The following is a 72,089-nucleotide window of genomic DNA, read 5'->3' on the forward strand; positions in this document are numbered from 1 at the left end:
CGAATGCAAGGGCGGCTGCAGGGGCGGCTGCAGAGGCGTATACAGGGGCGAATGCAGGGGCGATTCCAGGGGGGGCTACAGCGTCAACCATTTCAATTTAATTTGGAATGGCAGCGAATGCAGAGGCGAATGCATGGGCGGCTGCAAGGGCGGCTGCAGAGGCGTATACAGGGGCGAATGCAGGGGCGATTGCAGGGGCGAATGCAGGGGCGGCTGCAGGGGCGAATGAAAGGGTGGCTGCAGGGGCGGCTGCAGGGGCGGCTGCAGCGTCAACCATTTCAATTTCATTTGGAAAGGCGGCGAATGCAGGGGCAAATGCAGGGGCGAATACAGGGGCGGCTGCAAGGGCGGCGCGAAGGTCGGCGTTCAGGAAAAGGATATTTCTCTCCAACTTGATCACCCTCATTTGATATTCTGATACAGCATTGTGTATCTCCTGTACCAGATATGTGTCTAGTTCCTCTATATCCTCTTGCAGCTCATCATTTGTTGCTGTAAGAACCACGATTTGTTTCTCCAAATCGACTACAATAGCTTTATTGTGAACCTTATGCAGAGAGGCGGCCTGTTGTGTCTGTTTCAGCTCTTGGGCCATCTTCTCTCCCTGAGACTTGTATTCTGCCTCCACAGCCTTTTTTCTCTGGAGTTCCACATTTGTCTTTTTGAGAGTCTCAGAGACCTGTATATTGTCCTGTCTAAGAACCCGATTCTGTTCCTCCAACTCTGCTATTGTATGTTGATTCGAAGTCCATTCCAGATTTTGTTCACATCTTTCTCTCACCTGCTGCTTACTCATCTCTCTAAGTTCCAGTACCTCTTTACCCAACTGGACCATCTTATTTTTCTGAGACTTTATTTCATTCTCCAGGGCCTTGCGTTTAATTGTTTCCCTACGCAATCGGCTCTTCGCCTCTATGACTTCCAGCGACTGCGTCACATGTGTTGTGCAGATATTACCACGGCAGTTGTTTAATGCCTCTTTCGATCGGACCACGATTTGTGGGCTTGGGCTGATTTCTCGTGGATTCAACCATGTTACTGTTGCTGGGTGCAGGCTGGATTCTGGATTCAATCTTTTTCTTTTTCCTGGCTGCATGCTTGATTCTGAATATTCCACATTGATTTCTGGATTGGATCTTTTTCTTTTTGCTGGCTGCACGCCGGATTCTGAAGTTTCCAGCTTGATTCCCTTTGGATCGGGTGCCTGGTTTTCCTCTTTGCTTTCGGCAAAACCAAACATGTTTCTAAAACACTTAAACATTGTTGGAATAAATCTTGATCAATGGTCTCTGAAATTAATCTTATCTTATACGTCCACTTGTACAAGAAAAAACTGCACCTCTATGGCTACTGGCTATACCTACTCCGATATATAGAAAAAAAGATCAAAGTCACCTTCATGACATAAGGGACTCTATGACGTCAATGGAATGCGCTTTGATCTGGCTCCGCCATGTGAGAGTGAAGTCTCATTCATTGGTTCTCGCGAGATCTCATGCCTCAGTCTACCAACACATTCACCGTAAGCTACAGTTTTACATTGTTAGCTGCTAATGTTGTACAACTTTAGCTATCGAGCAGGGGACCGGGAGCTTTCCGCCAGCTGAACCAGAGTGGATACCGGAGAAAACCCCGCTGTGTCGGCTGGGTACGATGTCGGTAAACAGGCATTTTGGTCACGTAAGTTTACCGTAAGCCCGGTGTGCGGTATTAACTGGTTTTTGAATTAACTGGTTTTGGTACGCGTGCATGAGGCAGATGTGCCGTAGGAGTGGCCTCGAGTTGCCTCTCAGGACCCGTCTGACTAACTAGGAAATGCACATTTCCATCGCTTAGCCTCTCTGTCACGTTCTTTTTATGTAACGCTAATGTTTTAAAGACTAAACACGGAGGACTTTGCTGTAAAATGTGATACCTGTTCGGGAGGCTGTAGTTGAGACGCCGAGGACACGGAGCGAGGACAAAGTAGGTGACTCTGCTGGTGCCTGTTCAATATACGACTAACTTCAATAAATACTTGACAAAATGCTCTTGTTGTCAGTCTGATATTTATGTTATACGTCGTTATCTGACGCCAAGTCGATGTGAGACCAGTTTACTCTTCATACAGTGTGTAATGAAGCATGTAGCCCGTTGTTTACACCCAGCTCGCCCACCGCTGTCAGCTGGGAAACTGTGATCGACTCAGATTAAGTTGTGATACCACAACAAGACTTTGTGCTGTCTTCACATCTCTTATGTTTTATATTCGAGACTACGGATCAACATATATCCTCGTAACTATACTCTACCCTGTGCAGCACTCACTGTCCAGATTAAACATGACTGTTACCTGTTGTTTTGTTACGATAAGGACACACATAACTACACACAGGAGTGAGCGTGTCTTTTGACACATGACGGGGGAGCAGCTTGCTCCAGCCTTCATTTAGGATTTCGACGGCATTAACGAAACGTTGTCCACCTTCATGACTAACATATCACTTGTTCACTGGTGATAACAAAATATCTAAACCGACAATACAAAAATAATATAAACACGGATTTCTCAAAGAATCGAACAGCCGACTTGTGCACCTGCTGTTCTGTTCGTTGCTTGTGAACTACCATTGAGCTATAGGTATTTCACCCGATAACCCGATTTACATTACAATGTACTTTACAATAACAAAAACTGACTTTGAGCAAATTAAGTAAGTAATATAGTAACTTTGGAAGACATTAATATTTATATAATATATTCTAACACCGACTGCCTTTTCTTCTAACATCATAGACCCACCTAACTCAAATACGTGATTGCATAGGCAACAGCCGCTTTGTGCATTAAAGTTGATGCGACAATAGGAAACTGCGGTCAACTCAGCCGACACTCGGATCTCCGTGGTCAACTCAGCCGACACTTACATTTCTGTGCACCTATAGACTGATGTTGACGGTAAACGCATTCGATCGGGAGCGCGCGAGGGTTTTGATAAAGTTAGCGGAAGGATTCACGTGACACAACATCCGGTTTTGCAAAGTTAGCGGAAAGAACTACGTGAAACAACATCCGTTTTTCAAAATAAGATGGCGACAAATCATACACTAACATATACAAGTAAACAATTAACTGATTTCAAATCTTTATAGATCGTTTCTGAGATTTATCTTAAATTATGCTAACATTAAAACTTTTTTACTGTACCAAGGAAGAGTCCCAATTGGGAGATATTTCAAATTAAAAGTCCAAAATGTTTAAAGAAATCCGTCATTTCTTTCATGTTTGAAGTGCTTTAAATATGTTTTTCCTCATAAGCCCCGGCATTGACTGATGCAGCTGTGTTCAGGACAATCCAGACTTCCATTATCCTGGGAATCAGACAAATCTACGGTCCCAATTGGGAGATATTTCAAATTAAAAGTCCTAAATGTTTAAAGAAATCGGTCATTTCTTTAATGTTTGAAGTGCTTTATATATGTTTTTCCTCATAAGCCCCAGCATTGACTGATGCAGCTGTGTTCAGGACAATCTTGCCTTCCATTATCCTGGGAATCAGACAAATCTACGGTCCAAATTGGGAGATATTTCAAATTAAAAGTCCTAAATGTTTACGAGTAATCGGTAATTTACTTAATGTTTGAGGTGCTTTATATATGTTTACCCGGAAAAATCTGGGAAATAATTTGGGAATTGTTAATAAAACATGATTTACCCTTCAACTTCCACTGATATGCATGCAAACTAATACATTGTTTCACACACACACACACACACACACACACACTGACAGAAACACATAGACACTCACTGTAGCGGCGTTCCGTCGTTGTTGTTTTCTTAATCCACTAAAGAGCTGCAGACACAGTGAGTTTCCTCTCACGTGCATGACAGGAGACCGTTCATTTCCTTTTCTTTCGATTTTATTTTAAACAGCAAAAAACGCTGACAAAGTAAACAAAATAATAAACGTTCAAAACGATCTCATGGTCTTACGTTAAAAAAAACTATATCTCTCATGTCTAATGCGGCTCTGTTCTTACACCTGCTGCCGTCATGACGTCATTAAATAGCCTGGCTCGAGCGTCAGTCATTAACATAAAGATCTTGTAATATATTCAACTTATAGTTCCTCCAAAATGAGCATAAATCTAAATATTAAATTATAAACAATTCTGAAACTTAAATATACTAAAAACACACTTGTGGCTCTTACACTCACATACGTACACACACACACACACAGGCAGAGACACACACATACTCACACACGCACACACACACCCACACACACACACGCATACTCTGCAGACTGACCCTTGACCTCCCAATTGTCTCTCAGATATAACCCTACTGCTTTATATTTAATATATTATATTTACCTAAATACAATACTTTGAGGTCATGAGGGGAATCCCCTCCAAAACTTTCACAAGAGAGAATTGTCACCGTGCCAATAACCCTTATACGATCCTTAAAACCAGTCTTTTAGTTAATTTGTCATACTTTCAATTAGCTTAAAGATCTGGATTCTTTTCAAATTCAAAGAAGGGCCTCTGAATATGAATACCCTACGGCGTTGGACCGATAGCTCTGAGTTAAGGGCCCCAAAAACAGGTCCAAAGGGTCAAATTGGGCCTTATTCTCTTAAATTTGCATATTTTTTGACAAGTGCAAAAATGGCCATAATCTCCTAAATATTTGTCCTGAAAATCCCAAATTGAACACAGACACTCAGGACAGGGCCTACAATGAGGTGATGGGGTGAAATTTCCTCCGAAACACCCACAAGAGTTAATTGGCTGTCTGAAATCCAGGACTTGAAGAGGGTGTGTGGTTTAACAAATCTGAGACCCTGTTGTGAGCTTGGGCTGATTTTAGCTTTTTTTTCTTCTAAACACGTCATAGCTTAGCTTTCTTTTGCAGGTTGTAGCCCCTCCCACATGGGGCCCAACCATGTAGGCTGGCAACATATAGCACTTAGCATCCCTGCTTGGGAAGGGTTTAAAAACCAGGAAAAAACAAAATTCCTTCCTTCAAAGGTTAACAACTCCTCAAATGTGTGTACTATATGAACAATTTCAATTGTATTCTACCCAATTTGGGAGTGGCTACAACCTGGAAAAGAAAGCTAAGCTCTGACATGTTTACCCAATTTGACCCTTTGGACCTGTTTTGGGGCGCTTAGCTCAGAGCTATCGATCCAAAACTGTAGGGTATTCATATTCAGAGGCCCCTCTATGGATCTGAAAAGAATCCAGATCTTTATGAACAATTAAAAGACTGAACAATTAACTAAAAGACTGTGTGTGTACGTATTTAGGTAATATAATATATTAAATATAAAGCAGTAAGGTTATATCTGAGAGACAATTGGGAGGTCAAGGGTCAGTCTGCAGAGTATGCCTGTGTGTGTGAGATTCTGCCTGTGTTTGTATGTATGTGTCTGTATGTGTGTGTCTGTGTGTGAGAGTGTGTGTCTGTGTGCGTGTGTGTCTGTCATTCTGTGTGTGTGTGTGTGTGAGTGTCTGTCTGTGTGTGTGTAAGAGTGTGTGTGTATGAGAGTGTGTGTCTGTGTGTGTGAGTATGTGTGTCTCTGCCTGTGTGTGTGTGTGTGTGTACGTATGTGAGTGTAAGAGCCACAAGTGTGTTTTTAGTATATTTAAGTTTCAGAATTGTTTATAATTTAATATTTAGATTTATGCTCATTTTGGAGGAACTATAAGTTGAATATATTACAAGATCTTTATGTTAATGACTGACGCTCGAGCCAGGCTATTTAATGACGTCATGACGGCAGCAGGTGTAAGAACAGAGCCGCATTAGACATGAGAGATATATATTTTTTTAACGTAAGACCATGAGATCGTTTTGAACGTTTATTATTTTGTTTACTTTGTCAGCGTTTTTTGCTGTTTAAAATAAAATCGAAAGAAAAGGAAATGAACGGTCTCCTGTCATGCACGTGAGAGGAAACTCACTGCGTCTACAGCTCTTTAGTGGATTAAGAAAACAACAACGACGGAACGCCGCTACAGTGAGTGTCTATGTGTTTCTGTCAGTGTGTGTGTGTTTGTGTGTGTGTGTGTGTGTGAAACAATGTATTAGTTTGCATGCATATCAGTGGAAGTTGAAGGGTAAATCATGTTTTATTAACAATTCCCAAATTATTTCCCAGATTTTTCCGGGTAAACATATATAAAGCACCTCAAACATTAAGTAAATTACCGATTACTCGTAAACATTTAGGACATTTAATTTGAAATATCTCCCAATTTGGACCGTAGATTTGTCTGATTCCCAGGATCATGGAAGTCAAGATTGTCCTGAACACAGCTGCATCAGTCAATGCCGGGGCTTATGGGGAAAAACATATATAAAGCACTTCAAACATGAAAGAAATGACGGATTTCTTTAAACATTTTGGACTTTTAATTTGAAATATTTCCCAATTGGGACCGTAGATTTGTCTGATTCCCAGGATAATGGAAGTCTGGATTGTCCTGAACACAGCTGCATCAGTCAATGCCGGGGCTTATGAGGAAAAACATATTTAAAGCACTTCAAACATTAAAGAAATGACCGATTTCTTTAAACATTTTGGACTTTTAATTTGAAATATCTCCCAATTGGGACCGTAGATTTGTCTGATTTCCAGGATCATGGAAGTCAAGATTGTCCTGAACACAGCTGCATCAGTCAATGCTGGGGCTTATGAGGAAAAACATATATAAAGCACTTCAAACATTAAAGAAATGACCGATTTCATTAAACATTTAGGACATTTAATTTGAAATATCTCCCAATTTGGACCGTAGATTTGTCTGATTCCCAGGATCATGGAAGTCAAGATTGTCCTGAACACAGCTGCATCAGTCAATGCTGGGGCTTATGAGGAAAAACATATATAAAGCACTTCAAACATTAAAGAAATGACCGATTTCATTAAACATTTAGGACATTTAATTTGAAATATCTCCCAATTTGGACCGTAGATTTGTCTGATTCCCAGGATCATGGAAGTCAAGATTGTCCTGAACACAGCTGCATCAGTCAATGCCGGGGCTTATGGGGAAAAACATATATAAAGCACTTCAAACATGAAAGAAATGACGGATTTCTTTACACATTTTGGACTTTTAATTTGAAATATTTCCCAATTGGGACCGTAGATTTGTCTGATTTCCAGGATCATGGAAGTCAAGATTGTCCTGAACACAGCTGCATCAGTCAATGCTGGGGCTTATGAGGAAAAACATATATAAAGCACTTCAAACATTAAAGAAATGACCGATTTCATTAAACATTTAGGACATTTAATTTGAAATATCTCCCAATTTGGACCGTAGATTTGTCTGATTCCCAGGATCATGGAAGTCAAGATTGTCCTGAACACAGCTGCATCAGTCAATGCCGGGGCTTATGGGGAAAAACATATATAAAGCACTTCAAACATGAAAGAAATGACGGATTTCTTTAAACATTTTGGACTTTTAATTTGAAATATTTCCCAATTGGGACCGTAGATTTGTCTGATTCCCAGGATAATGGAAGTCTGGATTGTCCTGAACACAGCTGCATCAGTCAATGCCGGGGCTTATGAGGAAAAACATATTTAAAGCACTTCAAACATGAAAGAAATGACGGATTTCTTTAAACATTTTGGACTTTTAATTTGAAATATCTCCCAATTGGGACCGTAGATTTGTCTGATTCCCAGGATAATGGAAGTCAAGATTGTCCTGAACACAGCTGCATCAGTCAATGCCGGGGCTTATGGGGAAAAACATATATAAAGCACTTCAAACATGAACGAAATGACGGATTTCTTTAAACATTTTGGACTTTTAATTTGAAATATCTCCCAATTGGGACCGTAGATTTGTCTGATTCCCAGGATAATGGAAGTCTGGATTGTCCTGAACACAGCTGCATCAGTCAATGCCGGAGCTTATGAGGAAAAACATATTTAAAGCACTTCAAACATGAAAGAAATGACGGATTTCTTTAAACATTTTGGACTTTTAATTTGAAATATCTCCCAATTGGGACCGTAGATTTGTCTGATTCCCAGGATAATGGAAGTCAAGATTGTCCTGAACACAGCTGCATCAGTCAATGCCGGGGCTTTTGGGGAAAAACATATATAAAGCACTTCAAACATGAACGAAATGACGGATTTCTTTAAACATTTTGGACTTTTAATTTGAAATATCTCCCAATTGGGACCGTAGATTTGTCTGATTCCCAGGATAATGGAAGTCAAGATTGTCCTGAACACAGCTGCATCAGTCAATGCCGGGGCTTATGGGGAAAAACATATATAAAGCACTTCAAACATTAAAGAAATGACCGATTTCTTTAAACATTTAGGACTTTTACTTTGAAATATCTCCCAATTGGGACTCTTCCTTGGTACAGTAAAAACGTTTTAATGTTAGCATAATTTAAGCTAAATCTCAGAAACGATCTATAAAGATTCGAAATCAGTTAATTGTTTACTTGTATATGTTAGTGTATGATTTGTCGACATCTTATTTTGAAAAACGGATGTTGTTTCACGTAGTTCTTTCCGCTAACTTTACAAAACCGGATGTTGTGTCACGTGAATTCTTCCGCTAACTTTATCAAAACCCTCGCGCGCTCCCGATCGAATGCGTTTACCGTCAACATCAGTCTATAGGTGCACAGAAATTGAAGTGTCGGTTGAGTTGACCACGGAGATCCGAGTGTCGGCTGAGTTGACCGCAGTAATAGGAAACGCAGTTACTGATTATCACTATGAGTGATTTATCTATTCATCTAAAATTTAAACTGACTGTAATCAACCCATATACCTCTATAGCTCAGTGTGGTAGTTGGGATGCAAGTTAGGAGGCCCTGTGGTCGCAGATGATCACAGGTTCGATTCTTGGCGTTAATCTTAATCCATTTTTAAATTGTTTGTATCGCCAGTGAACAAGTGATATGTTCGTCATGAAGGTGGAAAACGTTTCGTTAATGCCATCGAAATCCTAAATGAAGGCTGGAGCAAGCTGCTCCCCCGTCATGTGTCAAAAGACACGCTCACTCCTGTGTGTAGTTATGTGTGTCCTTATCGTAACAAAACAACAGGTAAGTCATGTTTAATCTGGACAGTGAGTGCTGCACAGGGTAGAGTATAGTTACGAGGATATATGTTGATCCGTAGTCTCGAATATAAAACATAAGAGATGTGAAGACAGCACAAAGTCTTGTTGTGGTATCACAACTTAATCTGAGTCGATCACAGTTTCCCAGCTGACAGCGGTGGGCGAGCTGGGTGTAAACAACAGGCTACATGCTTCATTACACACTGTATGAAGAGTAAACTGGTCTCACATCGACTTGACGTCAGATAACGACGTATAACATAAATATCAGACTGACAACAAGAGCATTTTGTCAAGTATTTATTGAAGTTAGTCGTATATTGAACAGGCACCAGCAGAGTCACCTACTTTGTCCTCGCTCCGTGTCCTCGGCGTCTCAACTACAGCCTCCCGAACAGGCATCACATTTTACAGCAAAGTCATCCGTGTTTAGTCTTTAAAACATTAGCGTTACATAAAAAGAACGTGACAGAGAGGCTAAGCGATGGAAATGTGCATTTCCTAGTTAGTCAGACGGGTCCTGAGAGGCAACTCGAGGCCACTCCTACGGCACATCTGCCTCATGCACGCGTACCAAAACCAGTTAATTCAAAAACCAGTTAATACCGCACACCGGGAACGCATTCAAAGCCTGAACCCTCTCCCCGGATACAGTGTTCTATTCCCAGCTATGACAAACAATTGTTATTGGGAAATGATTGTGAAATGTTGTGTTGTTGTCGATGTGCTCCGCGGTTGTCCGGTGTTACGGTTTAAGACTGGCAAATCAGTCCTTATTCGTCAGTCCTGATTTGCCAGTCCTGCCACTCTAAATGTAACAACTTTAGGATATGATAAAGCCCTCTACGACGAAGTCGTCACGAGGTCCCAAATAAAACAATCAATAAAACAATTAATAAAACTAATGATGCCTTCAAGCTTCAGTTCACTTCTCGTGAAGTCTTGCATAACAGCATCTTGTCATCGGTGTGAATGTGTGTGTACATGTTGACGTGCTTCGAGTGGTTGGAATACATATAAATATATATAAAAGCAAGTCTATTCACCATCTACCTGCCTCGGCCCCGCGCCTGATTGGAGTTCAGTAAAGTTAGAAAGATATTCACAGATTCGGACTTCCCGGCTCAATAGCGCTCTCACAAAACGGAGTTAAAACACAAACAACACCTCTCTGTGACCGGAGTGATGTCGACAACAAGCTACAACCTTCACAACCAAAAAAAGCCGGTCTCCGAGATCGATGAATAACGTTGGTCTCAATGTGCGATCAGCTGTGAGACCTAAGCCCAGGGACCGTCTGCAAAAAGCAATCCAGAAAAAACGTATTCCAAAAATATTCAACATCTCCCCTGAAAGATTGTGTAGGCTGACAACTTATACTATACGTCAAATGGCCACCCTGTGTTGTACTACAGCTGTTATTTTGAAAAAAACTCATCTTAAATAATTATTATGAATTATATTTAATATTCTATGGAAAAAATCTTCAATAGCTTCACTGTTATCAAGTGTAGAGTGAACACATTCATTTCCTACATCAATGGGCTCCACATGAGTGGACTACACCTCTTACTTTGGAGGAAAAAGATTTAGAATAATTATTATGAATATTTTTTCTGATTTTATGGAAAAAATCTTAAATAGCTTCACTATCAAGTGTAGAGTGAAATCATTAAATAACTCTCAATGGGATCCATGAGTGGACTACACCTCTTACTTTGGAGAAATGTGTTTTTAAATAATTATGAATATTTTGTCCGAATTTATGGAAACAATCTTCAAAGTCCGAATCTGTGAATATCTTTCTGACTTTACCGAACTCCTGATTGGTTCAGGCCTTCATCATCTTTAACGAGGTGTGTGTGTGTGTGTGTGTGTGTGTGTGTGTGTGTGTGTGTGTGTGTGTGTGTGTGTGTGTGTGTGTGTGTGTGTGTGTGTGTGTGTGTGTGTGTGTGTGTGTGTGTGTGTGTGTGTGTGTGTGTGTATAAGCTGTCCAACCCTTCTGCTGTGGCTCAGGCAGAGAAGAAGAATAGAGAGGTTGGTTGATGTTTACACACACACACACACAGAGATGCACACACACGTTCAGAGTAACGTAAAAATAAAGTGCATGCCTTCAGGACAAGGTAATGTTATATCATAATATTGTGTGTGTGTGTGTCCAGGCTCTGTCGACTTGTCCCTCAGCTCAGGACAGGTCTGGAGGCTCACCTGGTGTCGGCCAACTCCCGATACATCCAGGAGCAACAACAGGTAACTACGGCACACACGCACGCGCACACACACACACACACACACACACACACACACACACACACACACACACACACACACACACACACACACGCACACACACACACACACAGTGCATAATTAGACGTTGCATTCAGGCGCCCCCCTCCGCCGCGTCTTTTCCTGCCAGCCGTCGGCGGGCAGCTCGCTCTCTGTGATCTCCTTTTATGAATCACCGGGACCGATGACGTCATCACATAGGCCCCGCCTCCTTTCATTCACGTTAAACCACCAACCAGGTGGAGGGGCTTCAGATCTCCTCTCAACGTCTTCATCACAAATGTGCTTCAGTAAAAGTCAAAGTACATAATATTTACAAAGTACATCATATATATATATATATATTCAATTCAATTCAGTTTATTTGTATAGCCCAATTTCACAAATTACAAATTTGTCTCGGAGTGCTTTACAATCTGTACACATAGACATCCCTGCCCCAAAACCTCACATCGGACCAGGAAAAACTCCCAAATAACCCTTCAGGGGAAAAAGGGAAGAAACCTTCAGGAGAGCAACAGAGGAGGATCCCTCTCCAGGATGGACAGAACAATAGATGTAATGTGTACAGAAGGACAGATTTAGAGTTAAAATACATTCAATGAATATGACAGAGTGTATGAATAGTTCATAGTAGGCGTATTCCACGATGGAGACCTCCACGATCCATCAGGCAGATGGCGGTAGAGAGGAGGAGTGGGAGGAGTCTCAACAGGGCAGTGGCGTAGTTGGTAGCAGGAATTCCACGACCCAGACGATCCATCAGGCAGATAGGATCTATGCCGTCTCATAGGGTCCGATGACCCCATGAGACGTGAAGTCAAAAGGACTCCGGAGAGAAAGCAGAGTTAGTAATGTGTGATGGAGAGATGAAAATTCATCCCTAAGGAGAGAAAAAAAAGAGGAGAGAGGTACTCAGTGCATCCTAAAACGTCCCCCGGCAGCTATAAGACTATAGCAGCATATCAAGGGGCTGGACCAGGTGAACCTGATTCAGCCCTAACTATAAGCTCTGTCAAAGAGGAAGGTCTTAAGTCGACTCTTAAACGAGGTGACTGTGTCTGCCTCCCGGACTGAAGGTGGTTCCATAAAAGAGGAGCTTGATAACTAAAGGCTTTGGCTCCCATTCTACTTTTTAAGACTCTAGGAACTACAAGTAGTCCCACATTTAGTGAGCGCAGCTCTCTAGTGGGGCAATATGGTACTACAAGCTCCTTAAGATATGATGGTGCATCACCAATCAAGGCTTTGTAGGTTAAGAGAAGAATTTTAAAAGTGATTCTTGATTTTACTGGGAGCCAGTGCAGAGCAGCTAGTGCAGGAGTGATGTGATCTCTTTTCTTAGTTTTAGTGAGAATACGAGCTGCAGCATTCTGGATCAACTGGAGGGACCTAAGAGATTTATTAGAGCAGCCTGATAATAAGGAGTTGCAGTAATCCAGTCTCGAAGTAACGAACACGTGAACCAATGTTTCTGCATCTTTTGAGACAAGATGTGCCTGATTTTTGAAATATTACGTAGATGAAAGAATGCAGTCCTTGAGATTTGCTTTACGTGGGAGTTAAAGGACAAGTCCCGATCAAAGATAACGCCAAGATTCTTTACAGTGGTGTTGGATGCCAGGGCAATGCCGTCTACAGAATCCACATCACCAGATAATTGATCTCTGAGGTGCTCAGGGCCGATTAAAATTACTTCGGTTTTGTCTGAGTTTAACATCAAGAAGTTGCAGGTCATCCATGTTTTTATGTCTTTAAGACATGCTTGAATTTTACAGAGTTGGTTGCTCTCCTCTGGTTTTATCGATAGATATAGTTGAGTGTCATCTGCATAACAATGAAAGTTTATGGAGTGTTTCCTGATAATATTGCCCAAAGGAAGCATGTATAAGGTTAATAAAATTGGTCCAAGCACAGAACCTTGTGGAACTCCGTGATTAACGTTGGTCGTTATCGAGGCGTATAAATTACATGTATATATATATATATAAAACTCATAAAGTATCAAATACATATACATCAAGTATATAATATATATAGAGTACATAAAGTATATAAAGTACATAAAGTATATAAAGTACACGTCCTCTTCTTCAGCATGTTGGGCGACTTCGGGCACGAGATGGACCAGACGTCGTCCCGCATGGACTCAGTCCTCAAGAAGCTGGAGAAGGTGTCCCACATGACCAGCAGTGCGTCCACACACACACACACACACACATATACATACACACACACACACATACATACACAGACAGACAGACAGACACACACAGTATCATTTAAATGGAGGTAGAAGGCATGTTAAGGCTGTGTGGTGGACAGATGTATGAAGGTCAACCTTAAAGGGACAGTATGGATTATTTAAATTAGGGGCGGCTGTAGCTCAGTGGGGTAAGAGGGCCGTCCTGCAACCCCAAGGTTGTCGGGTCGATCCCCGCTCTCCCCATTAGTTGCAAGTCGAAGTGTCCTTGAGCAAGGCACTGAACCCCCAGTTGCTTCCCGGGCGCATCACTGCAGCCCACTGCTCCTTAATAACTAAGGATGGGTTAAATGCAGAGAACTAATTTCCCCTTGGGGATTAATAAAGTATACAGGACTGTCTCAGAAAATTAGAATATTGTGATAAAGTTCTTTATTTTCTGTAATGCAATTAAAAAAACAAAAATGTCATGCATTCTGGATTCATTACAAATCAACTGAAATATTGCAAGCCTTTTATTCTTTAATATTGCTGATTATGGCACAGCTTAAGAAAACTCTAAAATCCTATCTCATAAAATTTTAATATTTCCTCAGACCAAGTAAAAAAAGATTGATAACAGCTGAGTGTTTGTCAAGGCTCAGGAAACCCTTGCAGGTGTTTCGAGTTAATTAGACAATTCAAGTGATTTGTTTAATACCCTACTAGTATACTTTTTCATGATATTCTAATATTTAGAGATAGGATATTTGAGTTTTCTTAAGCTGTAAGCCATAATCAGCAATATTAAAAGAATAAAAGGCTTGCAATATTTCAGTTGATTTGTAATGAATCCAGAATGCATGACATTTTTGTTTTTTTAATTGCATTACAGAAAATAAAGAACTTCATCACAATATTCTAATTTTCTGAGACAGTCCTGTATATCCATCATCTAAATGGGGGTTGTGTGAGGTATAGGGACACAACTATGATCAGTATTATTTTTGATTAATGTATAGATCATGATAATTTATTACAATACTTTATTTAATTGAGGGACGAAATACTTGCTTTTAAACTTTGACATTTGAATCAACAGAGGCCATGTTATTGTACATTCCTCCTATCTGTCTGTTGTCAGGTATCTGTATGTCTTGCCTTTGCTGGTCGACCTTTCACTCTACCTGCATGTATGTCTTCTGTTGTTGTTTGGCTGTGTCTGCTGTCATATATTGTATTTACTCTGCATGCTTTTATGTTCTGTGTCTCTGACTTGGATGTTTTTATTCTGTACATTTTAACATAGTTCTCCCTTTATTTTATTTACTTTGTCCGTTTTGAATTTGAGTCTTCTTGTTGCATGTCTTGTTTGTATTTGACAATGTCTAAGAGTACTCACTATTCTCATTAATGGTTTGTGTACCCATTGGAAAGCGTAAATATTGTACAAACATTGTATGTGTAATTTTATGTTTTTGTTTTATCACATCTACCTATTGGGACAATATATCAAAAACAGCCTCTTGGCTAACTGGCACATTTACAGAAATGTTTTTATTAATGTTGTAACTACATGTTTAATGCTCACGCCACGACTTCATTTCTCGTTAATCATCAATCTTATAAATGTAGGATATTTTCTCAGATTGCTCTTAAATTTCTGAACATCTTTCTCAAAGCAGTACTTAAAAGGTCTGTCTGTGGTGCTGACGATGCTGAACACACGTTCAAGTTTAAAGTGTCTTTAACCCTTGTGTTGCCTTAGGGTCATTTTGACCCGAATCAATATTACACCCTCCTGTTACCTTTATATTTACTAACATATTTTACCCTTTGGGTTCAATTTGACGCCAGCAATTAAAACCTCCAGAAAATTATTAGAATTAATATTGTTTTCCAAGTTTAAGTGTGAGGCACTTTATGTTTGTTTGTTGACTACCGAAAGAACACCGACATTAAACATTGAATGGGGTCAAATTAATCCTAAGGCGGGGGGAGGGTGTAATATTGATTCGGGTCAAAATGACCCTAAGGCAACACAAGGGTTAAGACATGCTACATTGTAATAATACATACATCCCAAAGTCTTATGAACCATGCAATAGGGCGTATTCACGTGACGTCAGAATCTCAATCGCGCCATCTTGGGGTCCCACTTATTAAATGTCAGAAGAGGTTGACCTGGCTATCGTGTCCGCTGTTTGATTATGCGAGAGCCCAGCGACCTCATGTCCTTCTGCATTACCAAAGACAGATTTCAGCGGTTGGAATTGAATATTCGCAACGCTTTTTTACCTGATTTTACTCGCTCAACACTTTGTGGTTAATAATAACTAGTTACCAGCACATAGCCCGGTCACATTCCTGTAAAACAGTTTTCATTTCCGCTATCGACCATAGGACATTAACAACTGTTTCTGCGTTATACTTGCTGTGGAAATACCACATCAAGCGCCCCGTGTCTGGGTTCATATATGATCCGTAGTCGCAGCTCCGCCTCCAGGACGAGTGTCTGGATGAAGCCGCTTCCAGCTCCTTCAGGACCAGCAGTGACTGTTTGGCTGGCCGTGCTGAGTGCTGTTCCCATGGAGCCAGTGTTTTATTTTACCTTGAAATGAATCACAGAGTAAAGGCAGACATCGCCCGACGGAGTTGCCATGTTCATGACTTCCTCCCAAGTTTCCATCCACAGTTCCTTTTGCGCAAGTGAAACATTGATTTTCGCTCGGCGAAAAAAGCAAAAAGAGATTATTGATGAGAGTGTGTGAATGGAAACGTGCCCACAACCCGATGTGTCACCAGAAACACATGAGAACAGTCGTAACGCTCAGACGCAGAGTGAAGCCGAAGTAGATGCATGACAAGTTGAAGTAATAGCCTGTCTTGTTGAGCTGATAAACCCATATTCTGAATCATTAGTCCCACATCCAACAATGAGGCACAGAACCATAATCACAAGGCACACCGTTTTGAACTGAAATTGCGTCTCCTTCAGGATATAATGGTCATTTCTAAAGAAGCAAAACGAGCACTTTATCTTTATCTTATCTTATACTTAAGTTCACTGTTGCGTTGATTGTTGTTTGTCATGTCTAAATGTTGCACCTTCCGCCAAAAAAAATTCCTCATTTGTGTAAACATTCCTGGCAATAAAACGGTTTCTGATTCTGATTCTGATTCTGATGAGGTTCTTAGTTGGGTCGAAGTTCGAAGACTCTGTCCTCACTTGGAATGTCTTCGGGTCAGTGTGAATGCGACTGGGCGGCACAAAAGGTTCAGCATGCTTCAGAAAAACCATGCTAAAGTTGTTCCAATTGAACGCACCTGAAGGCAGCGTGAACAGCAACCCTGTATCACAAAAATTACATTCCCCCAGACCTAAAATGCAATTTGCAGTTACGTTTGACTGAAACGTATTTCTCTCCAGATTACATTTGTATTTGACGTATTACAATTACAAATACGTCTCCAATCAACGTATCTTTGCCGTTTGATGTCTCTTTTCTACAATGCTGTAGAGGAGTGGGGGGGGGGGGGGGGTGGTCCCCTCGTCCCAGGGGAGTGAATTCCTTAAGTCTTGTGGCGTTTCGCTGAGTCACCTCGTGTGACTCTCCTACACTCAGCTGCATCCCTTGGATGGGGGGGATCCTGGCGGACTCGCAGAAAGCGGTGGGATTGACTTGTGGATCCCACAGAAGGAGCGGGGGGGGGGGTCGGCCCCCCCTCCCGGGATGGGGCGGTTTGGTGGGAGTCACAGAAGGGCGGATCGGCGGAGAGCCGATCATTCAACAAAAGCAGCCTGAACTCAGATTATATATATATTATATATATGTGTGTGTATGTATGTATATATGTGTATGTATATATATATATAATGGGCTGTGTGTGTGTGTGTGTCACCTTTTTCACTCCTCGTGAGTTTGCAGGCATGTACTTGAAGTGAAGCAGTTTTACATCGAAATAAGTTTTCCAGATTGCACTAAATATTGTAAAATCTGCTTCTGAAGTAGAAGGGACAGCTTCCGCTTCAGGGCCAAACCTTTGTTTCACACAGAAAGCGGCACATTGTTCAACTCCATGTGACGTAGCGGCCTTTCAACGCCACACTAAGCAGGTTTTGAGTGTGGTGTGCAAACATGACTGAATTCAATGTCTCAGAAATCAGTGTATGCACGCTCAAAGCTTCATTGGTGTGTGTGTGTGCTGGTGATGAACACCATTGCCCACATTGCAATTCAATACACTAAACTGTAGTAATGCTGATACTATTGTTTTTGCATTTAATGTAAAAAAACTTTTAAATACAATTTGTGGCATTAATCAAAGCGCACCTGAAGCCTCAAACTGACAATTGAGACCTCAGACGGTGAAAGTTTCACCAATATCCACATTTATGTGACTTCTTCATTTCTGTCCACAGCCTGCAAGGAAAAAGAAAAACCTCCATTGGGTGCCCATAGACCGTTAACCTACTTTAGATTGTACTTTATGGTGTTTTATTTCCATCATGAACACAGAAAAACCTTAAAGTCACGAATATCTTGTCAATTCACAACATGTAACCCGATACATCAAAAAGAGATCCACAAGTAAAACAACCTGAACTTCTTATTCACAAAACCGTGAACACAAAGGATGACACGCCGCCCTGAATGTGAAATACTGGTGTTTATTTGTTGGCACATTTATATTACAATCTTCAGTCTTTTTGCACTGGTTTTATTCCACAGTCCCAAATGACAAAAGAAGGGAAGAGAGGAAACATTCCAGTGACACGTTTACCTTGGAGAACAGAATTACGAGCGTGTAACTTCAAGGCTGAGGTCGGGTGCAATGTTTAATTTGTTACTCAATTACTAGTATTTGGGGGGGGGGGGGGTCTTTTAAACTGTGTTTATCAATTTCAAATTTTGTAAGTCATTCAGTTATTAAAATGGCCATCTGACCATCACACTAAAGGAAACTAAATGTCACGATCCTCAACAGCAAAGTGATGCGCTTTTTAATATATATATTAATATACAATATATATAATATATATATTAATGTATAGTTATTAATATACATTATATATATTAATATATAAATTAATATATATATACGAGTGTATATTTATATATATATGAATATATAAATATATATATCTAAGTTTATTTTTCGCTTTGGCCACAAGATGGGGCAATACATATGTATACCATCACCTTTGGTAAATTAAAAAAAGGAAGTGACTGAATAATTCCTCCTCTCGTTTTTCTCCCCCAAAGTTCTGACCCTTCAACGTCCTCCAAAAAGAGTCAAACAGTTCTAGAAATCTGCAGCCAGAAAAAAAAAAAAAGGGGGGAAGCTACCTTTAACGCCAACGTGCTCATATGGAGACGTGTACTTCATACATCTCCTCCCGAACTCCAGATCACTTTACACTCGACCGGAAGTGCTTGTATTTTGAGTTAGAAGGGAGTTGTTTCAACAACAAAAAAAGAAGAAGAAAGAAGCGGGACACTCATCCTCATGGACCGACGTGCGTCCTCTGGCTGAACGGGTGCCGTGTCAGCGATATACACACAAGACATGTTCTCGTCAATAACACAACAGATTTAAACGGACACAAAAATAAAATTAAAATATGGATCCAGAACAAGTGGTCATTAATAATTAAGTCACTGGCTGTTACTTGTGGACGTCCTCCTCACATTCATTTGGACAGTACCCGTCACCCGTCATCCAAAACACCAAATCGCCCGCCAATTAACTCAGTTTTCGATTTGTCTTTTCTTTTTTAAAGCCATATACAGATTCAAGCCCTTGACGTCGGATCGTGACGTCTCGATGACGACTCCACGGGGTTCTAATCCTCGCGCTCGCTCCCTCGGAGGAGGCGGGGCTCGTAAAGCCAGACTTTGGGCCACCGCGCCTTCCTGCTGCACAGCAATAAAGTCAAAGTCTGGACCCGTCGCGAGACTTCAGACTCTTCACACATACTTTCGTCCTGAGGTGTTCTTTTTTCTTCTTCCTTCTATTGACGGATAATAAAAGGAATCGGTCTGGAGCTGGTTTTCTGGAGTTGAGCCCCCACAATTACCGGGAGAAAAAGGACCGTGACTAAAAAGACGACCGCCTTCTGCCCCCTTTTTTTAATTCCAGCGTCACGTTTGTGAACACGGACTTCAGTTCCGTGTTATTTCCCCATGAAGGTTTCTTTCTTTCATTTTTTTGTGTCAGCTTCTGGCCGACTGAATCGTGATACTGTCGTTTCCTTAAATGTGCATCCCGTCATTTTAACCAAGATGAAACAAGTGTACTCTTTTTTTTGGCATTCAAGGAAAATACAACTCTCACAAGTCTGAGAAGTGGGCGCATAATCCCAAACTAAAAATCAGATTTTTTTTTAGTGTTGGCAAAGTAATTGCTGACGTATCTGTATAATAAAAAAAAAACTCAAAGTTTAAATCCATATAGAAATGTTGATTATAGCAGCTTTACAGATAAACAGTGGCTCATATATGACTTCTGTTTGAAAGAGGTCACGAACCGGCAAAAAAAAAAAAAACACACACACACACACACATTTGCCATATGAATTTAAAAGACAGATTTCAATATGGACAGAAAACCTCAGTATCACGTTAAAGTTTTGGAGAAACGGCAATGAAAGAAACCTCGATGGGAAGAAACAGCTGGCGGCCGCTTTACTGCGAAAGTAAAACGATGGTTTGGAAACTCCAGACTAAATCATAAAGTCAAAGAACAGTCATCTTAGTACTGTGACACGTTCGTTTTGGTCAACATTTTTTTTTCTTCTCCAAAAATCAGAATTGTGAGAATATTGGATAATAAATAGGCTCCTCCCTCTCAGATAACCACGCCCCTCAGATCTACAGTTCTCTCCTCCAGCCTCGGTTGAAATGACGTGTCGGACTCACAGATGAGTGAGAGGTGTTTCCTTGTCACTTGTCCTCTCACCTTTTATCTATACAGAAATAAACAATGTACAATAAAAACCTCTAACATGCTATCTACAGCGCCTCCAGTTTCACAGTATTGAGCCGGCGGCCTCGCGCCACGTCGAGGCCGAGCGACGCGGCTCGGCTAAAAAATAAAAAGAGACTTTTGCGCGACGTTAGAGAGAAAAAAAACATACAAACAAAAACAAGACTAGTATCCAAAAGCATTTTACAGGTTAAAAACGAGGTCTCAAACTGTACAAGGCTTGTTTGTTCTGCACCAGCATTAGAGATTGGATTACTTTTCCAGGTCAAGCAGGTGTTTTTTGAGTGTTTTTTTTGGGGGGGGGGGGGGATGCAGATTAAATAATAAAGAAAGGGTAATACAAATAAAAACATTAATAATCATGCCCACTGTAAACAAATCGCTTGGAACCAAACTGAATGTGAGGAGTAAAACATGGGAGATGGGTTTGAATAACTTAAGTGATATGTGCTGCATTTTGAAAATTACAAGTCCATGATTTTTTTTGAAATCCACTCCCCTCTCAATCTACGGAGGAAGACTCTTGTGGTCAAAGGAAAGCAAAAAAAAGAGGGGGATTGAAAAAGGAGGTAAAGACACTGAGGAGAAACGGTGGTTCATTTGACATTGTATGTTGACATTCGTTCACTCTCTTCACGGTGTGTGTGTGTGTGTGTGTGTGTGTGTATTATGGGCCACTGGAGAGTGACACCTGTAGTGCTTGGCAAGCTTCCTCCCGAATGAGAGAGAGAGAAACACACTTGACACTTGAAATTGAAAAACTAGTGTGTGGGGAGGGGAAAGGGGGGGGGGGGCACATCCTTCTGACCAGAGGCATCGCCGCCGACGACGACGAGGAACAAACTAAAATGAAGAGGATCCAAAAAGACCTCGCCACAAGTCTGTGGACGCCACGTCACAGTGCTCATGCAAGACAAGTCACTTCCCACAAGTCTGTTCATTCAGACACAGACAACATTTCCTATCCTTATTAACAGGGGAGGGGGGGGGGGTACACTATTGGGCGGCACTCATTCACAAAGAGGAAAAAATATATATTCGAAAGTAATGGAGGAGACTTAAAAAAAAAAAAAAAGACCACCAGAAGCCTTTCCGCTTAATCACTAAGTATACACTTTTACATTACAACAGTAAAAAGTAGTTATTGCATTCAATAAACACCACGCTGAGGGCGCGTTCAGGGACGAACGAGAGAGAGAAATGGAGAGACAGAGAGAAATAGAGAGATGGAGAGACAGAGAGAAATAGAGAGACAGAGAGAAATAGAGAGACAGAGAGAGAGGTGAGCGAGGGGCACATTTCATGCAGTTGTCAGTAAAAGGAAAGAGGGGGTACAAAATAAAATTAAAATAGAGGGGGGGGGGGGGAGTCAAAAAAATGACATTTACAAAGTGTTTCAGACTATTCACCCGACACTCGTCACCAAGTCTGCGCCACAGTTCTGGCACAAAGGAGTTGGCAAGGCAAACCATGTTATTGAGACGGCAGAGAAGAAGAGAAAAAGAAAGGGGAGAGGAGAGGGACACGTGGACGAGTGGTGGCGAAGACGCTCCCGCAGGTGTCGGAGAGTTGGAGGGTTTTAGTTATCTGATACCCGAGACGGAGCTCTGGCTGAGGCTGTAGGTGGGGGACAGGTCCCCGCTTATCGTGGCCGCCAGGGGCGTCCCGTTGCTGGTCGGGCAGCTCTCCCCGAGAGCCTCGAAGTAGGTGGCCTGCACGGGCTTGTGACTCTGCAACACCCGGATGGCATCGTCTATCTTAAACCATTCCCTTTGCCTCCCTGTTGGCAGAACAAGACACCATTGTTGGAGCCGGTCGAGACTTGAGAGACACAACACGGGACAGAAACACACACACACACACACACACAGCGTTAACGTTCAAAAGAGAAAACAGGAGGGCCGGCACAAAGCTGGTGTTGTAATCCCCCAGGGTTCTTACACATTTTGACCCATGGATTTCCAGGACTTTTCCAGGACTTTAACCCTCCTGTTACCTTTAGGGTCAATTTGACCCCATTCAATGTTTAATGTCGGTGTTCTTTGGGGTCAATTTGACCCCAGGCTGTTTTTCACTGTGTCAAACATATAAGAAATATCAACTTTTTTATATATTTAAAGGGATATTTAGGTAGTCAACAAACAAACATAAAGTACCTCACACTTAAACTTGGGAAACAATATTAATTCTAATAATGTTCTGGAGGTTTTAATTGCTGGGGTCAAATTGACCCCGATGGTAAAATGTGTGAGTAAATGTAAAGGTAACAGGAGGGTTAAACCAATTTTCCATGACCAAACTGAAATCTCGGTATAAAGATGAAAAATGTTGCGTGTACGCCGGCTTATATTTTGAGAATCTTTCTTTAAAAAAAACATATTAATTATTTCAAACTCGGCGTAAATGAACATGTGAATATAACAACATTTCCATGACTTTTCCCCAAACTTTTATGATTTAAGTTTTTTCCCATGACTTTTCCAGGCCTGGAAATGACCATTTTAAAATTCCATGACTTCTCCAGGTTTTCCATGACCGTACGAACCCTGATCCCCACACAAGCCCAGACGTACAGTAAAAATGCCAGAATTGTAATAAAGCCGTGGAGAGAGAGACGTAAAGCTGCAGACGGCGTGCGACCGCGGGGGAACTTTGTCCGTTGTGATCCCCGTTCCGCCGAGTAAACAAACGCAGGGCTTTACCGATGTTGACCGAGTCCTCCCAGTCCTCCAGCAGCTCCGTTACAAGGAGGACGTAGACGTAGGTTCTGTGTTTCCTCTCTTGGTTCTGGAGGGAGGGAGGGAAATATGTATTGTTATAACATGCATATAACACGGTCACGGTTGAAGAAAAAGTCGTCGGCAAACAAACCTCACCTCAAAAACGCCAACTAAGCGACCTAAAGTCCCCTTCACACCGGCCTGTGGAGTAAAAAAATGAGAATGACGACAACGGTGAGGAGACGCACCTCACGGCGTACAGTTACTACGGACAACGAAGAATCAATCTTATATATTAAGAGGCTGGTTTTTTGGGTTTATCGTTTGTGCTGCAGTGGATTAGATGACATCATACGGTTGTTTTGATCCCCTTCTAATTCTTGGAATCCTCCAAGTGGGACGCAAGGAAAAGATATTTAAAGAAACCCGAAGTGGAAGTTATGTGTTTCTACAATGAAACCCGTTGACATGATGAAGGCACAAGGTAGTACAACATGTACACCATACTTTGGTGTAAACCCTAACCCTTGTTTTTAATTTACTGAGCAATTGTTCCTCACACAGCAGGCGCCATTACAGCAACTTATCGGAGCGTGGCAACTAACGGTTATTTTGATTATCGCCGCTCGACATGTCTCGACATGTCGGGACCGACTCTGGTGAAAGAGCTGCCGGACGGTGTTTACACACGAGGGGGAACCCGGGGGTGGGAGCGACGTTTCCGTGACGACGCTATCGGGTCGGGATGCCGTTATCAGCTCCGACGACCGCATGAAAGCAGTGCAGAGAGCGGCGGCGGCGGCGGCGAGCCAACCAGTGGGGCAGCCTGGCGTCCACCAACATGCACCAACAGCATGAGCGGCCGACCCAAATATGTCAACAAAGCAACGAGAAGCTCCGATAACAACACACGCAGAGGAACAGCCTTTCACTTCAACACACACATATATATATAGATAAATATATATGCGTGTATATATATATACATATCTACACACACATATATATTATATACATATATATCCACGTATATATATATACACACACATATATATATATATATTTCCATATATATATTCATACCTGCAAACTCATGAGGGGTGAAAAAGGTGACAACGGGGGGGGGGGGGGGGGGGGTGCAGGTGACTTTTGTTGTTGTTGTCACCACATCCACGTTGTTTGAAGCCTCAAAGCTTTTAGAACCACAACTACAGTCATTTTATTGTTCTGACCACAAATCTAAATAATGATAATAAACAGTTTAAGAACAAAAGGTCCTCCGCTCTGACTCAGCCCTATAATGATAGTAATAACAAATATACATTGTCATTATATATAATATGGTTAAAGTCATTCATGAACCAACTTCCTTTTTTTTGCCTGAACAGTCCTCATGGACTTCTCCCTGAATCTGTTCTGTCTCTACCTGTTTGTCACGATACTCATATTATAACTTCTATACATATTACATACCTGCCATAAATATCATGATACCCGATACCAGAATTCAATACCATACAAACAATATGGTACCATAATTACGAGACTGGTATATTTATCTATAATAGTAATAAATAAAACATCTGTATGGTTCACTTTTTACCAACTTTTTAAACACTTAACAAATGACAGTAATATGAGTATTAATATAGACAGATATGAATGAAACTACATGGTTCCATCATAGCATTGATTATACACCATGAGGCCGTTAGTCTCTGACCAGATGATCCACAGTTCATCAGGATGAGCAGCTGGAGAGTTACAGAACTTTACAGACTGAAACATTTCACTTCTGGCATCTTTTTATTCGTTAAGCCGAAGTCTCTAAAGCTGCGCCACTTCTCTCGCTGTGAGCTGCGCAGCGCAGTGTGCGCAGACAGCTCGACACGGAGCAGCGTGCGCTCTGATCGCTCTCTTAATGAAGTATCGATACTAAAAATATGCTAAATCACATCGTGTTTAACGTACGGGTACTTTGTTAGCATCGCTACACCGTGCAGCGTGACAGCAGCAGATGTAGCGGGCTAACATTCAAGCTAACCTGAACCCCCAAACGCTGAAGACATCTTGACGCTGATTGGCCGAGACGCGACACGTCCATCAAAGATGTTTTATTGCAAAGAGCACCACTTCACACTTTTCTCCGCGTCTCACTGCAATCTCAACGGCAGCGGGCCAGGTCACCCCCCCCCCCCCCCCCCCCCAAAAATATAAACTCTTCGGATCTCCACGATTCACGTGGATGACCTATTTTGAGTTCAAAACGGTGAATTTCACCGAAAGGTGACAAGTTTGCAGGTATGATATATACATACATATATACAGTATATATATATATATACACACATATATATATATATATATATAAATAATACAGCTTCTGCATCGGATACAAAGAGGTTAGAAAATGGGGGGAAATGCTCGTCAGCCTCTCCTGGACCTAAAGACTCACGTTTTGTCCAACCAGATGGGGAAACTCAGAAGAGTGAAAGACCGAGAAAATCTGTGAAGTGATACATCTGAGAAGTTTGGCAACTTTCTCTTCTGTGAAAAAAAGTTTCAGTCGAGCATTTGTTGCCGTAAACACGTCTGCTCCGCTGTCCCTTACTGCCACACACTGAGGGCTTCTCGACAAAAATAGCGACAATGGAAACAAAATAAAAAACAATCTCCCAAGGATAGATCAGAACTCGTCGCTTGCTGACATCTTTTGCAGCTTCTAGTTTCAGTTTATAAATAAATGTCGACTGCACTGGAGTCCTCAGGATTGTATGTAAAAGCCCAGACCACCCCCTAGAGATCCTGAAGACCTCCCAGGGATTAAGTCAAAGGCCAAACGTCAACCCGTACGCTTTTGAGATGGAAAAGGTCTCCCAGCTCAAGCGTTCGTGTCACCGAAGACGAGTGGGCATCGCCTCGGGAGCGGACGCACGGCATTGAGGCTGCGTTACAAGTTATGCAATACTCAGGGTTCTTACACATTTTGACCAGTGGATTTCCAGGACTTTTCCATGACTTTTAACCAAATTTCCATGACCAAACTGAAATCTCGGTATAAACATGAAAAATGTAGAAAATGTTGCGTGTTGAGAGTGTACGCCGGCTTATATTTTGAGCGTCTTTCTTCAAAAAACATATTGATTATTTCAAACTCGGCGTAAATGAACATGTGATTATAACACATTTCCATGACTTTTCCAAAACTTTTATGATTTAAGTTTTTTTCCATGACTTTTCCAGGCCTGGAAACGACCATTTTAAAATTCCATGACTTTTCCAGGTTTTCCATGACCGTACGAACCCTGCAAGAGGTATAAGCAGCCGTGTTGATTTCCAATACGTTGTAGGCCTCTGTAACAAGGAGCGTGTGGTAAAAAAAAACCTGTATGAATCAAACAAGGAATAAAAGCGGATTGTTTTTCCTTAATTCGCTGTATCTCGCGGGATTGGACAGCGGGCGTTCAATCTCGGCGTGACCTCCTTTGACGCCTAAACGCTGCTTTGTAACACGATGCTGTGATGGAGCTTACGTGTTGCTAGGCTCTCTCCCTCTGTCCATGCAAACAGGACGACCGCACGGACAAAGTGGCTTTCGAGAGCACGGCATTAGGCCACGTGATTTAATAGATGAAACACAATGCATCTCATGAGCTTCAATTCAAACATACGTGCTGCCACGCTGCAAATGGAAATCCATTCTCAGAACAATATTCCTGGCTATGATAAGTTCAAGGCGGTGTGTTTCACGTTCATGTTTCAGAACCAGGGGCCAGGTAAAGCCTCCAAGTGCACTCAGTCTGCACAGGAAATGCATTAGAATTATTTTTTTAAAAGGAGGCCACAACATAGACTTAATTTAGATATGACAAAAACAGTTTAGAGAACCAACCTCTTCACACACTTCTCGAGCGGCAGCAATATTGGGCTCCTCCTCGGGCTCCATTCCCCCTCCAGGAACTATCCACTTGTCGGGATGTCGACTACTGCTCACCAACAGCACCTGCGAAGCATCCCACGCGAAACGGGTTAGGCGTCACTGCCCAACTCCACGCCGCTTGGTCATAAACGACTCGCGTTCACATGAATCGAGTGTTGCTGCTTTAATGCGATTATCCGGTGATCCGTGTTCATGAATATTTACAAGAAGAGCCAAACCCTAACGCGTGACACGATAGCTACCATTCAACGAGGGCGATGAAAAACCATCAAGGCTATCTGACCTGAGGCCAAGTTATCCAGCTGGATATTGTTTTGTTTTCCCCCTCCGATGGCTTGTGTATGAATCACTTGCTCCCCCCCCCCCCCCTATAACTCATATGGCTGAATTCATGGTGTCAATAATGTGATGTGAAAAAAGCAGAGGCATAGCTAACTGTCGATCTCAAGGATAGATATTTAAGGTATTTAGATATTATTATTTTACTTTTAATGTAAATGTTGTTTTCTAAGTCTGTGTTTTTGTGATAATTGATCATGCTGCATTTTATGTATTTCTATTGTAATGTTTTTTTGCCTGGACCCCAGGAAGAATAGTCTCCACTACGGTGTAGACTAATGGGGATCCTTAATAAACTAAACTAAACTCAAGACTGCAGTCTGAGAAGTAAACGTGTCCAGCTCTGTGCAGGTCAGACTGATGCATTTCCTGTAGTCAACAGCCCACGTTCACAATCTGGCCTCTACTTTCACCAGAATGAGGAATTAAGTCTCCGATCAGCCCCCTCGCCTCCAGTAATACGGATTCAACTACAAGGAAATATGTGTGTGCGTTGTTAATTGGACATCAGCTCCCCAAAAATCGCTTCTGATCTCAAATAATTAGCCATAAAGGCTACTTTGAGGGGGGGGAGGGGGTACGTGGGCGAGTGGCATATTGACATTTATGTCAACTAACGTGGTGAAATGTGTACACGACTAAACAAGTTCGGGTTGTTGTCATTGAGCCGGGTGGCCGAACATCCTCTGTAACGGACGATGATTTTCTACGTCTTCTGATAAATAAATAAAAAAGTCACCACCCGTCACAGGGATGTGGTCGCCGGTGTTACGCTTTAACCGGCGACCCCGTTAACTGGTGTCTATTTCCCCCCCAACAGCTGTCATAACTACGACAACAACAGACGCGTTGGGCTGCAAGTCGCCAGTTAACGGGGTCGCTTGTTAAACCGCAACACCGGCTGCTAGTTAGCAAGCTAGCGATAGCGTGCCGCTAACAGGTTGAGTCAAAGTAACGTTATGTATAAAAAAAAAAAAAATCCGAGGTTTACATAACCCTCTCGGTAAGTGCGAGCTCTAAACTAATATTTAACACCACGACAGGAGACAACGCGCTAGGTTATGAAACGAGTGAGTCATCGTTTCCAGCTGGCATTAAAACCCAACAGCTGATAAATACAACGATTTACACAGACGTTGGAAGCAAGCCGGCTCGTGTTAGCTTTGGCCCGCCAGACAGCCACATCCTCGGCCTCACCTCCTCCTCGGTCTCGCTCCTGAAGCACAGGCAGGCGGCCCGCTTCTTGTAGCCGTCCCCGTCGTACGTCCGGGTTTGGTTCGACTTGAGCTTCATCATCTCAAAAGCGGCCACAAAAAAGTTCAAAAGTACAGCTGAGTTCACCACGCGTGAAGACGACGGTCGTCGACGCAAAGTCCTCCTCCGGGGAACCTCGGCGTGTCACTTAAAAGAAATAACTTCTTCTTCGCTTCATTTTCACGAACCTGGGCACATCTACGGCACGGTCGCCATTACAAGGAGCCGCTACGCCCACGACGTAGTTGGAATTTTAACAGCTCGGGCAGCGTAAGAAAACTACGTATCGGGCGTTGGAGAATTGCATCAACGGAGAGGAGGGGGGAAAACGCAACACCACGCTCTAACTGGAGCGAGCCGGCGAGGGGAAACGGGCACTTTTGGCTCCAACTACCTTGTCACGGCCACTTGTTTGAGGCATATATAATTAAGTAAGGTTAGAGCCCACAGACTTAATCGAGGAATTATAATTTAACGCCTTTAATGTTGTGTAGGGTTACAATCAAATCAAAGTTATTGATTAATAGTGGTTTGAGTAATCGGTTTCAGCACCGCAGGTAACGGACAGCGCCCGCAGTTCTTCAAAACTGAGCCGTAAAGGTGTGTTTATATTCCGGCTTAGCTCACACACAGCTGCACTGGAACTTACTGATCATGAATCTATTGAGCAATCCACCATCTAAAAATAATAATAATGTCGTACATTTTATTTGAAAGGTTTTCAAATGCACTTTACGTGGTAAAAACAGAAACAATCAAATCAATAAAAAATATATACAAGACGAGTCAATCGTCTTTTAACTCACTTTTCAAGCCGGTTTCAGCTTCTGTAATGTGATCATTTATAGTTTTACTTTTTCATGTATGATAGTAAACTGAATAGCTGAGGTTGCTCGGGTAAAACAGCAGTTTAAATATATATATATATATATATATATATATATATATATTACCTTACAATTGAGGACGTTTTCTGACATTTTATAGATGGCACAATTTATCGAAATAAACGAAACCATCACAAAGATGCATCGCTGCTTGAACGCCTTTCAATGACTCAGTAAACCATGTTTTTTTCTTATTTGTATCCAATATTGCATGTTTTTGGTGACATTTTTGATCTTGCATGTGTTTTGTTTATTGATGTTGCTGTGAAGGTAATTGCGCAAGTCATGGCATCATAAAGTGGAAGTAATTGTTGGCTATAATAAACTGTCCTCAAGGCATACCTTTTCTCTCTTTGCTTTTATTTGTGACACATCTCTTTTTAGGGTTAGGCTTCCATTGCATGCATTCTGCATATTTTCTCATCTGCCACCGAAATGTTTCTATACGAGAAACATGAGACATTTCAGTTGGTTGCAATCTGCTTCTTATCATCTGCGCTTTAAAACAAATTTTTTTACAAAAGATTAGAAAGGATGAAAATGAATATGGCTCAAGACACACATACTGTACAATTGTTTTCTGATGTCACTTTAGTTCATTTGGGTCTATTTGTGGTCATGTTGTGTCTCTTTGTGGTTCCTTTGTCTCTTTGTAGTCATTTTGTGTCTCTTTGTGGTTCCTTTGTGTCCATTTGTGGTCATTTTGTGTCTCTTTGTGGTCATTTTGTGTCTCTTTGTGGTTCCTTTTTGTCTCTTTGTGGTCATTTTGTGTCTCTTTGTGGTTCCTCTCTTTCAGCCTGTCAGTTTGGGTCGACACCTCGCGTGTGCAGTTACAATACACACTTCACAACTATAATTCTTCACAGTTGACAATCTTTCGCATATTTGCAACACACTTTTTTTTCCAATTAATTCAGGTAATTCCCCTCTAGTTTAAAACTAGAATTGGTAAAATGGTGGCATTTCCAGTCAACATAACACATTGGACATTTTACACAAGTGATTTAAGCTGTATTCATATATATAAAATATATACACATATTTCCGGAGCTGTTGCCAAGAAATGTTGTCTCTGCGATGTTCCTTTCACCCATAAAAGTAGTTATTGGATACTTTGGAAATATTGGCGATCAGACAAATAGCCACTAAAAAAACAACTGACTCAGCAAAAGAGAAGTTGTGGTCGAGGAGCTCAGAGCACGAAATAAATGTCTGACAATGCACTGTGAACTGGGTCTTGACTCACTGCCTTCAGTAATGACAGCAGCAATAGACGCGGATGAGGACTTGTCCGTGTCAATCACAACGTTGTCTGTGGGACTATCATCAGAGATTTAGCGGCCGGGGGGGGAGGGGGGGGGATACCGACCAGCACGAATACTTCACATAAAAAAAGATGAGTTCAGTTAAGCTGAATTGGATAAGAACCAAAGCTGCAGCTGCAAACCGGTGCCGCATTAGAAACAATTCATGTTTCAGAAATACTTAATTCATCAACTCTTCACTCTCCACAGTTCAATTTACATGTACTACAAATTGTCAGTGTAATGAGTTCTGACATGAAGCCATAATTGTTTATTTTATTCTTATGGTGGTTTTATTGTTTGTATTATTCTGGTGTTATTGCTTCTTTCACACTGTTTGTCTTTTTTCTGTTAAGGTCCCATTGCTTTTACTGCTCCAACAATCCATTCTCCCACCGGGGATCAAAACAATCTGCTCTCATCTTATTTACTTATATTCCCTCTGAAATTTCTCCCAACAGAGACTGATATGTGAAGTGCGTCTCATCTTCCTCTGAGAACATCTCAGATGGCAAATTCCATATTAACCATCCAAAAACTGTTGAGTGCCAAACTGAGAAATCATTTCAAATAAAATCACCAACTATTATCTTACAAATGTGCACAGATTGTTATTATCTACACCATGTCATTTAAAAAATAGTATTCTTTTAAGCAGAAGTCAGAATCCAAGTCGAGATATTTGGATATGAGTGTCAGATGGCTAAAGGATTAACAAAGAAAAAACATGCAACAAAGAATATGCTCAAACTCACTGCAAATGTATTCTCAAATAGTGCAAAGTCATCGATTTCATTAGTTCAGGCAAAGTCGACGGGGATACATTTTATATTATTTTATTCAAGATTCAGATCTAATCCAATCCCATGTTTAACCTCGTCGGAAATAAACCTTATTAAATGTTTTTTTCTGTTTGAGATCAAATAGAAATACACTAATAATTCATATAGGTTGTTTCCGTCTGTGCTTTCTTGCCTCTATTTTCTCTTGGGAGGACGAGAGCAGGATTTACACAATTAAGCAATTTGAATAGGGTTACGCTTAAGAGGTTTATCTTTTCTGTTTCTTCTTTTGAACTATCTGCAGTTGCTAAGGCAACCCATTCTCTTTTGCACGGTGAGCCATTCATGAGTGAAGACGCAGTCCCAGTCATGTCCACAAGAGGGCGCTCACCTCTTTCAGTAAATATGTACAGCAGGCCCATGAGCCAGCTTTTTAAAAAGGTGGACTTCTCAACTGCTAAAATGTTTGAGATTTATTTATAGGAAATCTCTCGTTTAAATGTATCATCTTCTATTTGATATACTGTGTATAAAATGGGCTTAATTTGGCAGATTAGGTTAATTGGACTCTAAATTCCCCGTCGGTGTGAATGTCTCGATATGAGCCCTGATGGCGACCCATCCAGGGTGATCCCGGCCTTCGCCCAATGTCAGCTGGGATCGTCTCTAGCGCCCCTAAATAGGATGAGCGGTTCTGATGATGTAATGGTTTTATCGGACTGACACCAGCCAAGTCGTTTTGGTGTGATTCAGAGGGTCCGTGTGCAGTTAAACAGAGTGGTGGTTGACCCTTGACCTCTTTCGCTCAGCTTTATATTGAGACATATATAACGGACATGATTTATGGAATAGGTGCTAAATAAATAAATAAACAGTTGCCGTGAAACTGCTCATCAAGCCGGTGGGGCCCGCTGTAGTTTAGCCTTTAACCCTTTTACAATGAAGACATGAAGGTACATTAGTTCAGGGTTAGAACGCCTGTCAGAGGGCGCTGTAGATTTATGGAGGCACAGCCAAATACCCACCGTGGAGCCTAGCGGGTGGTCAAAAGATCATTTAACATTAATACCCTGCTTCCACAGGAACTTCTGGCACATTCTCACTGTGAATTAATAAAACTGGCATAACATGACCTCCAAATGAGGCTAGAAATGTGTTGCTACTCCTGGACCAGACATCCTAGCCACGCTAAGTTATGTTTTCGTTATATTTTTGCTGCATCACAACTCTTCTTTATTTAAAACATAGCCTAATTATAGTGTTTTATTAAGGGTGCATTTGCACCTGATAGCCAATATAACTATCTGACAATGCTAATGGTCCAGTAGACAATAAATTTTGAATCGCTGTTTATTCTTTCTCTCTATTTTTGTTCTTTTTTTGTATTTCTTGGCCATATGTGAAGTCCAGGATGTCTTTGTCATTTATTTTTTCTTAATAAAGATTTAAAATACAATAAAATTTAATTTAATAAAGATTTAAAATGTAATTTAATTTAATAAAGATTTAAAATGTTCTGAAATGTCCCCACTGTGAGACTAATAAAGGAATATCTAATCTAATCTATAAAAAATTGAAAATAAATAAATAAAGCAAACAGACTGAAAAGCTCATCTCAGCTTGCTAATTATATGACCAGATAAGATAAACGCTATTAACTCAAAAGCAAATATATTTGTTCTGGTATGAATAGAGAAAAGCTGTTGTGACAAGAAGATATAAAACAGTTGTAAAAGTGTGATACACTTAGTTATTGATACATCCTCTGACAGGACATAACCAGAGCCCCACTGGGACAAGGGGTTAATGAGCTCAGGCAGTCCCCGTGCACCGGGACACACAACCAGAGGCTGAGGTGTGTTTAATCGAAGGCTGCATCGATATTGGCAACATTAACCTTTCCAGCAGCTTTTTTTCTTTCTTCTCCAGGTAAATATGCACGTTAACGACTAAATAAGCAGATTGTGATGTTCGGCCCGGGGCCAGAAGAGATTGTGCTCAGCGAAAGAGAAGAAAGAGAGACTATATCTGTATTAAAACACAGATTTGCACTTCAGTGGCACTTAAATAGCTCTTATTATGGTATTTTTGTAGTTCGACTATGTTGAGGAAATGTTACTTCCTGTATTCTTGTTGTTCTTAGTTGGTACTCGAGGTTGAAATGCACTTTTTGTAAGTCGCTTTGGATAAAAGCGTCTGCTAAATGACATGTAATAATGTAATGTAATGTAAAAGCAATTTACCGTGTGGTGATTTTCTGTGTTTAAAGTGACATTGTCTTCTCTCTGTGTGTGCGGCGGCTTCACTAAACATGCCAACAGTTTTATTTTATTATATATATAATGATAGTTTTTCCTGAATGCTGTGTAAAAAAGAGCAATTAAAGTCAAATATCTTTATTTCATGTAATAAATATCCATATTTCATGTAAGACACACACATCAATATTATTGTACTTTAACGAATCGGATCAATGTATCATCAATCCGTTTATGACTCATCACTTTCATATGTTTGATAAGAAGCTTGGCTTAAACCGCATCAGCCTGATATGAAAAAAATTGATTTTTTTAATGCAAAAACATGATATATCGCTTATATCGCTTTTTTGGGCAGGTTGTAATTCTAACATACGTTGAAGGTATTTACGGATGATGTTAAAAGTCATAACCACCAGGGGCCACTGGCATATAAGTTACAACCAGTCCACACTGATATGACTAGTGACATTCAACAATAACTTATAATGGCCTTAAAGAGATCATGGCCTCTATTAAAATAATATGAATTAATGAAATGCAAACAATATGTTATATAAAGTTATATATTGCTACACAGAGCAGGTATGTTGTGCCTCATGGATGGGAGGAGAAGGTAACTGTCCCTTGAATACTTTATTTATTTCGGGGTCATTTTTTAAATGGCAAAATATCACCAATAAGTAAGAAATAGTGGAATGATTATGCGTTCACTCCACTCAGCAGGCACCCACAGGGAACTGAGTTTTTGAGTTTATTAAAGGTACATCTAACATTTAGCCCACTTTCCTGTCTCCTCTGAATGAAACACAACACAGAGTTATTTACAAAGAGTGAATGGATCGATGTCTGTCAGAGATAACACACATTTAGAATAAAAAAATTGGTACCGAAGCAATTTTAACGTAATTTTAAGATAGTTTTTTTGTCATCAATTAATGTGCACGTCATATCTTTACCTTCGCATTGAAAATGCGGAAGGTAATGTTTTGATCGTCGTGTATTTATTCATTTATTTATTTGTATGCGTGTTATTCGCATAAGTAAAAAAGTATTAAACCAAATCGCATGAAATTTGGTGGGATGATTGGTTATTATCCGGGGAGCATTTGATTAGATTTTGGGATCGATCGGGTCAAAGGTCATGGTCAAGGTCATGAAAAGGTCAACATCTTCTTTTTACCATAGCGCGGTCAATTTTTATCCAATTGGCATGCAACTTATGCCAAAATGTTCATAATTCAATGCCCAATCTTGTGATATGCGAAGGTATGCGCTCTACCGAGTGCCCATTCTAGTTTATAATGTTGTCGTCTATACAAAGAACAAACAGACCAAGACCAAAACATATTCAGTTTACCTCAATGCAAGACCAAAAAAAGCAGCAAATTATATAATTTGAGCACCTGGAACAATCGTTATATATATGAATTTTGTGCATTTTTGCATGTAAAACAACATTAATGGATAATAAAAAACTTTGTTTTCTGTGAATCAACTAATCACCCAATTGACTCGTTGTTGTGGCAGAAAGCCCAAACGGCCTTTCAAATAATAATCCAGAAACAACCCAACCCAAAGGCCCAATCTCTAAACATGGTTGCTCTAAAACAAATCACACACACACATCAGCGTGGCTTTTATGAATGGGATGTAGAACAAGGCGTGTGTGTGTCCCATTCTGCTCTCCTATGGTAAAGACATCAGTGGATTAGCAACATGTCCTATATCGATGACCTTCTGTGTCAGAGGACGAGGCCGAAACGTGATCTCCTCCGCCTCTCCGCGTTGGCGAGTGCGCTGCAGATGAAACGTAACCCTTCAACACACTGTACCGTGATCGAATTACCACCGTGTCCGGTCTCTTCTATAAAAAAGCAATTTTTTCCTTTTCTTTTCGAGTTCAAAGGTTACACCTGTGACGACACAATCAGCCGGCCAGCATCTCAAAACGAACACATCACTCGTGCGTGGAGCACACGACCGATCTGCGGCCCCTTTCATCTTTTTTTATTTGTAAAATGCTTTTTTAACAGACGGTGACACACTCATGTGTCTCTACATCTCAGTCAGTCAGAAGCTCGCGTTGACACCATCACATGTCGGCAGTGTGGTGGAGACTTTGGTTGAAAGGAGCGAGATACAACCGGCATATTTTATTCCAGCTATTAGATTATTATTTATTCCATTCTGTTGGCTGACGGTGGGTCAGAGGTTAGCAGGTCCGTCCTTCAATCAGGGGGTTGGCGGTTCAATCCCCGGCCTAGTCCACGTGTCCTTGAGCAGGAGCTGTAGCTGTGTCTACGATGTGTGAATGTAACACGGTCGTAAGTTGCATTGGATAAAATATTTTGCTAAATTGCATGTAATGTAACTCAACATTTATTTAGTAAATAAAGTTATTTAAAGGGAAATTCTGTAATGTCAGTGGGCAGGTGTGTGATCATCAGAAGGTCACTTTAAAATCACACACTGCTGCAGGAGGTTCTGAATGAATCCCATCGATACACTGAACATATTGTGACCTCAGAACTTACATTTGGGTTAATTCCCTTAATGTCTCCATGAAATGAGAACGTCTGGGGGAAGGCGATTATGACTCAGTGGCCGTTCTTTTGCTCGGGGATTTTCACTAGTGACTGGAATTAACATGACTTAAATTCTCTCTGCCCCGTAGCTAATTGAAACAAGTAATCTCCAGAGTTGGCCCGGCGCAGGGGAACGGGGAGGACCCGTTATCCTCCGAGCAGACGCCACGAGAACGCCTCCCAGTGCAGAGCGGGGCGGGCTGTTACTGGTGGGAATTACTAGTGAGGCCAAATAATTCACTTATTATGCTGACCCGACAAAACAGAAAGAGAACACAGATTTGAGAGCTGACACAAGAGATGGATAGCTAGATACATATATCTATATATAGATAGATAGAAGTAATAATCAATCAATCAAACTTTTATTTCAGACTCAAGGTCCAGATAGTACAAAACATTAAATAGAATAAAATACAAACAAAATCACAAGTAAAATACATAGAACTTCAATTAGATACATATATAGACAGATAGATATATAAATATATAGATAGATAGACATATAGATAGATAGATAGAGATAGATAGATAGAGATAGATAGATGGATAGATAGAGATAGATAGACATATAGATAGATAGACATATAGATAGATAGACATATAGATAGAGATAGATAGATGGATAGATAGATGGATAGACATATAGATCGAGATAGACAGATAGACATATAGACATATAGATAGAGATAGATAGATAGATAGATAGACATATAGATAGATAGAGATAGATAGATAGATAGACATATAGATAGATAGATAGATGGATAGACATATTGATAGAGATAGATAGATAGAGATATAGATATAGATAGATAGACATATAGACAGATAGAGATAGATAGATAGATAGACATATAGACATATAGCTAGAGATAGATAGATAGATGGATAGATAGAGATAGATAGATAGATAGATAGACATATAGATAGATAGAGATAGATAGATAGATAGACATATAGACATATAGATAGAGATAGATAGATAGATAGATAGAGATAGATAGATAGACATATCGATAGAGATAGATAGATAGAGATAGATAGATAGAGATAGATAGATAGAGATAGATAGATAGAGATAGAAAGATAGATAGATAGACATTGACATATAGATATAGATAGATAGATAGACATATAGATAGATAGATAGAGATAGATAGATAGATAAGTTATTCATCCCATTTGAAATTGGGTTAGAAGGAAGAGAGTTGATGATTTGAATATAATAATAAAGACAGGTAAACTTGGTTCAATAATAAGACGTTAACTTTCTTTTTCTTTGCACGACTTCTTCGTCCTCTGACAGTTCGCCGTCAGTCAGTCGAGCTTTGCAGCTGGAATCCTCTCCAATAGAGGTGGAGATGAATATTCAGAGGCTCAGCTGCCTCCGAGCTCCACAGGGACATGACACACCCCCCTGAGGGAACCCCCCCCCCCCCCCCCCCACACACACACACACTCACAACCACCTCCCCATTCCCCTTGAATTTGGCTGCTGACAGTCCAACACTCCACAGGTGTGACCCACTCAGACCTGCAGCCCTACAAACGCACACACACACACACACACACACACACACACACACACACACACACACACACATACACACATACACACACACACACACAGCGCATGTACAGGATGCAAAGACAGAATTATCACCACAGCCATGGACCATGAATCCATCCACTGCCTCTCAGGTCTCCAGGTGCCACAGTTAACCTGATAGATGAGGAGGTCCATATACAACGTACATTATGGACTTTGTGAAGTTATTATCCAAAAGTTTGATCCATCAGTCGCATCCAAGACTCAAAACAATAACGTTTCAGCTCGGGTTGAATCACGTCCGTCTTTATTTCGCTGGATAATGTCGGGCATACGCAGACATGCCCCCAGGCATGATTTCATATATTCTCCTGCTGCAGAATGTGGCTGCTGACAGTGACACAAACACACACACACACACACACACACACAAACAAACCCAGAGGATTGAGGTTTCACACAAAGTGATTGGTCTTTATGTTTCCTTTAACAGCATCTCGGGCGCTCTGAGACTCGCTGCATCCGGCAGCACTCGCTCTCTCGTCACCGTGAGAATTAAGCTGATTGCAGATCTATCATACACATTCTGTTGCAGATCATTTGATCACCCCATGCATATCAGACACGAGGATGCCAATGTGTTGGAATGGAATTGTTGCATCTTAGATGTAACATGTAACAACAACATGTGTCTCCCAATAGCCAATTAGCTGACCTAGATAGTGAGATGTTTAAAAAAAAAAAAAAAAAAAAAACATTAGACTTTTAATTAGACTTAACCGTCAGGGCAGAGAGTGTGTGTGCTGGATGTGTACACCCTCACAGGGAGAATGAAATGAATACAAACCCGACACTGAAGTCTGTGCTCAAAGGCGGCCAAAACCAACGTTATGATTTAAGAAATGCAAAAGCACAGCGCTTCATATCACACTTCAACTCGACAGCCACATGCCAACAACTGCTGTAATCTAGCATTCATATATATATATATATATATAGATATTATATATATATATATACATACATCAATGAAAGTGGGGCGGGTGTATATATATACATACACCCGCCCCACTTTCATTGATGGTGCATTTCTCCACCCTGATAAAGGCGGTGTGCATGCGGTGCTTGGTATAACATCGATCACACCCAGCGCGCGGGGCGCATATCGGCTTGAAAACGCTCTCGCCTCCGGTGTGTGTGTGTGTGTGTGTATGTATGTGTGTGTCTCCGCTTCATTATCCCGTAGGCTACACATCTGATGCTGTCTTCTTGGCAGCAGCAGTGTGGGTGAGTTGCTGGTCGCTGCAACTGGACGTTGCCATTTCTACACCCCCCCCCCCCCCCCCGGTCGCACCAGAGCCTTTTAAAGTTGGGACCGGAGACTTTCAGCACCACTTTCCCGCGGACAGCGCTCGCGGTGATCGGTGCGTTGTGGCTTCGACGCAGCATCGACATGTTCCCGGATTCCGTTTGGATACTATTCGGAAACAATGTTGAGATGTTGACTTGAAAAGAAAGAAGAGTGAAAGAAGGAGAGGGGAAGCTTCGCGTCACGTTCATCCAACAAGATAGCGTTTATTTTGTGTTGGTGTTGCTTTGGATATGGGTCAATTCTTATGAAGGGAGTCTTCGTGGGCACGAGAGAGGGTGAGTACAGCCACCCAAGCGGAACGAATGGCTATCTGAACAAATGTGTACACACACACACACAAAAAACGTCGTGACTTGAAATTGATTGAAGTTTAAAAGGCGGAGCATCGGAGAGATAATTACAATAACGATCCGTGATTCATATCGGGGGATGCGTGCGTACACGCACACACACGGAACATTTTCAATGCAACTTGCATGTTTCGATGCTGTTCAGTACTTTGCATTCGCTCAGTGGTTCGAAGATGTTGTCACAGTTTGGAAAAAGTGCGATCTGCGGGCTTCCTTTAAGCAGGAGCGCAACGCCCAGCAGCAGCCAGGACGGTGGGTGCATCGCGTCTCCGCGTTAAGGCGCAGCGTTCTGCGGGAGCTCCCGCGTGCCGCTGCGCCGCCGCAGAGGCGCCCCGAATCACACACACACACACACACGCACACGCACGCACACACACACACACACATGCGCGCGCGCACGAGATAAAAAGACTGACTCGACATCCCAAACTGCTTGAGGGGGTTTGAACACGATTAGAGTTACAGCTTTTGAAAAGCACAGATTAGACCCACACCGTGGACTCGTCTTTTGCTCCAATCCAGTTTTCACTCTGAATGCCACTTCTTCATCTCCAGCTCCCCCCCCCTCCAGATTGATCTCCCCCCCCCCCTCCACCTCCCTCCCTTGCGGCTCCCTCTCAGTCGCGCAGGGGATTGAAGGAGGGGAGAAGGGGGGGGGGGGGCGGGGGCACCCTGGCTGGCTCAGTGGTGTTTTTTTTGTGAATGTGTGTTTGGTGGGATGTGGGCGGGTGGGGTGGTGGGGGGAGGGGTGAACGGTGTGTGTGTGTGTGTGTGTGTGTGTGTGAACCATTGATGTCATTCACCGTGCAGATGTGCAGCCTCCCAGTGGAGAACTCCCGATGTGAGACCTGCTGCTGCCCGTGAGAGAACTTTAATAGGTTACTTAGGCATGCATGGTTGTTACTTCGAGGCCTTCACACCATTATTTTATGCTGTATTAGCATGTACACCGTTTTTTTTGGCCAATGGCACAAATCAAGGCTGGAGAGTTAGATCACAAGACATGCAGAGACACCGGGGTATTAACACCGCTTCCGTTCGACGCTCCCTCCGGGTTGTTTTTTGTGTGTGTGGCGTTACGAGATTAGCTCTGTGCTGTCGTACCCGCGTTGCTCCAACTCATCGGTGGCGGGGTGCGGGGGCCGCCATTATATGCAGTCCAAATGATGCCATTGTCTGCATATCCCTCTGAACTTATACAGCCAAGAAGGGAAACATTCCTCATATCGGTAAGTAATTATCTAAACAGTCTGACTCAGCAAAAAGGGAGATTTTTTAATTCAATCTCATCCATCCTCTGAGCCCCCCCACGCCAAATATTTGATGTCTTACGTCGGGTTGTTCTTGTTGGCATGTTCTTCACAGCTGTGGGGGATAGCCTACCTGGATTTAGCTATAAAGCGTGCCCTAAGAAATCTCCCCCCCCAGAGAGAGATTGGGGATAAATACTGTGTGTGTGTGTGTGTAGAGTGTGGCCAACAGGAAGATGCAGGGCTTATTCAAACAGCCTTAGATTTATGGTTCCATGCTTTGCTTATCTTGTCCTCTGAGTTAGTTCAGCAGGTGCAGACTCAGCGTAAGACCCCATGCTTCGCCGGCTGCTAAGTTCTCTTTCATGTGTCATGGGGCCAGAGTGTGAGCAGCTACGAGGAGATACCAGCATCTCCTCATCCTCTTTGCTTAATAATACAGGAGGACCCACCAGCACACTGTAGATAAGCTTTCCCAGGGAGTCCAACAGCGCCTTTACATGTCATTCTGTTGGGATGGGATTGGGGGGGGGGGGGGGGCAAATAATGAACACATTTGATTGATAAAAACCACGATGATGATTGAAATCATTCCAAGTGGGTGGGTGTACAGCGATGTGTACCAGTGTACACATCGCTGTACACGCTGCATGGATCCAATAGCAAGACCGCAAAAAACAATAGTGTGTGCACTGTTTATCCCAAAGCAGACCCGTGGTTAAATTCTCACTAGACCTCTGTTGTTCCCTTTTTTATCCAAAGGCTTGTGCTGGAAATGGGGCAAAGTGTGTGTGCCGTGTATATAGAGCCCATGGTTCTAGCTCCATTCTCCTCCCGGCAGATGCCATCTGCTCACCGGGGAGGTTTTCCAAACACTTGCTCAGTAAAGTCGAGGGAAATGAGAAACATGGCTACACTACAAACACAGCAAGCTCGTTTTTTTATTATTTAAAATGAAAAACAGGTCACCAGATCGAAAGAAAAGAGTGACAGTGTGACTGTGCCTACATAAATATATGAAAAAAGAAAAATGATTGCACTGATTCATGCCCTCATGGTGCATTAGCATATGTGTGTGTGCACACACGCGCATGCACAGATTAATTTCAACATTTTGTCATTTTTCTCTGGCTTTCAGGGAAACATTCTACAATTAGTGGACTAGATTTGATCCCAGACAGTTTTTTAAATATTTTATACCTTAATAGTGCACAAATTGTCTTTGATATTTCAGCTAATGGATACATGATTTGTATGAATAACATGAGTAGGAGTTCATGAAGACTATTTATTCTGAAATGTTATGTGTTATTGACAATCAGAGAGAGGATGTATTATCTTTAACTGATGGATGGAAATGAAGTGTTTGCCCTTGTAATATGTATTCACATTTAAACAGACGCTATTATCTCGTGGGGTTGTTACACGTTGTACATTTGGAGTAAAGAAATTAGACCATCGAATAGCCTTTAAAAGTTGGTAATAAATCTCGTGAAGAAATCCGCTTCTTAACACTGACACTGTCTTTCCTCGAATAGTGTAGGAATTTCGCACACAACCCGGATTCAGGGCTTCTTCCATTTATATCATTAATACAAATTTGAAAAAAACGTTTGGATCTCGAATTATTAACAATGGAGCGAAAACAACAACAACAACAATGGAAAAGCTCCAGAAGAGCGATGCTGTGCATTTCCTGAGTCATCGTACACACAGATACTTCCTAAGGCGGCGTTGTGTGAAATGGAGTGTGAAATGAGTGCACTTAACATCCCCGCAGTGGATTAGACACATTATCTTGCACCGGGGTTCGAGAACATCTTGCCTCTCGCCTGCGAATCTGTCATCGAGTTACATTCACCTTTTTCTCAAATCCAGTTCATGTTCCCCACATGCCTCAGTCGATCGGATCAATCAGTCCAGGCCCAGAGCTCCAGACATGAGTGACAACTGTTTGACTCGTCTGGTTAATTCTGATGTGTAAACTGTCTAAACTGTCTTCTATTTGTCCCTTTATTACAAACCCTTTATCACATGCTTATATTTAGAGATGGTAGAATGCCTGTCACATTACAGAAGGGACAAGTGCTCTTACATAACACCTGTTTTTGACACCTATTGCTTAATGTGCTGTGGATTTCTAAGGCCGTTTACTTGTTTGTAATGCATCTCTCTTATTCATTTGGATAACGGGGCCAAAAACATAGAAGACATGGTGGAACTAAAATAAGGCTTTATTTAGTCCTACTGTGTGACGTGTGCGTGCTCTGTGTGAGTCCACAGACATGCAGGTGAGGTTCATTGTTGATTCTAGGTGTGAATCAATCAAACGTTTATTTCAGACTCAAAGTCCAGATAGTACAAAACTTTAAATATAATAAAATACATGCAAAATTACAAGTAAAATACATAGAACTATGAATGCTTTATAAATAGACAGCTGTAATGTCTCCACAGCTGGGACTGGTACAACTAAACTTTATGTTTGATAAAACTTTGATGTTTCATTTTCAGTCATCAACCCAGCAGATAAATGTATACAAAAGATTTCTTAAAACAGCTTGGATGTTGGCATGAATGTCTACGTTCCCCCCGATATGACTGATCAGTTGTTTAAAGAATCCAACCAGTATGCGATATAGGATCACGTGTGAAAGGGGCCCGATTAATGATTCACAATATTCGATTCCATGTGATTTGTGATGTTCATACAGGGAGAAAAAAAACAGATTTGGGCTGATTTTTACCTGCAGTGGTATGCAACGTATTGCCTCTGATTGCCTGGCAACCAGTCCAGAGTGTGCGGTCGCCTCTCGATGGACCACCCCGTAAAGGGATACGCGGTCACATGCAACGGCTGGAAGAATGGATCTACACCGGAAAACATCAGGACAAAAACAATGACAATTTACATGATAAAGCACTGTAAGGGGGGCTGTTGGGGAGGGGGGAGAGAGAGGACCCACATGCAAACAACTTTTCACAGAATCTCTAATCTTCTTAACTCAAAAAACATGTCAAAAACAGACACAAAGTAAAGAGTACGAAACAACACTGGGGAACGGACCGACAGGGTTTAAATACACAGGGAAGCTGCAGCTGATTGGACACCGGGGAACGAGACACAGGTGGACACAATGAGGGCGGGGCTAGCAATCACACAGGTGGAAACAATCAGGAACAAGGAAGGCAATCACAGGGACAGGAAGTGCAGGGAAACAGAGGACACGAGAGACGGGGATTTCAAAATAAAACAGGAAAGAAGACACAAAAACTCTGCATCATGACAAGCAGCACAGGTAACGACAATGTAATGTTACATGACGATGATTATTTCTGGTTCAACGATAAATACATAATGTATTAGAACAAGGAAAATGACCAATGGGAATACATTAAGGAGGAAACTAAAATAGAAAGGTACAAAATACACGGAGAGCAACAGTTATAATGCTTGTTTAACGTCTGCACAGGCAGCAGTGGGACCGGATAGAGGCGTCTCTCTTTCAATTCCACTCTCTCCACCATAAGTGGACTAACAATACTACAATACAGTGGGGGAAATTACTGCAAGAGTGAAAGGAACCGCCAAGATCACAGAGACAGGTCCACACTTAGCCACATATCCAGTTGTACTCGTGTGTCACTCTTTCTGGGTTGTCAAGAGGCATTCTGGGAAACCAGCAGAAGGAGACCAGACAGGTGGATTGAAAATGGACGCACACAATGTGACAATGTCACCGTTTTATCATCATGTCAATGAATTTGACGTCACAATGACGATCTCTCACTAAAGAGACACTCGCAACGACGGAAGTTTCGGCCACTTCGGGGCAGTAGAAACAAGCTGTGAAACACAACTGACCTATAATGACCTTTTAAATTGATATGTACAGTTAGTCCGATGGTCTCCAGCAACTCCTGGTGTGTGTGTGTGTGTGTGTGGGGGGGGTCTTGCTCTTTGGCTGCTAAATGTCCCACAGTGATCATCAGCTCGTTACTAACTGTCTATGTCGGCTTTTTTCTGGTTCTGGGAAAAGTAGCATTCAATAAAATTCTAGAGGCTATTTCTGTGTAAGCAGCTGCCCGCTGTGACCGTTAAACAAAGCTATGTGAGCGGTGAAGGTGAACCACGGAAAAATGTAAATATGTATTATAGTTGCTTTAAATATGACATCATCTCTGAAAACGCACTATGGATAGCGATACATATGGATGACACGGCTAATTAGGATTTGGAATATGTGCCACCGAGAGATTTCCCCCCATTGCTTTGTGTTGACATTTATATTTAATTAATAATTCAGACAAAGTGGAGAGAGTAACAGTTTCGTAAAACCAACGAGGGAGGAAACAAATGAACCCTTCAATAAGTAAAACCCACAGAATCAACGTGTGAGATCTTCCCTCCCTTACTCCCGAACTCCCACCGCTCTCAGCTCCCCTCGAGCTCCCTGCATGACACCTTCCCTCCAAACCACCTCCCCTTCTTCCTCACCTCCCACAGATCCCTCCTTTACATCAGTAAACCGCATTAACACATGTAGACACGGGCAGTTATAAAACAATATATATTAATCTTCAGCCACTGAATGCATAAATTACGGCGGCCATACACTACCGTTCAAAAGTTTGGGGTCACCCAGACAATTTCGTGTCTTCCATGAAAACTCACTTTTATTTATCAAATGAATTGAAAATTGAATAGAAAATATAGTCAAGACATTGACAAGGTTAGAAATAATGATTAATATTTGAAGTATTAATTTTGTTCTTCAAACTTCGAGCTCAAAGGAAGGCCAGTTGTATAGCTTATATCACCAGCATAACTGTTTTCAGCTGTGCTAACATAATTGCACGGGTTTTCTAATCAGATATTAGTCTTCTAAGGCGATTAGCAAACACAATGTACCATTAGAACACTGGAGTGATAGTTGATGGAAATGGGCCTCTATACACCTATGGAGATATTTCATGAGAAACCAGACGTTTCCACCTAGAATAGTCATTTACCACATTAACAATGTATAGAGTGTATTTTTGATTAATGTTATCTTTATTGAAAAAACAGTGCTTTTCTTTGAAAAATAAAGACATTTCTAAGTGACCCCAAACTTTTGAATAGTAGTGTACATGAGAGCCGTGTTTTCTTCTTCTCTCCCGACTAAAAGATGACAATCGGAGACCGATGCTGTGACCACCCCGGTAACTGTTGCCTCCTATTTCCCCCAAACTAACACCTGTGATTTCTTTCTCCTCCCTTGTTTTCGTGTAGGCGGTCGTGTACTATTTGCTGATTCCGGTGCTTCTCCTGTATTGCACCTGCATAATGAAATAATAGAAAGTCTCACGTGTCGGCTTTTCAGAAACCAAACCTCATTTAGACTAATTGCATCTCTCCTCTCCACCACCCGGCACAAGGAAGTGGCTTTACGTTCTTTGCGTACACGTTGCTGATGGACAGGTGAAGATTGTTTCTTCTGGTTTAACGTTAATAAACACAACACGTCTTCACAGACATGTTTCAAAGAGACACCTCTATGTGGGTTTTTCCTTGAATTTTGCAAAACTATACCACCAGATGAGCATTTTGTTTTTAAATCCATATGGTGAATGATTTTTTTATTGCCTTTGTTCTACTTATTGCAGTCATGCGCACAATGGGATCTATTCTAGTGAGAATAACACCCCCAGAGATTGGTGTCGAAGGGGCCAGGTACACACACACACACACACAACACACACACACACACACACACAGGTGTCATGCCTATTGTGCAATATAATATCTTCCCAAGCGTGTAACTATTCACCCCCCTTAACCCTCCTGTTACCTTCACATTTACTAACATATTTTACCCTCGGGGTCAATTTGACCCCAGCAATTAAAACCTCCAGAAAATGATTAGAATTAATATTGTTTCCCAAGTTTAAGTGTGAGGTACTTTATGTTTGTTTGTTGACTACCTAAATAGCCCTTTAAATATATTAAAAAGTTGATATTTCTAAAATGTTTGACACAGTGAAAAACAGCCTGGCGTCAAATTGACCCCAAAGAACACTGACGTTAAACATTGAATGGGGTCAAATTGACCCGAAAGGTAACAGGAGGGTTAAGGTGGCATGCCAGTTGAGTAGATTTCAAGTCATGTAACGACAATTCATAAGGATTTATTCCAGATGCACTTTTAACGTCTCTGTTGCTTCACCCTCCATCGGGACAACATGGCGGCAACAAAATCAGCTGTTTTCATGGCACTCGGCGCCGTGACTCCCTCTTTTGCAGAGCATATTTCTTTACAGCCACCACTTTTCAGCACAGGTGTTGATAAACGGGCTGTAATTACTGGCTCAGACATCAGCATTACAAATGGATGCCTGGGCCCGCGGACAGCTCCGGTTCTCACACTCACACTCTGCCGGATGGGAGGAAGGTGTTTGATTAAAAAAAAGAGCCTTCGCTCGGAAATAGATTACTAGGGCTCGCTGTGATGGGATTAGTGGGGCGCGGAGTTTCTGGAGAATCGACAGGACATGAAGAAAGCTTTATAGCCGCTATATGGCTGATCCGCCCTAGAATTAGCGTCTTCGAGTCTGAATCCTGCTGATGTCCTGTGGCGATTCATTTCACTTTGCAACGGCTGATTAAGCTATCTCTGCCTTCCTTTTTTTTAATGAACCATGACGGGCTGACAGTTTGATGGTGAAACCTGTTATATATATATATATATATATATATATATATTTGCAGTCTGCGGCCACCAGTGGCATTGGCCTTTTAAAGTGAAACATGCACTCTGGTGCAGACGTACATGCGGCCAACACGGAGGCAAACGGACATAACTCAATTTATGTGCACATTTACATCGATAACGACTCCAATTTAGGTTTTAATTTTTAATTTACGAAATGCCTGTGTGAGTGTGTAAATGTGCTTGGACGATAGGACTGAAGATGGAAGTAAGGAAGCGTGAGAGAAGAAGGCATGGAAACAAGCAGAGAGGGATCAGTGCTTGTGGTGGAGGGGGCGTGGTTAGAGGAGTGGGGGTGTGGCTTAAGGAACAGGTGCTGGGAGGAGGCCTAATTGGCCTCAGCTGGAACTAATCAAATGTTTTTTTTTATGTATTCTCTATATTGAGCGAAGTCAGGATTGAAGGCAAGAGGAGAACTCAGGTCACAATAAAAGCATTACTAACCCGATACCGTGAGTGGGCTCTACCATTTGTGCTGGGGGGAGGGAATGTAACACGCTTCTGTTACACAGTGGTGTATAAAGTACCCAAAAGTCATACTTGAGTAAAAGTAAAGATACTTGACTGGAAAATTACTCAAGTAAAAGTAAAAGTCACCTATGAGAATACTACTTGAGTAAAAGTATTAAAGTATCTGATTTTTTTTGTACTTAAGTATTGAAAGTAAAAGTAAATGCTGTTAATAAAAAAAACAAAGGGTCAGAATTTAGAGAATTATGAAGTTTATTTGTTTGGGTGCTGTGGCCGCCATGAACAAGGAGTATGAGCTTGGATGAACTGAGCAATATATGAAGACTATGAAATTACTAAAATATAAAAACACAATTAACACAGAAAAAAGTAGAACCAAAAGTAACAACCAGAATCATCACTTTAAAGTGAAAAATGTATTGTTCATCTTCAAAAGAAGTTGATTTTCAAAATGGACAGATTTCAGTGTCTCTCTTCTGGGGCTGAAGACGAGTCCTGCGATGCTGAAGAGCCGTTCACCTGGTGCAGGTAGAGTGTGTCTAGCTTCACAGGCCCTGATGCAGGTAGAGTGTGTCTAGCTTCACAGGCCCTGATGCAGGTAGAGTGTGTCTAGCTTCACAGACCCTGATGCAGGTAGAGTGTGTCTAGCTTCACAGGCCCTGATGCAGGTAGAGTGTGTCTAGCTTCACAGGCCCTGATGCAGGTAGAGTGTGTCTAGCTTCACAGACCCTGATGCAGGTAGAGTGTGTCGAGCTTCACAGGCCCTGATGGTGCAGGTAGAGTGTGTCTAGCTTCACAGGCCCTGATGCAGGTAGAGTGTGTCTAGCTTCACAGACCCTGATGCAGGTAGAGTGTGTCGAGCTTCACAGGCCCTGATGATGCAGGTAGAGTGTGTCTAGCTTCACAGGCCCTGATGCAGGTAGAGTGTGTCTAGCTTCACAGGCCCTGATGCATGTAGAGTGTGTCTAGCTTCACAGGCCCTGGTGCAGGTAGAGTGTGTCGAGCTTCACAGGCCCTGATGATGCAGGTAGAGTGTGTCTAGCTTCACAGGCCCTGATGATGCAGGTAGAGTGTGTCTAGCTTCACAGGCCCTGGTGGTGCAGGTAGAGTGTGTCTAGCTTCACAGGCCCTGGTGCAGGTAGAGTGTGTCTAGCTTCACAGGCCCTGATGCAGGTAGAGTGTGTCTAGCTTCACAGGCCCTGATGCAGGTAGAGTGTGTCTAGCTTCACAGGCCCTGATGGTGCAGGTAGAGTGTGTCTAGCTTCACAGACAGCAGCACACAGTTGGGAAGCATTTCAGCAAGTCAATGTGATCCACGTCTCCATCCAGCTGTTTGTTGCTGTCATGCGCTTGAGATGACGAAGAAGAAGTCCTCTTCATCAGATGAACTGGACCTGGTGGCATCACATAGCTGCAGGGAGGGTTCTTCCATGTGCTGCTTGATGTAGTCCATTCCTGAAATAAAGTGAGAGTATTACAGACATGATAGAATTAATAACACTTCATAACATGTCATGACCCCAACCTAAAGTTTTGTACAAAATAGTTTGTTTTAATTTGAAGTTTATACATTTAGTTTCATGCACTGTCCGTGCATCCAGAGTTGATTTGTGAATATGTACTTGTATCTCTGTAGTTAAACACAACAACAGTCCCAAATCAATATCATCGCCATTACTGGACCGTCACTCTTATAATATTAATACAAATAATTATAATAATGCTGTAATGATTAGCATTATATTATAGCTAAGACGACTCAAATCAACAAATTCTCACAACTGTCAACACTTCTTCAGCTCATTAACTCGCTAGAGATCCGTCTACTCCACTCACGCTGATTGTCTCATTTAATTGACGATAGCTAGCGAACGTTAGCCTAACATACAACATGCGTAGGACAATCAGACACCTGTCTCCCCTCTCCTGCCAAAGATATATCGTACTCCAATCCTGTGGGCAACACTGCTAGATATCTTAACAGGTTTATGATGACTAAACATTAACGTTGCGGCTCATGGGGTTAATCTTAATTTACCTCAATGTGTTTCCTGAGGTTGGTGAGTTGTTGAAGGCCAATATCTCCGTAGCTTTCGGTCGGCATAAGAGGCACTTCATCCGGTCGGAAGAAACTTTCACTCCGACAAAAGAAAAGAGTTCGCCCAAATATGGCCACGGACGTTGATCTTGGTCACCGTGGTTTTTCGAATAGCTTCCATTGCTGCTCCACATGAAATGAGTCGGATCTGTAGCCGCTCGCTCGCTAGCATCCTGGGCATCACTGGGAAGAGAAAGAACGCGGCAAGGACCACTGACCCCCAACCTGGTGCTCGTGCTGCGTTCAGGTGCGCTGCGGTGTGTTCCACAACAGTCCCCGATGTTTCTCATGATTATTTTTTTCCGTAGTAACGAGTAACGATACTGTTTCAGGGGAAATGTATCGGAGTAAAAGTACAAGTTTTCATTGCAAAATGTAGTGAAGTAAAAGTAAAAGTAAACAGAAATATAAGTAGTAAAATAAAGTACAGATACCCAAAAAAACTACTTAAGTAAAGTAACGAAGTACTTCTACTTCGTTACTTTACACCACTGCTGTTACAGCGCTAAATTGAGTATTTTTTCATAAATAAAAAAAAGTAGCTCGAGCAGACCTTATCCGCATTCACACATGTGCCTATATTTACTGAATCTCTGTGCTTTTTCAATTTTAATCCTCCACATTAACAGGGCCTGCCTAAAATTAAAATCCCCCCCCCCCACACACACACACTATCTCCTCTGACCAACTGCTGTGCGTGCACACATGAAAGGCAGAGTATGATTTATTTAAGTTCTGCGGGTAAACATCCGTCTCAAAACCACATCCACCTACACTTTGCACACCGAGCTCAAAAGCGAATATATATACACGTACGTGGGGTTGAAAAGGCACGTACACACTGAGGAAATGATTCACGCTCAGGATTATTGGCACTTATTACGGCGCGCTACACACATATGATGCATCACACATATCTAGACACATGGAAATGCACACACAGCCGGGGGAAGGATGCGAAGGGAGCGAGTCCACGAGAGCTCTTCTGAGATCCCCTTAGCCCACCGTGGGTGTTTTGTCTTCCCCGCGAGGGATACTCGTGGTTTTGCGGAGGCAGGTTCAGCTGTAGGATTAATGAAAAGCTCCATCTTCGTCATGAAAAGAGCCTCTTTTACATTATATTTAACATGGCGCATACCAAAGGCTCACATTAGATACTGTTGACTTATGCTCGCCTACAGCAGTGTTTTCTGATGCATTCATTGCCACTGCTGTGATCTTCTGTGGGTCGGCTGCCCCCCCTCCAGCCGTGCTCATTGAGTCGCTTGCATTTCTCATGTTCACTGTCAGAAAACCCATTCTTTGGCGCGAGATGAAATATGGAACGCAACTGGAAGTCTGAGGGAGTTATTGAAGAAAAAGAGAGTAATAAAGCTTCCCAGGAGTTGCATGTTTTTTCTTCTTCTTCCTCTCTCCTTGGGACGACGTCTCTTTTCTTTCCCCCCAATGCGGCGATGGATGATCGTCCAGAGAAACGATGGCATCGATGGCACCGAGCGTGGCACACCGGCCAATTTCACGATGAGCCTTCATAGGTCCATCGCAGCACTCTGTGAGCTCGGGCTAAGTGGTGCCAGGGCGCAGGATTGTAATGCAGGATGTCTCTACCTCCGTGGCCGGGCTGACCCGACAGAGACTAAAGTGGTGTAATAGGCTGCAGTGGAAAAAAACCTTGCGGAAGTGCATTCCATGAGTAGTCGTTATTTCAGCGGTCGCTCCCGGTGAATTATTTAGCGCAAATGGTTGTAATTACTCGGTGACTACAGCGAGGACGTTCAGGTTGCGGAGTGTCTGGAGATCATCGCGGGGATCACGGGTGATAAACTCAAAGGCCTTCCAGGAACTGCTGAATGCTCCTCGCCACCGCCCTCCTTTCCCCTTTTTTTGTTGCTGTCTCAGCATATATTTCACTCCCGTGAGTGGCCGACGTCAGGTTGGCCCTCTCAGAGCTTTTTCTAATTAATTTTTTTAAAGGCTGTTAAAAGTCCATGTGAGACACTGTTACGATCTCAGACACTTAGGAAGTAGGACCCAATTGCACGACCCGGGAGACAGAGATAAAGTATTTGTAAGTACTTTATTTTTCGGTTCTGCAGTGAACAAAATGAAAGCGCTCACGTAGTGAGGGATCAAAAACTTTTCAAGAGCACAACATAACCCGACCTGATCATGGCAAAAGACCAGACGAACTGACAAGGAACACTGGGAGACAGGGAATTTAAGCACATGGTAACAAGACACAGGTGGGACCAATCAGGGCGGGCTGACACTGATGAGCATAGGAGACAGGTGTGATGACAGGTGAAAACAATCAGGAAGCCTGGAATGAGAGAAAGCGAACATAAATGACCTGAACCTCTCTAGCATATCTGTCGGTGCACAACAGTACCCCTCTAGGGCCAACTCCTGATGGCCCAGGCTGATTGTAGAAGTCGTGGATAAGAGTCTTGTCTACGATAAATGAAGCAGCTATCCAGCTTCTAGCCTCAGGACCGTAACCCTTCCAGTCTACCAGGAATTGCTTGCCCCTCCCCCTATTACGGACCTCCAGTAGCTTACGGACCTTGTAAACGTCACCCCCTTCAAAGAACTGGGGCGGTGGAGGGGGCTTGGAGGCGGGAACAAGTGTGCTCTCACACACCGGCTTGATTCTACTAACGTGAAACGTTGGGTGCACTCTCAAGGTCCTGGGGAGTTGCAAGCGTACCGACGCCGGGTTGATGACTCTGGACACTGGAAACGGACCCACAAATCTCGGAGCCAGTTTCTTTGAGGCGACATGGAGTGGTAAGTCTTTGGTAGAGAGCCAAACCTTTTGGCCTGGACTGTAGGAGGGAGCGACCCTGCGATGAACGTCCGCAACAGCCTTCATCCGAGCTGAACTGGAGAAGAGACTGGCGAGCACCAGCCCAAACTCTGCGACAACGTCTGATCATGGCATGTGCCGATGGAACCATCACCTCTTCCTCGTTGTTAGGGAAAAGTGGAGGCTGGAAACCATTGACACAATGGAATGGAGAGAGACCTGTGGCCGCCGTCGGAAGGGTATTGTGGGCAACCTCGACCCATGTGAGGTGGTCACTCCAGGTGGTCTGGTTCGGGAGACGAGACAACGTGCGTAGTCTCTAGTTCTTGGTTCAGACGCTCCGACTGTCCATTTGACTGAGGGTGATATCCTGATGACAGGCTGACGGTGGCACCTATGAGTCGACAAAACTCTTTCCAGAAGGCGGAAATGAATTGTGGACCCCTGTCGGAAACAATGTCATTAGGGAATCCATGGATCCTGAATACGTGATTCATCATGACCTCTGCGGTGATTTTGGCAGAGGGAAGCTTGGTCAATGGGATGAAGTGAGCCATTTTTGAAAATCGATCAACCACTGTTAGAACCGTAGTCTTGCCTCTGGATGAGGGAAATCCTGTCACAAAATCCATCGAAATGTGTGACCAAGGACGATGGGGAATCGGCAGAGCTGGAGCAAGCCCATCTTAACTTGAGATGAGGTCTTATTACACGCACACACCGGACAAGCCGCTACATACTCGGCCACATTTTTCTTCATGGATGGCCACCAGAAACGTTGTTGAATCCTGAACATTGTTCTTGCTACTCCCGGATGGCACGAAAGCACAGATGAGTGAGCCCAGTGGATGACCTTGGAGTGAAGAGCCTCAGGAACAAACAGCAGATTGTTGGGACACTCGCTAGGCGCTGGATTCATGACATTTGCCTCTTTAACGTCTGACTCCACTTGCCAGGAAAAGGCTCCGATCACCCGGTTAAGTGGAAGGATGGTCTTGGGCTCTACCGCAAGTGGTTCGGGATCGTAAAGACGAGACAAAGCATCGGGTTTTTGATTCTGAGACTCGGGACGAAAAGAGAGTGTGAAGTTGAATCTACTAAAGAAAAGTGTCCACCTGGCCTGACGGGAGTTGAGACGCTTAGCCTTTCTTATATATTCTAGATTCTTGTGATCTGTCCAGACTAAAAACGGTTGCTCTGCACCCTCCAGCCAGTGTCTCCATTCCTCGAGGGCAGCTTTTACAGCTAACAATTCCTTGTTTCCCACGTCATAATTCCGCTCTGCCGTTGTCAACTTCCGCGACAGGTAAGCACATGGATGCATCTTGTTGTCTTCTGCAGAACGTTGAGACAGTACTCCTCCAATTCCCTCATTGGAAGCATCCACCTCGACCATAAACTGGCGCTGGGGATCTGGAATGGTGAGTATGGGAGCTGATGTGAATCTATCTCTGAGAAGTTTGAAAGCAAGATCCGCCTGGGGGGTCCACTTGAAGGGAACCTTAGGAGAAGTCAGAACATGCAGAGGAGCAGCAACAGAACTGAAATTCCTAATAAACTTCCTATAGAAGTTAGCAAATCCTAGGAACTGCTGAACCTTTTTCCTGGAGTCTGGTGTGGGCCACTGGGATACTGCACTGACTTTCGCAGGATCCATTTGGATATGATTAGGTGAGACTATGTATCCTAAGAAAGACACCTCTTCTGTGTGGAACTCGCACTTCTCTGCCTTGACATATAGCTGATTCTCCAGTAGTTTCTGCAAAACTTGGCGGACATGGTTAACATGAGATTTAGCGTCTGGGGAGAAAATCAGTATGTCATCCAGATACACAAACACTGAAATATTCAAGAATTCCCAAAAACCTCATTCACAAAAGCTTGAAAAACAGCGGTGCATTGCACAGTCCAAAAGGCATTACCAAGTACTCATAGTGACCATTCTGAGTGTTGAATCCAGTCTTCCACTCATCCCTTGTTTTATTCTAACCAAGTGATATGCATTTCTTAAATCCAACTTGGTGAATATCTTGGCCGTTTGAAGCAGTTCAAAAGCAGATGACATGAGTGGCAGAGGATAGCGGTTCTTCACCGTAATGTCATTTAGTGGACTGTAGTCTATGCAAGGTCTCAGAGACCCGTCTTTCTTTCCCACAAAGAATCGCGCTCCGGCTGGAGACGATGAAGGACGGATACATCCTGATTTGAGTGAAGAGGAGATGTATTCATCCATTGCTGTTCTCTCAGGTCTCGAAATCGAGTAAAGTCTCCCTTGGGAATGGGGGCTCCGGTAAGAGATCAATGGGACAGTCAAAATCTCGGTGAGGAGGTAGCGACAAGGCTTTAGACTTGTTAAACGCTTCTTTTAAATCATGGTAACAGGAAGGTACCTTGTGTAGATCAGGATAGTCAGGGTGATCTATAATGATCCTACTAGAGTCTGTTGGTGCATTAACAGGTTGCGAAAGTTTACACCTGCCCTTACAATCCTCTCCCCATTCCTTAACTTTCCTGAAGGCCAGTCTATGTGAGGATTGTGGATCTTCAACCAAGGAAACCCCAAAATAATCGGGTGCTGAGTCGACTCAAAAATATGAAATTGCATGCTCTCGGTATGGTCCTTATTTATAGTAATCTGTATGGGCTCAGTGCAATGGGTAACTGTGAACAACAAGCGGCCGTCTAAGGCACTGGCACTAACAGGATGAGATAGCGGGACAGTTTTTATTTTTAGCTGTTTGACTAGGCCCCAGTCTATAAGGCTTTCGTCAGCCCCTGAGTCTATTAACACACCCTGGTCAATGGTCTGATTGTTAATACAAATGTCTACCTGAGTAACAGGTCGAGGAGGGAAGTCTGCGGGAAACTTGCTCACCAGCGCCCTCCTTTTGACTGGTGAGCACGATCTTTCCCGGGCATGAAGCGAGTTGATGACCCGGCTGGCCGCAGTAGAAACAGCAACCCTCCCGTAGACGGCGCTGCCTCTCCTCCAGAGAAAGCCTGGTTCTTCCAAGCTGCATGGGTTCACCGGAGTCATTCGGAAGTGTAGTCCTCAGATGGTCCGGTAACATGAGCTGGAAATCCTCCGCTGGCGGGCGACCCTCCGAGGCGAATTCTGGAAGCTGGGAATAACATCTCGGTTGCGTCGACGCCCTCTCTCTTTCCGAAGACGGTTATCGATCCGGATGGCCACAGCGATGAGGATTCCAGATCCGGGGTGTCTCCAGTGGAGCCAGCTGGTCCTTTATCGGTTCCGAAAGTCCTGTCATGAAGGCGTCACGAAGAGCCGGAACATTCCATCCGCTGTCCGCTGCTGCTGTACGAAACTCGATGGCATAATCAACCACCTGACGGTTGAGCTGCCGTATTTGAAACAGTCTTCTGCTGGTCTCCGTAGCAGGCGATGAGTGGTCAAAATGCGCCTCATAGTCTCTATGAAATCGGCCAATGAGTAACATAGTTCGGTGTCTCTAGACCATTCTGCAGTAGCCCAGGCTGCAGCTCTTCCCGTTAAATGAGACACAATAAACGCCACTTTACCATGCTCAGATAAAAAGCTGCTGGGTTGTGTTGAAAATGCAGATCACACTGTACCAGAAAGGCTCTGCAATTCGAAGAGTCTCCGGAAAATCTCTCCGGAAGAGCCAGCCGTAACGGGAGGAAACAGCCTGACCTGGGTCGTCAGCTGGAGTATTGACAGGCAAATTCTCAGCTGTGGATGACGTCACCGGAGGAGCAGTCTGTTGATGAGTGAAAAAATTATTCATTTGGGCAACCAGTTGTTGCATCTGTGTAGATAATTCTTCCTGAACCCCGGCCTGGCGTCCTCTCAGCTCTTGTATTTCCCGGCTGACTTTGTCCAGTTTTTCCTCGTGATGAAAAATCGTCACGCCCTGTACCGACAGAGCGGCGTGAAGCGTTCTTGGGTCGGCTGGGTCCATAATGTGGTCAGTTCGTTCTGTTACGATCTCAGACACTTAAGAAGTAGGACGCAATTGCACGACCCGGGAGACAGAGATAAAGTATTTGTAAGTACTTTATTTTTCGGTTCTGCAGTGAACAAAATGAAAGCGCTCACGTAGTGAGGATCAAAAACTTTTCAAGAGCACAACATAACCCGACCTGATCATGGCAAAAGACCAGACGAACTGACAAGGAACACTGGGAGACAGGGGAATTTAAGCACATGGTAACAAGACACAGGTGGGACCAATCAGGGGCGGGGCTGACACTGATGAGCATAGGAGACAGGTGTGATGACAGGTGAAAACAATCAGGAAGCCTGGAATGAGAGAAAGCGAACATAAATGACCTGAACCTCTCTAGCATATCTGTCGGTGCACAACAGACACGGCCCCTCTATCCCACCGCCGTTCGCCCAGCACGCCCACAAAGCCCTCTGAGCAATCACAGCTTCCCGGTATGTCAGCTAGCATTACCGTAACCCCCCCCCCCCCCCCTCTTCCCTGACGTCCGCGATCAGGACTCAGCCATACAAGTGGAACTGGGGCAAAGCGAAGGCGCTCGCTCGTGGCCGCCGAGGGGAAAGACCGCTCGTCTCCGCCACACTGACCTCTGAGGGCCTTTTTTTTCGAAGGATTGTGATGTGGCAGCGTGGGCGATGAATGATGGCGAAAGTAATGCCGGGCTTCATTTTTGTTGGTGTAAACACTAGAGCAGCACGGCAGAATGAGATGTAGCCGAGGACTCAAATATGACTCAAATGTCATCCTTTTTTCCTTTTTTTTTTTTAAGGGTAAGACAACTGGAGGGCCCATTATGCGGCCCCGGCTTACCTACGCTGTCCAGGTCGGTTCGTCCGTCAAGGTAAAGTGGCAGGACTGCAAATTCTGCCCGACAGCCGAAGCTCCCCTCGGGGAGACTAAGTGGCGTCAACCTGTCGTCGTCACACAACGTTACTGACAAGGTGATGATGAACACCTTTCATTAAAAAGGCAGAAGTTGGGCTTTTTCCGTGAGCGAGCATGTTCCGGTCTTAATGTCAAAAGGAGCGGACCGAGGGCCGGACTAAAAAAAACCCTCGGGGGCTCAATATGATTTCATATGCGAAGACCTCCAGTATGTCACACAGTCAAATACATTCATAGGAACGCCAGTCAGTCACAGGAAAAGGTGTCATTCCATTCCTGGAGATCCTCTGCATCGAGGAAATGTTTAATTGTGGTCACAAGCCGGCAACTTCGCGCAGACGCTGCCGTAAAACATCCGATAAAATGTGTACGCGCGCTGCTCAAAAGCTGAGCTAACGCGAGGTGGGCGCCAAAGGACAGCGACGGACGGGCACGTGCACGGATAGAGCCCTAGTGGTGCTCAAGCTCCTCCCCTTTTGCCCTGGATGAGAAAAATGCCCCTTCTCCTGGAGCCACATTTTTTTTCATTCATAAGTATTTAAGAATAATAAATACTCTCTGTCATCAATTCCCCCCCCAAATGTGTTTGGATATCTGACGGGGCTTTTATTTGAGTTCTTGTGAGAATTTCGCCCCGACGCCCCCCCCCCCCCTCTCTCCTCCTCCTCGTGCGTTTATTATATGGCATTTTTTGCTCCTACCATTTTGTAAATGAAAATAAATAAATAAAATAATAAAATGTATTTTTGTTTAGCTTCTCACGACACAATGTGTTTCAGGTGATGCGGAGCAACCAATTACTTGCTAACTTCAAGTTACAGTGATCAATAGATAAATCATTTTGGCGATGGGTGCCCTTTGTTTTGGGTTTGAGCACCTGCCCCCCTGACATGTCTGTGCGCGTGCCTGGCGACGGATAACTATTTGGACAATAAAAAAGTCTCTGTCCAGAAACGAGGGCTCGGGAAGTCATTACGCCGCACGCAGCGATACACCGGGCTAGTTTGCGATTGCCTTAAATTGACAGCAGAGCTCATCGCCGGCAGAAGAAACATCGCCGAGGCCGGTTTTCTCCGGGTCAGACCGCGGATCAGGAAGCACCTTTCACTCATATTGTGATTCATCCCTTCTGTGGGCGCCCGACACCAGAATGTAATTTGGGTAAGCGGGGTTAATCAATGTGGTCTCAGTTAAATTGGATGGCGCCGTTGGCCTGCAGCCGGATTTTAACTGAAAACAACCAATGTGTTTTTAAAAGGAAAAACTTGCCCGCCGTAGCTTCGAAATGCAATACACGGTCGAGCGCCCGTATATTTAATAAATACTGCATCCTGTTTGCTGGAATATTGACTGTTTTCTGGCATCGCGCTGTCACGCCGCTGAGAGCGGTGGACAGATGTTCAGGATTGGGAAGAGAGTGGAAGAGTCAAACTGTGTTGCATTATAGCAAATCCCCACCACGGCTCGTCACAGGCGTAAAAACACATTATGAACCACCTGCTTTCCAAAACACACAACATTAACAATGACATTCATGATCGTGATGCGAGCCCTGGTACTTCTGCTCAAATTAATACCGCCACACGCACGATTACCATGTGTTCCTGTGTGATAGCTAAGATTGAATCCATTGATTATTCAGTTAAACAAAAAGGAGAATATGTATAACGGTGGATCCATTAGGGCCCGCTGGAAAGAATCTACATGATGGTTTTAGCAGCAATAGAATAAGCTTGGATCCCTCAGTAGACACTCGTGTCTGAAGTACTCTGGGTGCCAGCGTACGGCTTCAAACGAGACACCTACACTCTATCCGCAAATCATTACCGGCCTAATGAGCAACATCAAACCCCGACATTACGACAAATATACTACCATCTCCATGACAACTGCAATCGCATAACAAGAGAGATCTGTCCCTGGCGAACTTCCTTTTTCCTTCGCGTGCTGCAGGATTTAAAAGCCTAAAACTTTATACATCATCACGGTTCTTTGTGTGTGTGTGTGTGTGTTGGCACTACCGACAGACGTAGGACATCGTTGTGTTTCAGCTGCGCCGCCGCTGATGCTTCTGCACGTTGTCCATTTTTAACATGAGAGGATTGTATCCGCACTCGCAGCGACCACACAGTGTTCAATTACATTGATCCCCCCCCATTGCCCCCCCCCCCATCTCCCCCTCTTCCTTTGTTATCCTGCCGAGTGTTTCGTGAGCTCGGAAGGTGCGCCGTGTGAGAGGAGGTGGAAGTGGAAGACAGATAACTGGCTTGCAATATGTAATTTATCATCAGATCATCTAAAAACATTTAAAGAAAAGAGGATGAAAATAATTTTTAGATGTCCACATTTTCACATCCGAGTGCAAATCCCAAATGTTAATGTTTCAGCCCATTCATTTATTATCAGATCATTTAAAAACATTTAAAGAAAAGAGGATGAAAATCATTTTTAATGTCCACATTTTCACATCCCTGTTTAGTGCAAATCCCAAATGGTAATGTTTTGGAAGGACAGGCTGTTTTTGCTGTTTGTCTTTTCCAAATAAATAAATAAAAACACATGGTTATCAATTAAAAACAACAATACATCGAAGTTCCTGTCTTCACAGCACTCCTGGTGGAGATATAACTCTGTGTGCCAAAAACAAGGTTTTCCCTTTTTGCGATACAGATTGTCCGTATATATACTCAGTCCAATTACTAAATTATCATCGTCCTTTATTCCTTTTTGTCACATTCTGCAGCCCCATCCAGACTAAGACAGTGATTGCACCGGACGGAAGAACAAAAAACACAAAGGGGAAATTGTGGCGAGTGTATTTTGCTGCGTTTCCATGTCTCTGACAACATTCATCTTTCTCTGCAGTTCTTCCATTTTGCTTGTTGGGATGTTTCCAGCAGATTCAGGGCCCCATATCACGTTTACATGCATATGGAGAAAAAGGCAATTGTAAAGTAATTACGGCGTGAATGTGAGTGAGGTGGGGCTCGTGCACATTGTGCTCAGCTTTTACTGGCATTCGAGACCATTGCAGACATGTTATTGTCTTAATGGGATCAATTTGGGTCAGTGTAATGTTCTCTTATGACACGCACACATGGATTAATGATATACAGTATGTGGAGTGATGTGAGCAGCTTCATTGCACTGTAACTGTCCTAGGACTATTATTAGGATTCATTTTTAGTGCCAACTTATGTACATTTTATGTCTTTTAGCTACATTAGCTGTGTGGCTGAAATATCTTAATTCATCTTGATTTTTTTCAATTCAATTCAGTTTATTTTGTATTGTCCAATATCATAAATTACAAATTTGCCTCAGAGGGCTTTACAATCTGGACACATACAACATCCCTGACCTTTGACCTCACATCGGATTTGGAAAAACTCACCAAAAATAGAAAAAAAACTTTCACGGGGGAAGAACCCTTCAGGAGAGCAACAGAGGAGGATCCCTCTCCAGGATGGAGAGAACAATAGATGGCATGTGACCAGAAGGAAACGTTACAGAGTTACGTAAACACATTAGATGAATATGACAGAATGTATGAATAGTTGGTAGTAGGCATGGACCACGATCCAGACCTCCGTGATCCATCAGGCAGGTGGAGGTAGAGAGGAGGAGTGGGCGGGGCATCAACAGCACCATGGCATCAGACCCAGCCAGGTCCAATGGACCCTATGAGACGTGAAGTCACAAGGACTCCGGGGAGGAAGCAGAGTTAATAATGTGCAATGGAGAGATGAAAATTCATCCATAAGGAGAGAGAGAAGAGGTATGATTATAGCCATACAGATATCATTGGTCCTCATCAGATATCATTGGTCCCCAGCAGATTAATCAGACTTCGGTGATCGGTTGATTTTTAAACTCGTCTTATTTGTATTCATCCAGTGAAATAAATCAACATATTCTTGATGAGCAGACATTCATGGTTCCCAGAGGGGAATCCGAATGACAACGTTTTGCGCAAAATAAAACCTTATTATTAACAAATATTGAAATATTGAATTTGGCATTTTGACAATCATGTTCCCATCAAGATGAATCATGATTTATTTTGTCTAAGACTTTGGTTTATGACCAATTATCAGCAATACCAGCATGCTAACATGGCCTTGGCTTCTTTACTCGCTGCCTCATAGAGCCACAAGCATGCTGCACAGCCCCTAGTCTTGTTTTATACATGAAATCATTTATTTATTATGTGGCAGGCCTCACAGTCCTGCCACATATCTGTGTGAGCTGTGGCTCTAGTGAAGCAGAACTTTCTATTACCAGGGTACGGGGAGAACCGCAGGACTTTAAGTGTTAAGATCTGGGTCAAAGTTCCTCTATAACGAGTTTGCCTTCAAGTAGAAGTCAACATTACTACTGGCTTAATGAATTCAGGGCAATTAAAAAAAGAATAGGTAGAAAACGCCATTGGTTTCAGATATCCGTTATATTCTGGACACGAGGATACGAGCCCCCAAAGTGTGAAACATGACCATAAATAACATGAAATCTTTCTCACTTTGTGCTGAACGACCATTTCTAGTTTTTGCGGAGTACACCTGGTCGTGACTTCATGCATATGCACGGTATATTTTTGGGGAGTTTTTCCTGATCCGATGTGAGGTCAAAGGTCAGGGATGTTGCATGTGTACAGATTGTAAATCCCTCTGAGATTCAATGGTGCATTCCTCTCATGCTTTAAAAAAAAAAAGGAACGAAAACAGCAACAACCAAACGATTCTCCGGGCATAGATTTCGACACCATCGCCGACACTCACAACTAGCTTCACCATTTTGCATGCGGATGCTGGCCTCGAGTCGACGTGCTTGTCGAGTTAAATGTTTACTCTCATCGCAGCAGATTGGATGGCAGCTTAATAAGTGGCGCTAACATTTTAAAACCTGAATTGATTTGCACAGTCGTTTGCTTGTTTAGTTATTACTTCAGATACTGACAGTATACATCAGAGATATAGCGCCATCGTCCAAATGGATTTTCCGAGTGAATCCTTGTTAGACATCATGGGCTGCGGGACGCTGGGTGGGAGAACGATCAGAAAGAGTTTTTCTCAGGTTGTGTCAGTTAACTGACACGTGATTAAGCGGTCAGTGGAGATGGCCGCACGCTGAGAGGAGAGGAGGCTGCGAGCGCGATCAAAAGAGTGTCCATCAGAAACGTTGCAGAGGGTCACCCCCCCCCCCCTCTGCACAGCATAGAAACAAAAGAGTGTCGCACAATTCCACGATGAAACATAACCAAACGGAGCATTAATGGTAGAATATTACAGGATGAATAGTTGAATATTACAGGATGAATGGTTGAATATTACAGGATGAATAGTTGAATATTACAGGGCAAATGGTTGAATATTAAAGGATGAATAGTTGAATATTACAGGATAAATGTTTGAATATTACAGGATGAACAGTTGAATATTACAGGGCAAATGGTTGAATATTAAAGGATGAATAGTTGAATATTACAGGATACATGTTTGAATATTATAGGATGAACAGTTGAATATTAAAGGATGAAGAGTTGAATATTACAGGATGAACAGTTGAATATTACAGGATGAATGGTTGAATATTAAAGGATGAAGAGTTGAATATTACAGGATGAACAGTTGAATATTAAAGGATGAATAGTTGAATATTACAGGATGAACAGTTGAATATTAAAGGATGAATAGTTGAATATTACAGGATGAATGCTTCAATATTAGAGGATGAATGGTTGAATATTAAAGGATGAACAGTTGAATACACAAACTAGAACGGGCACTCGGTAGAGCGCATACCTTCGCATATCACAAGATTGGGCATTGAATTATGAACATTTTGGCATTAGTTGCCAATTGGACAAAAATGTATCGTGCTATGGTAAAAAAAAGAGTTTGACCTTTCCATGACCTTGACCTTGACCTTTGACCCGATTGATCCCAAAATCTAATCAAATGGTCCCCAGATAATAACCAATCATCCCACCAAATTTCATGCGATTCAAGAACATTTTGACCTGTTCATGACCTTTGACCTTGACCTTTGACCCGATCGATCCCAAAATCTAATCAACTGGTCCCCGGATAATAAACAATCATCCCACCAAATTTCATGCGATTCGGTTTAATACTTTTTGAGTTTTGCGAATAACACGCATACAAATAAATAAATAAATAAATAAATAACCTTCCGGCATTTTCAATGCGACGGTAATTCAGTTTCAGTTTATTTGTATAGCCCAATTTCACAAATTACAAATTTGTCTCGGAGTGCTTTACAATCTGTACACATAGACATCCCTGCCCCAAAACCTCACATCGGACCAGGAAAAACTCCCAAATAACCCTTCAGGGGGAAAAAAAGGGAAGAAACCTGGAGGAGAGCAACAGAGGAGGATCCCTCTCCTAGGATGGACAGATGCAATAGATGTAATGTGTACAGAAGGACAGATTTAGAGTTAAAATACATTCAATGAATATGACAGAGTGTATGAATAGTTCATAGTAGGCATATTCCACGATGGAGACCTCCACGATCCATCAGGCAGATGGCGGTGGGGAGGAGGAGTGGGCGGAGTCTCAACAGGACAGTGGCGTAGTCATGAGCAGGAATTCCACGACCCAGGCGATCCATCAGGCAGATGGGATCTATGCCGTCTCATAGGGTCCGATGACCCCATGAGACGTAAAGTCAAAAGGACTTCGGGAGAAAGCAGAGTTAGTAACGTGTGATTGAGAGATGAAAATTCATCCTTAAGGAGAGAAAAAGAGGAGATAGGTACTCAGTGCATCCTAAAACGTCCCCGGCAGCTATAAGCCTATAGCAGCATATCAAGGGGCTGGACCAGGGCACACCTGACTCAGCCCTAACTATAAGCTCTGTCAAAGAGGAAGGTCTTAAGTCTACTCTTAAGCGAGGTGACTGTGTCTGCCTCCCGGACTGAAATTGGAAGCTGGTTCCATAAAGAGGAGCTTGATAACTAAAGGCTCTGGCTCCCATTCTACTTTTTAAGACTCTAGGAACTACAAGTAGTCCGCATTTAGTGAGCGTAGCTCTCTAGTGGGCAATATGGTGACAAGCTCCTTAAGATATGATGGAGCATCACCAATCAAGGCTTTGTAGGTTAAGAGAAGAATTTTAAAAGTGATTCTTGATTTTACTGGGAGCCAGTGCAGAGCAGCTAGTGCAGGAGTGATGTGATCTCTTTTCTTAGTTTTAGTGAGAACACGAGCTGCAGCATTCTGGATCAACTGGAGGGACCTAAGAGATTTATTAGAGCAGCCTGCTAATAAGGAGTTGCAGTAATCCAGTCTCGAAGTAACGAACGCGTGAACCAATTTTTCTGCATCTTTTTGAGACAAGATGTGCCTGATTTTTGAAATATTACGTAGATGAAAGAATGCAGTCCTTGAGATTAGCTTTACGTGGGAGTTAAAGGACAAGTCCCGATCAAAGATAACGCCAAGATTCTTATAAATAATTCTTATATAATAAAGTCTCATTTCTAAAATACCGTCCTGTTGCTGTGGGTTTTTATTTGTTCATGATTTCCTGCGCGGGAGGGGATTTCTTTTTCCGTTGAGGATACGCCTCTGGAAGAGAAAACATGAAATCTCATCAGCAGTCAAGCATTGCAGTCTAAAAAGAATCCGTCAGTGACATCCTTTTGTTTTTCCTGCCCCCGAAAGACTTGTTACAGGGTTGAGGGCAACTTGTGAAGTCACGGCCGTGTCGACTGATGTTTGAACAGTGACATGAATGCAGACGGAGACGCAGTATTATTTTCTGGGAGAGACATCTTTCTCCTCCAACAATGTCCCTTTCTTTCTCATTCAGATAATCTCATTGGAGATTGCTTTGTTGTGCTGTCTTTCCCAAGTGTCACATCGCAATTACATTCTTGAAAGGACCCGCGATCAGCGGCGGAGTTCCGACGACCGAGCGTTATTCTCACTTGTCGGGCTGGTATGAAAGGAATTTCTTGATTATTGGTTTTCTCTCTGGCCTTAACCCTCCTGTTACCTTTAGGGTCAATTTGACCCCATTCAATGTTTAACGTCGGTGTTCTTTGGGGTCAATTTGACCCCAGGCTGTTTTTCACTGTGTCAAACATATAAGAACTAGAACGGGCACTCGGTAGAGCGCATACCTTCGCATATCACAAGATTGGGCATTGAATTATGAAAATGTTGGCATTAGTTGCATGCCAATTGGATAAAAATTGACCGTGCTATGGTAAAAAGAAGATTTTGACCTATCCATGACCTTGACCTTGACCTTTGACCCGATCGATCCTAAAATCTAATCAAATGGTCCCCGGATAATAACCAATCATCCCACCAAATGTCGGTGAGTGAAATGCACTCCTCCTCTGTCGTATTTGTTGTGTTTGTTTCACCCATGTCCACAGCCCGCCGTGCCACGGCCTCTGACCCGGGGGAGGCGGTTGTTAACAATGCTTAATATGCGCTTTCCCCCTCCGTTTTGGTTGGATTCGTTCGTTCACGTGAGCGCTTCCTCTGGGCTCCCCGGGAGGAAGCCACCTGTTGACCTGCTTTCGGCTCACACAGGTGGGGTCTGGTTGCGGATGGAGGGACGGCGTGCACGTCACATATTGTATACAGGCATCCGGGTACTTTTGTACAGGTGATACGCTTTTTAAAACTGTGACTGGATACAAATGATATTTAGATTCATGTTCAAGCCATGAAATCGTAAATTAGCAACATATATCATACATAACACACATGATACCTTCTTATAACACTATAAACATGCAGCTCGAGTTAATACAACAAATCACGTATTATACGTGGTTCATTGTATTAACGCCACTACTAATACTCTGATTGAAAAGCTACAGGTTTATAGTATTATAAGAAGGTATCATGTGTGTTATGTATGATATACACTACCGTTCAAAAGTTTGGGATCACCCAGACAATTTCGTGTCTTCCATGAAAAATCACACTTTTATTTATCAAATGAATATAAAATATAGTCAAGACATTGACAAGGTTAGAAATAATGATTAATATTTGAAGTATTAATTTTGTTCTTCAAACTTCAAGCTCAAAGGAAGGGCAGTTGTATAGCTTATATCACCAGCATAACTGTTTTCAGCTGTGCTAACATAATTGCACAAGGGTTTTCTAATCAGACATTAGTCTTCTAAGGCAATTAGCAAACACAATGTACCATTAGAACACTGGAGTGATAGTTGATGGAAATGGGCCTCTATACACCTATGGAGATATTTCATTAGAAACCAGACGTTTCCACCTAGAATAGTCATTTACCACATTAACAATGTATAATGTGTATTTCTGATTAATTTAATGTTATCTTTCTTGAAAGAACTGCTTTTCTTTGAAAAATAAAGTCATTTCTAAGTGATCCCAAACTTTTGAACGGTAGTGTATGTAGCTAATTTACGATTTCATGGCGTGAACATGAATCTAAATATCATTTGAATATCATTTTGAATTGTGCACGTCACATATTGTAGACAAGCATCCGGGTACTTTTTTAGAGGTGATACGCTTTTTAGATATGTGAATGGATAGGTGGTTTGTTGTATTAACTCGAGCTGAAGGTTTATAGTATAAGTGTGTTATGTATGATATATGTAGCTAATTTACTATTTCATGGCGTGAACATGAATCTAAATATCATTTGAATATCACATTGAATTGCAGAAGTAACTGAATGCCATGTGGTTTAGTCCTCAGCAGCAACGGTGAGCCTCTTTCAAGTATTTCTTACAGCCGGTTATAAGTCAAATATGAGGTTGGGATACATGCAGTGAGGCTCAGTGGGACGGCTTCAGCAGGCAACTGTAATAACACGAAGGAACGACCGAACACTGGACTCGCAGTCCAACTCAATCCGGGTATCATTTCATTTGGTAGTTTCACAAAAAAACGGACACTTTCCAACAATTTATTCTTATTTCAGATTTTTTTAAATCCGTGAGCTTGTCGCCTTGTTGTTTTCTTTTCTTCGGTTTCTTCCTTTCCGTCACTATTTATCAAGGTTTGCTTTACATTTGGAACACGAGGTTCCCCTCCTTTTTAATCTTCGCTTGTAGGCCTCGTGCGTTCCCAAATAAGTAAACGGTTCCACATAATCGAGCCTTTCTGTATCTTTCTCTCTCGGAATACGCTGGAATAGAAAAGTCCCGTACTCCGGAGGGGGTGGAGATAATTCCTCAGAAGGAAGGCCCCCCTGGTTCTCGGTTTCATCCCAGAGTCCCAGAGTCTCGCACTTTTTCTATCAAATAATATTAATACTATAAATAAGATTTGCATTATTGGTTTTGTGTCTGCCGTCGGAAATGTCACTCTCGCATTTCTTTCCTCTCCATCCGCAACAATTTATGTATAAATGCTTCGAGAGGAGACTCGATAAGAATAGAATACAAGGGGGGAAGATCTGAGTTCAGATTGAGACTCAAACCTCAAATGCAGTCACGCAAAAAAAAAAAAAAAAAACTCACTTGCACTTGCAGCTATTTGTGAGGCTTTACACAGCCCTTGTTCCCATTATCTCTGGAAAGCCAACAGACCCAGAATACACTGATGCGCCCTAGTTTTCCATAGGTTGCAGCATGGAGAGATTCTGTTGGAAACGGGCCTCTCGGAGGCACCGGTTTGATAAGACATACATTCCTTAATCCTGACAGGCAGGCAGGTCTAGCTCAACAGAGACAGTAAATCAATCAATGTGTCCGATAAGTCGCAGCCTTGTGCATCGACTGTGAACCCCCCCCCCCCCCTCCTCTTTCACATACACTTTCTAGGACACGCTTGACAGTGACGGCTTGCTTGTGATATGAGACTGTCTTCAGCTTCCTACTAAGCCTTTATAGTTTGTATTGTAAAAAAAAAGGGAGGGGGGAGAAAATGGAAGAAGAAGAAGAAGAAGAAGAAGAAGTGTATTTGACCCACGAGATGAAGTTTGCTAGGCATCATTAGCAACCAGCTCTCAGAGTCAACAGGAGGCTGGAGATGGCTCACCTCATGCCATCTTTTCACTGGTACATTAACCAGCTTCATAGAAGGGAGGGAGGGAGAGAGAGAGAGAGAGAGAGAGCAGCCTTCAATGCCAGAGGCTGCGAGACACTTGGATGTTTGGATATTTTTTTAACCTGTTGCTTCAAAATTCAAGCCTGCCCTCTCTGCATCATATTCAACCCCAGGGTGCAGCATGCGATGACGATAGCTGGGAATGGAGAGCTTTAGAGAGAGGAAACCTGGCAGAGGGGATGAATACCAAGTAGAGTTGGCACATTTTTTATTCTTCTTCTTCTCAAAAAGCAGAGCTTAAACAAGTGTAGGCGCCTCTGTGAATAAAGGATAAGACTCTGTAAAGAGGAAGGGTGGGAACCGAGGGATACGGGGGGCGGGGGCAAGATGTTAGTCATTGAATCAGTCAAGTCGGTGAACGGGAAGTCAACACTTTTAAAAACGCTCCTCTGACTCGCGTCTTCATCCCTTTTTTTTTTTAAAGCAGCATGAGATCTCCCCCCTCACACGGTGTGAGAATCCGGCCTTGTTCTCACATTTCGGGCCATTTATCATCTTCCAGATGCAGCTCCGTGATCTTGGCCCGGGCATGCGGAGAGAAATAAAAGCACCCAGTGCAAGTAAACAAAAAACAAAACAAAAAAAGGGATGGCCCATTTGTTCCTCAGCCCTGTCTTCCGCGTGACTTTTACGATTTCCCCCTCCAAGCATTCGGCATCACATTCGCCGTTTTGACAAATCGCGAGCCTGGTTTGCGGGGCCCTCAAAACGTCTGCAGCCGGCGTGGAAACGGAGCCGGCTCTCTGGCGCAGTTGTCCCGAAGTTGAATATTTTCGGCGAGATAAATTGCCCCCGTTGTTTCCTCGAGGGTCCTCGGCGAAGGGGAATCCGACGGCTACCGTCAGCCGTTGCATAATCCCATATTTTAGCATTAGTAAGCGCACATCTCAAGGTTCGAAATACATCACGACTGTCAACTGGGTTTTGCCGTTTCTGTAACGAATGCGCCGTGGAGTTAAGATATTCAAGAGCTCCATCAAATGCCAAGGGGAGAGAGATCGGGATCATTTAAATACATTTTTTCTTCTTTTTTTGCTGGGTGAAAAATGTTTTTTCCCCCAGTAGACACCTATCAGTGATGTGGAAAATACATACGTCATACAGGACTTCTATTTGTTTTATTAAAAATCATTCCTGCACACCTTCACGGTCTGAGAGTGTTGAGACGCATTAAAACAACACGCATCATTAAATATTATATTGCACATGCAAGAATCTATCGACAAACCGAGCAATTAGTACATCTCTGACACTCCTCAGCTGCAGTACACGCACTAATCATAGTTATCGGCCCTCCGTATTGTATTTCAGTGCTGAAACGATCTTTAAATTATAATTAAAAGTCAGAAATTGGACTGTGGCTGAGGAGTGTGCGGGAGAAATTTTCCGAAATTGATACTGATGTACTCATTATTATTGCGAGAGAGCGAGGGCTGATTTCCCTCCGGAAAGATGATCGCGCCGAAGTAAACGATGAACGGGGTTTCACGGCGGAGATTGATTGTGATTAGTCGCGTACGCCGGCTCTTCAGCCGCGTTTCCTCTTGGCTCGGTCGTGTTGAAAATGCTTTACGGCGGTCTAAAATGAAAAACGGGGGCCGCGTTTGCCCAAACGAGTGTCGTAATTGGAGCAGACCGACGAAAAAAACGTAGTCGGGTGACAATTGTTTCTCGAACGCTTTCACTGTAATTTGCCCCGTGATTCGGTCCTCGCCACGACGGTGTGACACACTTCAGCCTGCCCTACTTTCTCTCTGCCGACTGTTTACTCCGACGACCGTAGTCGCTTGTCATTGTGAAGTATCCAAAAAGGGGGTGGGGGGGGAGGAGACACTGACTCAGCTGCTAAACGGTTGCTTTATAAAACAAAAAAAGAGAAAAACGAAATGAAGGTTAAAACGTGAGAGAAGAAGCCGCACATTGGGGGGGGGGGGGATGAAGCGTGCAGAACGGGATAGGCGGAACATGCTTAGCACGATTGTGGTTCTTTACGTCGACGGAATCGTTGAACTCTCGAAGTCGAAGCGGTTGGCCGGACGGTGCATCGACAGCTTGATGATCAATAACTCGTTTCATTTCAATTCAGACTCGGTATCCATTCAGGGGACCGGACACCACAATTTAAAGACATCCTTCTGGGGGTTTTATAACGGGCATTTTCCTCTTTTTTTCTTCTACATTTGTGACATTTCATACACGAGGAGATGAATCTATCCACCGGGCAAAGAAACAATATATTTAATTTTAAAACTAAGTTAAAGACACCCTGGGAATAGAACTCTTTGAATGTACACTACCGTTCAAAAGTTTGGGGTCACTTAGAAATGTCTTTCTTTTTCAAAGAAAAGCACTGTTTTTTCAATAAAGATAACATTAATCAGAAATACACACTATACATTGTTAATGTGGTAAATGACTATTCTAGGTGGAAGTGTCTGGTTTCTAATGAAATATCTCCATAGGTGTATAGAGGCCCATTTCCATCAACGATCACTCCAGTGTTCTAATGGTACATTGTGTTTGCTAATCGCCTTAGAAGACTAATGTCTGATTAGAAAACCCTTGTGCAATTATGTTAGCACAGCTGAAAACAGTTATGCTGGTGATATAAGCTATACAACTGGCCTTCCTTTGAGCTTGAAGTTTGAAGAACAAAATTAATACTTCAAATATTAATCATTATTTCTAACCTTGTCAATTTCTTGACTATATTTTCTATTCAATTTTCAATTCACTTGATAAATAAAAGTGAGTTTTCATGGAAGACACGAAATTGTCTGGATGATGGTAGTGTATGTTGTACTAGAGATCTGCTTGTTGGACTGAATTT

General features: G+C 42.6%; 1 protein-coding gene and 1 long non-coding RNA gene across 2 annotated transcripts; one reads left to right on the forward strand and one right to left on the reverse strand.

Annotated features, from left to right (window-relative positions):
• The first annotated feature begins 1,492 nt into the window (after positions 1–1,492).
• On the forward strand, positions 1,493–13,589 carry LOC130209026 (uncharacterized). Its single transcript, XR_008834521.1, has 4 exons — positions 1,493–1,680; positions 11,128–11,148; positions 11,277–11,364; positions 13,501–13,589. It is a non-coding gene; the product is annotated as an uncharacterized LOC130209026 (long non-coding RNA).
• A 4,648-nt stretch (positions 13,590–18,237) lies between these two features.
• Positions 18,238–29,124, reverse strand: nudt3b (nudix (nucleoside diphosphate linked moiety X)-type motif 3b). Its single transcript, XM_056437927.1, has 5 exons — positions 28,772–29,124; positions 27,188–27,298; positions 23,452–23,496; positions 23,278–23,362; positions 18,238–22,355 (listed from the first exon to the last, which is right to left on the reverse strand). The coding sequence occupies exons 1-5, from the start codon at positions 28,868–28,870 to the stop codon at positions 22,159–22,161; spliced, it is 537 nt and encodes a 178-aa protein (XP_056293902.1). The 5' UTR covers positions 28,871–29,124; the 3' UTR covers positions 18,238–22,158.
• Between the last annotated feature and the right edge of the window lie 42,965 nt (positions 29,125–72,089).

This window comes from Pseudoliparis swirei, chromosome 18 (assembly GCF_029220125.1).
Source record: "Pseudoliparis swirei isolate HS2019 ecotype Mariana Trench chromosome 18, NWPU_hadal_v1, whole genome shotgun sequence".
NCBI lineage: Eukaryota > Metazoa > Chordata > Actinopteri > Perciformes > Liparidae > Pseudoliparis > Pseudoliparis swirei.

What these genes read in the sequence shown, in the direction of transcription:
- nudt3b (XM_056437927.1), bottom strand. Translation starts at nt 28,870, where the DNA reads ATGATGAAGCTCAAGTCGAACCAAACCCGGACGTACGACGGGGACGGC. An exon ending in GGAGCGAGACCGAGGAGGAG is followed by an intron (nt 27,299 to 28,771) that starts GTGAGGCCGAGG and finishes GATGCTTCGCAG; the next exon opens with GTGCTGTTGGTGAGCAGTAG. An exon ending in CTCGAGAAGTGTGTGAAGAG is followed by an intron (nt 23,497 to 27,187) that starts GTTGGTTCTCTA and finishes TTTACTCCACAG; the next exon opens with GCCGGTGTGAAGGGGACTTT.